The sequence below is a fragment of the Bos javanicus genome, chromosome 15, assembly GCF_032452875.1.
Source record: "Bos javanicus breed banteng chromosome 15, ARS-OSU_banteng_1.0, whole genome shotgun sequence".
NCBI classification, from domain to species: Eukaryota; Metazoa; Chordata; class Mammalia; order Artiodactyla; family Bovidae; genus Bos; species Bos javanicus.
In genome coordinates this window covers 29,715,740-29,776,687 of record NC_083882.1, presented here as the reverse complement: position 1 = coordinate 29,776,687, position 60,948 = coordinate 29,715,740, and the positions used below count along the sequence as shown (strand labels likewise).

Sequence of the window (60,948 nt, the reverse complement as noted above, 5' to 3'; positions counted from 1 at the left end):
CCAAGGTCATGCAGATAATTATGTGTGGAACTGGGACTCAGATCCAGGCTAGATCCAGAGCCTCTACTCCAGACTCTCCTATATTCTAGGAGGAGCAGCCTGTTCAAGGAAGGGGAATGAAGATGCCTGTACTAGCTGAAGCTTTTTTTCTTCCTGACTAAAATTACCACTACAACTTGACCTTTCAAAGACACTGTGCTCCCATTCTCTCTCACATGTCCCTCCCTCTGTGCAAGAACTTCACAGACCCAATGTACGTGTCACCTACCCGACATGGGTCCCTGTCTCTGATCCTCCCACTCGACACCACAGCCTCACTACCCATTTGCCTTTCAAAGGATGACCATTTATTCAGTTTATAAACTCCAGTTTGACTTTAATAAATTAAATTCCAAGCCATCACACAGCAATGGACATCATCATCTCCCACTATACAGAGGGGCAACCCTGCTCTTGCTCCATCATCACACAGTCTGTAAATAAAACTCCTAAAGCCATCTCTCTGGGGAAGGCTTCCCAGCAGGCTCCTGGCTCCCTCCTTCCAACAGAGCCACTGCTCACAGAGAAGGCATCAAGTACAAAAAATGGTAATAAAGGGGGAGGGAGGGATGAGGAGCAGAAGGGGAGGCAGGGAGTGGGGAGTACCTGCCCCCCATCCCGGGCACCGGCCCGGCATTCTATGAGCTGCCAATGTCCTCAGAGGCAGACACTGGTGCTGGTCGGGGTGGGGACCTGAGGGAAGTGTGGGAGCCCCATCCCAAAGGGAATTGCCAACCCTCCTGGGACAGGAGAGAAGGATCACCTGGGAGAGATGCCCTCTATCCACTGTTCACTGAGGGGCTGGGACCACACATATAAATAGAAAAGAGAATAAATAAGGGAGAAAGGATCATCTGAGTTGCTGAGCACCCTGGGACTCCTCTGAGGGGGTGGGTGTCAACAGCAGGCAAACGGGTCTGAGGAATGCCCACAGGTGTCAGGACAGAGCCTCCTCTTTCTCCCAGCCACCCATTCCCTCTTCTACGTCCTTGGCAACGGGTGTCCACTTCTCACACGCTTCCCGTTGCAAGTACCCTTCCAGCTGGCCCCACAGCCCAGGGTTGACAGGCCTTCCTGGAACTCGCGGGGCTTCCCTGGCCCAGGCTGTTGGGAATCCAGGGAGGGGAATGGAAGGGAATGTGGGGAAAGGGCTGAGAGGACTCCGGCTCTCTCCTAGCTCAGAGGGTGAACAGGGCCCTCAGAGCTGAGGGCTGGGGTTGCCATTGGCCTTGGGTTTAGATTTGAAGGAAAAGCGCTTGATAAGACGCCGAGAAAAGCTGCCAGCCTTCTTTCGGACGCTGGGTGTGGTCGCCGTGTTGGAGAGGTCATCGTGTGATTGGCTCAGACCAGCTTCCTTCTGACGTGGCCTCCGGCGGAAGATGAGCTTCGTGCCGCTGCGCAGGAAGCTCACTGTTTGGGGGAGAGGGGAGGCTGAGGGGCGAGGTGGGGAGCAGAGCATGGAAGAGCATGAAGGGGTCCAAGGCATGGAACAGAAAAGACATGCCCTTCCTGCGAAAAACATGGCGGCGCTCATGGGATTCTATGTGCACTCCTGAGGAGGAATGTCCCAGGGCTGGCTACTCTGTGAGGACAGACTGACAGTTGGGCCTCTTTACTAAAGAAAGAAAAAAGCTGAACAGAGGTATTCCTAAAAGCCTATAAAATCACAAAGCGACAAAGTGGGTTGACCTTGATTGTTGACTAGATTCCAGGATGTGAGCAAAGAGCGGTGTGTCTGGAACACTTTAAAGGGGTAAATTCAAGACCAATATAATGAGAAAGGTGCTTACACAGCAGGCTTTGGACTTAGGACCCTTAATATCCCAAGAAGTGATGCAGGCTTAAATCATAAATAGTTAAAGACATAAGTCATAAATAGTTAAAATAGTTAAAGACGCGCTGGCAGAGGGAGGAGGATATTTGGGGCAAGTCCTACAACCTTATAAATTAGAAATACCACAGGTATGTACTGACTGTGTCACTGTTACAGGGACACTCCTAGGGTTGGCCTAGGGAAGGATTTCTTATAGCGGAGAGAGTTCAGAATGAAAGGAAAGGGAGAAGAAAAGAATAAGGGAAGGAAAATATGCTCTTAGATCCGGGAAGAGAGAAAAACAGAGGTTTTTTAAAAAAGGGAAATACTTTTGAGTCTCTTCTTATTACCCACGCCTGTTAGATCCAAGCCAAGACCCAAGGCAGCAAATCCCCAGTCTCTACTCTGGCGTGGCTGAAACAGGCTGGGAACTCTGATGATCCCTTGGAGGAGGAACGAGGAGACTGGCCCGAGGCTCCCATGTCCCTAAGTGTCCAGTGGGACCCAGGTGATGAAACTGGGCATCAAAGAGGGGTAGGGGTGGGACAATGGTAGCACAATAGTTAAGAGTTCGCCTGCCAATGCAAGGGACATGAGTTTGATCCCTGGTCAAGGAAGATTCCACATGCCTTGGAGCAGCTAAGCCTGTGGACCACAACCACTGAGCTGGAGCTCTAGCACCTGGGAGCCGCAGCTACTGAAGCCTGCACGCCTAGAGCCTGTGCTCCACAATAAGAGAAGCCAGCGCAATGAGAAGGCCACACACTGCAACAAAGAGTAGCCTCCACTCTCTGAAACTAGAGAAAGCATGCGCGCAGCAACAAAGACCCAGCATAACCCCACAATAAATAAGTACATTTTTTAAAAAAGGAGGGGCTGCCAATATCACCCCACCTTTGTGATCTTTGAGACTGCGGGTTTCCAGGGCACCAGTAGACCCTGTTTCCGACTCAACATCATCCACGGAGGGCCTCTCAGAAATGTCCGAACGTGTTGTCTCATCTGCTTCCTGGACACTCGTGGGACTGGAGAGGGCATCTACGGGTCCTGGGGACATGGCTGGGGGGTCTGAGGGAGGTGAGGAGGGACCTCCACTGGGCCCTGCATCATCCTGTATTGAGGCGTCCAAGGATGCTGCATAGCCCAGGGAGAGTGCCAACTCATCCTGAGCGATGGGCACCTGGCAGGAAGGACAAGTTTTAATGGGCAACAGTGACCCATGAGGGCTTTTTCCCGAGCCCACCTCCTTTCCCCAGAGCCCTGTTACCTTGGAAACACCCGAGATGATAAGTGTGCTACGCTTGGTGGGTGTCTTCTTGGCTGCCCGCCCACTGGGTTCAGTCAGCTGGCGAATGGCTGTCTCTGCTACAGGGTCCAGGCCGTTGGAAAGGTGGCTCTCCCCTGCTGGATGATGGATACAGAAGACGGGCAACCTGACTCCTCCCTAGCTCCTTCTTGGACTTGAACTCCTGTGCCTCACCCAAAGTGGTTTTTGACTCCGGGACTCCGGTGTCAACCACCACTCACACTTCCCAATTCCCTACTCACGGCTGCTGCTGTGGGATGTGCTGCTGGGGCCACCACTCTCACTCAGCACTGTCGTCGTCTTCTCGGTCACCTCCACCTTGGACGGGGAGCGGGAGGGGGAGTCTGGTGGGTGGGGGAGGGTCAGTGAGCTGGGAGGTGCTTTAGAGTGGCCCCCACCCGCTACTGTCTTTATTGAGAGGCAGACTTTGGCTGACTCATGACTAAGGCATGATTAATCACAGGGGTGACTAAGAAGATGCCATGGGGACAAAAAGATACCACAGGAACCAATAGGAGTGTGGGAAAGAGGCAGGGGCCCCACCAAGGGCATGAAAATACTGAGAGTGTGCAGAGATGGCATAGGGGTCCAGTGGAAGTAGGGGAAATGCCATGGGACCTGTAGAGCTGGGAGAAATGTCATGGAGAGGCCCTGGAGTAGGAGAATTGCCACTGAGGTCACTGGGTTTGTTGGAGGGTCCCATGGGTGCTAGAGGTTGAGGGGTGAGGGAGGGGCAATTAGGCAGCTGGGGCTGGGAAAAGGGAAGAAGACAAACGTGTGAAAAGACAGAGGGGAACTTGGGGAGGTGGAAGTATGAGTACTGTCATAGGGGCTGGTAGGTCCAGACTTAAAGGGGAGAGGGCTAGTTAGGGAAATGGACAGATGTACAGGAAAGTTTAGGGCTTCCCTGGTGGCTCAGATGGTAAAGCATCTGCCTGCAATGCGGGAGACCCGGGTTCTACCCTTGGGTCAGGAAGATCCCCTGGAGAAGGAAATGGCAACCCACTCCAGTATTCTTGCCTGGAAAATTCCATGGACTGAGGAGCCTGGTAGGCTACAGTCCATGGGGTGGCAAAGAGTCAGACACGAGTGAGCAACTTAACGTTCACTTTCAAGGGAAAGTTTGAGAGAGGCATAGGCGATATGGAAGATGTGGTCAGAAAACAGGAGGAGTTGGAATTAGGGCTTTCTTTGCCCCCTCCCTGTCCTGCCACGGATCTGCAGTCCAGGGCCCCTGGCTAGAGCTGGACTCCCAGGCTCCTCCTCTTTACCTAATTTGCCATCTACCCGGGGCCGGGACTGGACAGTGGTGACTGTGGTGACAATGGTGCCATCTGGCATGATGGTCCGGTCCAGCTCAATCTTCTTGGTAGGTGTGATGCTGGGGCGTGGAGTCGAGGGGGTGGAAGTGCCCAGGTTCTGGGGGGAACCCTCCTCATATTGAAGCTGCCAAGGGGGAAAGAGGAAAGAGGCAGGGCCTCAGGACTGGCCTTCGCTGGGTCTTCCCATCTCCCCACCGGGGGCAGCTTCTCACCTCTATTGCCATGGTGGCTGCCTGCCCCAGGGCTTTCCCGGGCCCAGGGGTGAGTGGGCACACCTGTCTTCGGGACAGTGGTCTGGAAGGGGAGGCCACAGACAGTGTGGCCTGGCCCAAGAGTTCAGCTGGGGAAAGGGGTGGCACTGTGAGTTGGGTCCATGACCAGGCAGCCCCACTCAGCACCCACCCAGAGGTGCTCCTTCCTGCCCTGTACTCACTGTCTCCACAGCTGCTACTCCTCAGCACTTTGAGGGTCAGCTCCCGGCTCTGGGGGCCCAGATCCCTGTGGCCAACGAGAGGTGGGGCAGGGAGGGGGAAGATTAGCAAACTGAATCCACCCTTGAATTGATCTCAGGCCAGAGGCAGAGTGCGTGCATGTATGCTCAGTTGTGTTTGACTCTTTGCGACCCCATGGAGTAAAGCCCTCCAGGCTCCTCTGTCCATGGGATTTCCCAGGCAAGAAAACCAGTGAGTTGCCATTCCCTCCTCCAGGGAGCTTCGAAACCTAGGGATCAAACCTGCATCTCCTGCATTGGCAGGCAGATTCTTTACCACTGAGCCACCTGGGAAGCCCAGAGGCAGAGAGAGATGGATGTAAATAAGATGGAACAAGTGCTCCAATATGCTTCCAAATACATAGAATAGAAATAGAAAATGGGATGGGGCTGAGCAGGGACCATGCTCCTCAGCTGGGCATTCAGATATTCCCGGTTCCTGCCTTTCCAGTCTCTATGTTGAATCACCCTCTTCTTCTTTTACTCAAGTTGTTCCGTCTGCCATGAACCCTTGGTCTCTCACACTCTGTTGAAATCCTACTTTTGTTCAAAGGTGTGGTTTAAATGCCACTTCCTCCATGAAGCCTACTCTTATCTTTATTTTTGTGGAATTAAGCTCCCTAACCTAAGCACGCCCATGGCACTTTTTATAAACCTGGACTGGAGCACTTATACCATCTCCTTGACGTACATCTGTCTCTGCTTTGAGCTGGTGATCAACTCAGGGTTGAGGTAGGTGCATCTTGGTCATGTCTGTAGCCCTTGGGACTACGCCAGGGCCTGGCATACAATAGAGGCTCACAGCAAAAATTAAGAGCTGAAAACAGCTGATTCATGTCAGGGCTCTGCTGGAAGGACTTGATCTCAGTCCACCCGTGGAAGCAGGGGTGGGGGCTGGGGAGTCACTCCTTACAATGTCAAGTCTTCGCTCCACTCCACCTCAGGCCCAGCCCTCGTGGGCTTGGTCCACTTCTGTTGCATGGGGTTGTCAAGCTCAGCTACACAGCACACTTCCCCAGTGCCTGTGAGGAACCAGAAACATAAAAATGCTCATATCCAAGTTGAGAGGCCATTGAGTAGTAGAGAGGTCATACCCTGGGCAGAGGGGCCAGGAATGCCTGCAGCCACAGCCTTGGTAGCCCACCAGAAGCTTCTGGCTCTCACCTTCCAGCTCACCTCCCAGATGAGATGCTCGAAGCTGCCTTAGGAATAACCGGATAGGTCTGGGGATGGATGGCTGGGCCTGGGGTGCCATGGGTGGCTTCTCACTGGGAACCTAAGAGCAGGAGGAGGTAAAAAGAGCTGTAAGAATCCCAACACAGTACCCTGAAGACAACATGCACGCAAACTATTTGCTTTGAGTGCCTACTCACCAGGCCCCCAGGGGCAGAGCAAGCCCTGAGGTTGACCATCATAGCTGGCTGGGTGCTGACTATGGCATCCTCAATCAGCTCCTCAATAGTAGAGAGCTCTACTTGCTCCTCACCTCTCTGCGGGGAGGGGAACAAGGAGGTGAGGCCCTCAGCTCTGCCTCCCTCTCCCTGTTCTGTCTCTTCTCTCCAGCCCTTCCCCCTTACCTCCCTGGCCTGCAGCTTGGGAAGCACCGTCAGGCTGAGATCTGGGCGATCAGTGAAGGCCCAGGATACAAGCAGGCCTTCGCCAAGGATTTCCTCCAGGTTGACTTCCAACTGTGTACAAGGGACAAAGGGACTGGGTTGACTTGCCTGACTCCTCCAACCCCCTAGGACCCTCTCTTCCCAAATTCCATCTTAGAGAGGAACCAAACAGAAAAGGCAGAGGCAGCTGAACCTCCCACCCCCTGCCCAACCCCATTTCCCACACCCCCTCCACCTGTGTTGGTGGCAGTGTCAGAGTGACGTGGTAGGTCTCCATGGAGACGGCAGCGGGGGACTGCTGGGTCACAGAGACTGGGAACATCACCTCCTCAGCAGAGAGCTGGCAGTGCAGCACCTGAGACAGCCAAGGCACGGAGGCAAGGAGGGTCAGGCATAGAGGAAGATGCTCACCTCGGCCCTGCCCTGTCCTGCCTGAGAGTGGGTCAGCAGACCCCTCTCCAGTTTCCCTCGGGAATCACCTTTTGGGGGGTCCAACTCTTTTGCAACTCTTTAGTGACCCCAAGGACTGTAACCTGCCAGGCCCCTCTGTCCATAGCATTTCCCAGGCAAGAATACTAGAATGGGTTGCCATTTCTTTCTCCAAGGGGATCTTCCCAACCCAGGGATCAAACCTGAGTCTCCTGCATTACAGGCATATTCTTTATCACTGAGCCACCAGGGAAGCCCTTGGAGTGGTCATAAATCCATAAAAGAATGATAAAATTCAGACTCCTCCAGAAAAATGCAGATATGCACACAAGTACTACATTTTGCCTGTAACTTCAATGGGATTCTCCAACCTCCTGAAGCCAATTCTGGGATTCCTAAGGCATTCACAGACTTCAGGTTAGAACCCTCAGAGTAAAGGGAACTCAGGATCAGCCCCCACCCCAGTCCTAAAGAAGGCAGAACCCATCAGACCCTTACCATGGTGCGCTCTGATTGGTCTATGAAGGTCACATGACTGATGCTGGCTTTGGGTGGGAGTTGGGGCACCTCCTCAAAGGCGATTTGGATGGAGCTCTGGGGGAGTAATGTGGGCATAGGGTCAGGTCTCTGGAGCTGCCCCCGCAGGGCTGACCTACTCAGTTGCTGGCTAGGCCCTACTCAGTTGCTGCAGAGGCCTCAGCTGCAGGCTGCCTTCTGGCCCCTCCTTGGCTCAGAGCTTTAGGACAGGAAGTGTTTCTTTTGAATCCCACCTTTTCAGGGGTCTGCAGGTGTGAGGCAGACCTGGAGCTAGACCACCTCAGAGACCAGATCACCTTGAGCTGAAGACCCTAGATTCCTCCTTGAATGCCAGGAGCCTTCCTCCTCCCCCTACCTTCTTCCCTACCCTTGAAGAAAGATGTGCATAGAAAAAAATAATAATAAAGGTGTTGGTGCCACCTATATATCCTAGCTGGGCAGGGAGAGACACGGCTGAGCCAAGGGTGAAAGCGGTAGAGCCACTTATTCAAGATAAGAACTAAGCCTTCTTCCAGCTAAATGGGATGTGGAGGCACAGGAGTATGACTCTACCCATATTCTTGGAGATGAAGGTTAGCTCAGCATGGCCTTGGGGAACTTTACCAGAGGAACTGGGAAGAAAAGCAAGCTCAGAAGGCTCAGCGGCCAGGGACCTGGCTAATTCCTCAAGGCAGAGAGCAAGGTGGCATTAGGGAGCAGAAAGCTGCTTAGCTTAGGTGTTGTAAGAGCTTCCTAATTCTTCCACGGCAGTTGAAGCAAACTGCTGCAGCCCCATCCAGGGAGCAGAATGGGAAGAACTGAGGAGGGGGCACAGACTGGGCACAGACAGAAACAAATCCACAGGGCTCATTTCCCTGGCAAACCGGGGAAAGCCAACTTCTCTGCTACTGTAGCAGTCTTGTCCGAAGGTCAGGCCAAGGAAGATGGATGGTTAGAACCCCAATCTCTCCACCCCCTCCAAGGGAGGCTAATGTCCAGCTGAGTCAGCTGTCTTGGGGAGTCAGTCGTCTTGGGGAGTCAGTCCTGACAGAGGAACAAGGTACAGGGAGAGCTGGGTGGAAGACTGAGTTCATGGTGCAGACTGACAGATGCCATCTGGCTTTCTGGTCAGCTGAGTGAAGGAGGAAGAGCAATTTCTTGTGTGTCTACTGTTTCCAGGCATCTGGGCAGCTAGTTGAGTGAAGCCCTCCAACTAGTGGTGGCTGGAAATGGAGAACCCTCTAAGCGAGGCGGTTCATAGGCTGTGAAGGCCAAGATGAGTGGGGATCCCAAGACAAGGAGGTCTCACTTCCCACTCCCACCTCAGTCTTATGACCATGCTTCCTGCCCCACTTCCTAGGAGGCCAGATGCTGGTGGTGCAATGGGAGGAAGTAGGCTGGGCTGGTTTGTGACTGACCCTCAAGGGACTGCTCTAGGCTTATGTGCTGGGAGGGCCATGAATTGTCAGTCTCCTTTCCACCTGAACACCTTTCCTTCCACACAGACATGGCAGGGAGCATGAAGAAGGAGGTGTTAGACTGGAGCAATGAAATTACTGAGGGATGGGGGGTGGGTGGGATTCAGGCTTCTCGGGGACCTGCCTGGTCACACCAGGGATCTGGGGCATGAAGTGCTGACTGGGTGTGGTGGCAAGAGGACCAAGCAGATTCTTTCACAGGTGCACCTCTTTTCTACTCCTGCCAGCCCTGCTCTCCCCCCACTGCCCCCCCCCCCCCACACACACAACCAGCACCCAGGCTAGGCGGAAGTGCCCTGGGGCACAGGGATTAGTGTTGCTATGAGAACAGCAAGTTGTGCACCGGTTTGGAGCCAGAGAGTACCTAGACCACAGGAATAGAAAATTGGGATATAGCTGGATTTCCACAACGCCCAGGCACACCCGCACCCTTCTCTCTGACCCCAGAGGGGAGGAGATGCCACGGGGTTCCTCAGTTGATCCCCACCCCCATACGGTCCTCCTGGCCTGAGCAGTCCTTCCTCTTAAAAAAAAAAGGCAGAGTGGGGGGACCATCTAGGTCCTGTCCTACTCACCCCATCCCTGCAGGCCTGCTCGTTCAGCGCTCGCACCCAAGCCCGCTGCCAGTTCTCCCGGAAAGACTTGAAGGCGAAGAGAGATGCCAGAAGGCCCCGGACGCCTGGCTCCTCGGGTGCGCCGGCCCGAGTCGCCCTTAGCCTCAGCAGCGAGCGCCACACGCCCAGCTCCCGCAGGGAGACGGCGGGCTCGGCAGCGAAGGCGGGTCCCTGGCCCCGGCCCCCGCGGGCCCGCGCCAGCCACAAGCCCCGGGCATACTGCAGCAGCCAGCCCAACACCGTGAGCAGTGAGGCGGCGAAGAGGATCAGCAGGGCTGCCCAGCCCACGTCCCGCTGCCCCCAACCCGGATCCATGCTCCGCGCGGGCTCCGGTCCCGGTTCCAGCTCAGGCTCAGCCGCTGCCCCGGGGGAGCATGGCCCGGGCGGGCCGCGGGGCGGGGGCGGGCTCCCCCGGGGCTGGGCGCGCGGGATTGGGGGCTCTCCGGGGCTGGGTGCCCGGGACTAGGGGGTGCCACAGATCGAGGAGAGGAGGTTCCTGGGGAGTCGCGACGCCGGGGTCCCTCTCTCCGTAGTCCGGGGCCCTCCTCGGTTGATCCGCCAGTGCGACCCGGGTTAGTCGCCGGCCAGCGCCCGACTCCTCCCACGGCGGGGGCCCCGCCGGACCCGGGCGGAGACTCGTCTGCGGAGACGCTGTGGCTCACGGGCCGGCACCGGCTCCCGGAGGGCTGCGTGCGCAGAGCTGACACTGACAACACGGCCGGCCCCCCCGCCCCCACCCTGCCTTAAAGGAGCCGCACCCGCGGGGGAGGGGCTTAGGGAGCCGGGAACTCCAGCTCTGTAAGACGGTGGGAGGAAGAGCGGAACCGGGAGGAGGTTCCTGGGTGGGAAATAGGCGGGATCTTTAACTACCCCGCCCCATTCTGGAATCGGGGGTACTCCTGCTCCCCTGAGCTCAAGGTAAGAGTAAGCAAGAGTAACTGCACTCACAGAGATGCCGCCTCTGCTTTCCCCTACGCTCCTTAGCTTTCCATAGTTTGGACGCCTGTGTGGTTAAAAAGGAGGTACTCCCTGTGGATAGCATCAACCCCTTATCCCCAAACACCCAGGTTCCGCAGCTTCTTGGTTCCTGGCCGAAGCTAGGCTCTGGGTGTGTAGATGCAGAGCATCCCTCCTAGACAGTAGTGCCTGGCAGAGGTCCAGCTGATACCCACCCGAGAGAGGTTGAGAACATGGAATATTGACCCCTGTCATCTACTCCCATCCTTTGGAGCCAGAACTAAGAGACACCCTATTAACCTCCTTGCTCGTGTGGGTTTGTTCTGGAGATACTTCCCAAGCCTGGGGCTGCTTCTGTTTTTAAAAATAATGTATTTCCATAGTAACAGCTTCTGCCTAAGGAGCACGTGTAGAGGGGTTGGTAATGAGAAGGGAGCTGGCACTGCAGCACTGGACTATCAATAGATTCAGCCAGAGGACTGAAATATGTGATATCTCAGCACGCATCCAAAAATGTTATAGGTACACTCTGGCCTCAGAATCCATCCCTTTTCCTAGGTGTAAGGGGATGGATTCCATTCCTATAGGACAGAGGCTTGTCATTGCTTTCTGGAGGCAGGGGAAGGAAAATTCTACAAAAAGATTCAGAGGAATCTCCATTCCCCAAGAGGCCCTTTTTCTCCACATATATATGGCAGGCCTTCCTTAGAGAGGTAAACAGGAAGGTGTTAAGTATCTCTCTCCCAAATCCAGTCATTAGTCTGAGCAATGAGCACATGGAAGTAAACAATGTCCTCTTAAAGTGTCGGGCTGCAGAGCTAAGCAGAACCTGCCAGGTTAGCGACAGGGTGCCTGAGCCATGGGAGGTGTAGGAAAGCCTGGGGCATCCCCAGATTTCACTCTAAGGAATGGGGTGTGGGTGACCTTGCTGTGGCCCTGCCCATGCATCATCATTGGCTCCCTCAAACTATAGGTTTCCCTTGTAGCTCAGTTGGTAAAGAACGTGCCTGCAATGGAGGAGACCGGGGTTCGATTCGTGGGTCGGGAAGATCCCCTGGAGAAGGAAATTGCAACCCATTCCAATATTCTTGCTTGGAGAATCCCATGGACAGAGGAGCCTGGCGATCAGATCCCAAGAGTCAGATGTGACTTAGCAACAAAACCACAAACTACAGAAGTCCTAGAGTGTGGATTTTAGAGGACAAAAAAAGTGGAGACCCTGTCTTAACTCATCTCTCTTCCCTCATATTCAGTCAAGATACTTTAATATAAGGAAGTCAACTCCTTCAGGAAAACAATCATGTTTATTTCAGTTTGTGTCCCTACAGTACTTAAAAGTTTCCCAAGCACAAATTCTTTGTAATTTTAAGAAGTCTAACAGAGGGACTTCCCTGGTGGTCCAGTGGCTGGGACTCTCTGTGCTCCCAATGCAGGAGCCCCGAGTTTGGCACCTGGTCGGAGAATTGGATCCCACGTGCCACAACTAGGAATTTGCATGTCACAACAAAGATTGAAGGTCCTGAGTGATGTGGCTGGGACCCAGCACAGCCAAATAAATAAATATAAAGAAGCCTAACAGAAAATATTCCAATATACATGTAAACACTGAGATTTTCTATGCTGTTTCCATCTTTTGAAAATCTATTTGTATCATCCAAGTGGAATGGGAGATCTTGGGGCTTGCTGATAAAGGAGAGGCAGGAAGAAATGGAAAAAAGTAACTCAGCTGCCTGGAAAAAGCCACAGATATGGTCCTGAAAGTGTCATAGATCCAAACCCTCCAAAGCTGTCTCATAATGACTTGTTCAGCACTGTGAAATATTTCTAGGACAGTCTTTTCAGGCAATCGGACTTAATAATGCATTGGCTTTGCTTACTGGAAGGCACTCAGGGCTTCCTAGCAGGAGATGTGCATCTCAGACCTTGCCTGCTCAGCCCAAGAAACCAGCTGAAACCATTGACAACCCACCTAATCCATGGATCCTAGGATGAGCATCAGCATATAGGCAGATGCTTTGAACTTGTATCAGGACAGGCACAAAATTTCAAGTGTGCCCAAACAATCATGTGTTTGTTTCTCCTTGTGAGTCTGATAATCAATTGGGCATTTACCATCATGGGAACAAAAATATTCCGATTATATAACAAGTATCCAAGTAACCATGTTCTGATAGTAACATGTATGCATGTTACTATCCATGAATCCCCAGTGTCTTATTTTTGAACAAGTCCCCTACCCTCTTCCAGTGGGGGTTGTGGGGGAGGGCTAACGATCTCTGGAGAAGAAAGAGACAAAGGTTCCCAATGCCAAGATGGGAAGATTTATTAGGACTGGCCTCCTAATAAAACAGGAAATAGATACAGACTATTCCTCAGACCTCCAGGGAGTCTCAGCCTGCTCCTGATCAACCAGATATCTGAATGCTGCCTCCTCTGGGGCTCTCACAAGCTCCTCCTTTCCACCTGCTCCTGGTGTCTCACTTTCCCTCTTTGAAAGGCCCTTCCAATCTTGTCACATACTGAAATCTTTGGAGATATTACTCTTCCTCAAGCTCCTCTCACTTCCCCTGGTCACAACTAATTGTTCTTTCCTATTGCCCTCTGTACCTCTTTCAGATAGAGACTCATTATATGTGTTGATGCCTTCGATACAGATATCTGTGTGCTTAGCCCCAGGGGGACACCCTGTGGAACAGAAAACACTGTGCCTCTAGGGAATTACAGATGCACACTCATGTACCCATGTGCAGCTGCACACTCACACACAGAAAAACAATACCAGTGGGATAATAAGTACTGAAAAACTGGTGGAATACAACTATCAAGTAATTACTGGCTTGATATATATATATATACATGCCATATATATGGCTTTATGTTGTTAATTAGAGCCACCTTCAAGTAGAAAGGACATTTGAGAGACAAGAGGGACTACCTTTGGCCTAAAAAGAGTCAACCTGACTCTGACTCTTATTCAAAAGAATGAAGAAACTATCAGCATACTTGAGTTCTCTCAACTTCCTCGTGATGATTTCTTCCCTGAGGACTGGAATCATTTGCCACCTAAGAGCCTGTGAATGTGTGATCAAGGGAAACAGGTGCCAAGCAAAAGGCACCTGACCTGGAGGGAGAAACCTGCCTGGGAATTCCTCAAGTTTACCAGAAGCCAGCCACTTTGGGGTTTGGTTCTCCTACTTGCTGCTGCTGCTGCTAAGTCGCTTCAGTCGTGTCCGACTCTGTGCGACCCCATAGACCGCAGCCCACCAGGCTTCCCCGTCCCTGGGATTCTCCAGGCAAGAACACTGGAGTGGGTTGCCATTTCCTTCTCCAATCCATGAAAGTGAAAAGTGAAAGTGAAGTCGCTCAGTCGTGTCCGACTCTAGCGACCCCATGGACTGCAGCCTACCAGGCTCCTCCATCCATGGGATTTTCCAGGCAAAAGTACTGGAGTGGGGTGCCATTGCCTTCTCCGAGTTCTCCTACTTAGTTCTTTCCAAAGCCTCGGCCTCACCTCCTCGGATTGGAAGGCTGCCACAGTCTAATGATCCCATACGAAGGAAAGTCAAGTACTGGGTTAAATCCAAACCTGAGAGCACTCCCAGCCCCATCAGTTCTGAAGTGCGCCGCTGTGTTGCCCGGCAACTAACTGCTACTGCGGGGGTAGAAGGTGGGTGGGATGATGTAGGAAAAGTACCTGAATCAAGGACGCCGGAAAACATGAAGTGGGAGGGACTTTTCAAGTGTCAGCGCTTAAAATTTACATCATCTTCCAAGCCGTAGCTGAGTTTCGGGGAACTGAGTTGTGTTTACCTTGGCTTCCTTCTCAACGTTGACTACCTTGGCAACAGGTTTTTCTACAAGGAGCAGGTGCTGCTCCACATCCTTATCCCGCCTGCCCTCCCCCTGCCCCCCCCTGCTTCCTGTAGCCATCTTCCCGGTTCCAGAGGCGTCCCATAGTAAACGCCAGGCATTGGCTCTTTTAGCGTGACCAGCGGAGGCCGACGGAGCTAAACCTGACGTGGAATCAAAAATAAGCCGCGTCAGACACGTGGTACAAGGAGGCGCTCATCTTGGAACCGGGCAAGGAGTTTTTCCGCTTTGGGCTGTACATCTTTAATATGATGTTGGGAAAGAATCTGCTTTTGTTTGTCCTTCTTTAATTGCTTTTCCAGATCCCTGGTGATGATTCATCTCTCGAATAAAGGGTTTGGTTTAAAATCACACTTCTGTCCCCACTGTTATGCCCGTATTAAAAATGGCCGCCTCCTTCCAGTGATAGTTGCTCTGCGAACTAGATCCGGGCGGAAACAGTGGGTAAGCAGAGGCAGAGAGGCAGAGCCAAGGTTGCTTCATAGAGGCTCGCGGGAGTCCCGAAGGCGGCTCAGGTCAGAGTTGTTGGGTTTTGCTCAGGCTGCTGTAGAAGAACCAGCCTGTGGGGAGCGGCTACACGTTACTGCTGGAGCTTGCCCATTAGCTAAGAAGGCGGCCGAGTGGGCCGCCTGGCAGGTCACCATGTGGGCCTTCCCGGAGTTGCCTATGCCGCTGTTGGTGAATTTGATCGGCTCGCTGATGGGATTTGTGGCCACAGTGACCCTTATCCCTGCTTTCCGAGGCCACTTCATCGCCGCGCGCCTCTGTGGCCAGGACCTCAACAAATCCAGCCGGGAGCAAATGTGAGGGGCAGGGCAGGCGGGGGGAAGGGGTGGGCAAAGGCGGGGACTGGAATGCTTGACTGCGCGCTAGACAGAGCGCTAACCTAGCAGCCAGCCCGGGATTCTGGGAGGTGGAGGGCAGATCTGGTTAGTATTGGGGAAGGGATGGAGGCGGAAAGGTGGGACCCTTGAGTGTATCTGGGATTCCAGTGGTGGTGCCCTTCCCCGCCAAGTTAGGTGACGGTACTGCTTGCATTAGTGAGTGACCACGCCCCCTTTCCTCTCCCCCCCCCCCCCCCCCGCCCACCCCTTTCACCTGACTTGCTGCCGGGCCACAGCCCAGAGTCCCAGGGAGTGATCAGCGGTGCTGTTTTCCTTATCATACTCTTCTGCTTCATCCCTTTCCCTTTCCTGAACTGCTTTGTGGAGCAGCAGTGTAAAGCCTTCCCCCACCATGAAGTAAGTGGGTTGGTGCGGGCGGCTGCCTGGGGCTAGGGCTAGGAGTTAGTGAAGAGAGTTGGGGTTATTTGGGTTTGCGGGGAGGAGCTGAGAACGAACGAAAAGACGGGTCTTCTTGAAAGGAACGGTGAAGTGGGAGTAGGCTGGAGCCATGACATGCCCGAGCCTCCCCCAGTTTGTGGCCCTGATAGGTGCACTCCTTGCCATCTGCTGCATGATTTTCCTGGGCTTCGCGGATGATGTACTGAATTTGCGCTGGCGCCATAAGCTGCTGCTGCCCACAGCTGCCTCACTACCTCTCCTCATGGTCTATTTCACCAACTTTGGCAACACGACCATTGTGGTACCCAAGCCCTTACGCCCGATCCTTGGCCTGCATCTGGACTTGGGTGAGTAGCACGGCCACTTCTGCCCCTATGACCCCTACTTCAGGGCACCCTTGCCCCCTGTGAGATATCCGGCCGAGCATCCTTCCTGGTGCTCCACATTCTCCTTCCTGTTTTGTCCCCGCCGTGTCTTCTTAGATCCTTCTGTTGACCTTTCATCCCACACTTGGTCCTCACCACTTTTGTCAGAATATCCTTAAATCCTCGTTCCACAGGCGGCATTACTTTTCTTACTGTCTTCTTCCCGCAGGGATCCTGTACTATGTCTACATGGGGCTGCTGGCAGTGTTCTGTACCAATGCCATTAATATTCTAGCAGGAATTAATGGCCTTGAGGCTGGCCAGTCACTCGTCATTTCTGCTTCCATCATTGTCTTCAACTTGGTGGAGCTGGATGGTAGGTGGGATTGGAATAGGGAGAGAAGTCTGAGTGTTAAGGAAGCGGCCTGATCTTTGGCTTTGGGGAATTCAGAAAAAATGTGATATGTGAATAATTATGGAAAATAAGGGGAGCTATTTACTTATTAATAGTAAGTTACAAATAGTAACTAAGATTTGTTAAATGTGAGAAAGAAAGCCCTAGCATTTATAAAGGGATTGTCACTAATAGGTAGGCCATAGCCTTCTCCTATTGAGCATAAACAATTTTATAAAACCCCAAATCAGATAGGGTAACTGTGACCAAAACCAGACCCCCTCTATAACAGTCTGAGAATAGACAAAACCACAGGAACACAGTACATCTCACAATGACCAAGATCCCCTGCTGGCTAAAATGAATGGTTGCTGCTTCCTTCTGATAACAGCTCAGTTCTCACTTCTTGGATAAAAATTATTAAGCTTCTCAATCATGGCACTAACCCTGCTGACAGCACCCAGTCCAGGGCAAAACTCTGTTTCCTTGTATCCTCTGCAGAATTACTTAAAACAAATCCTATAACAAGTCCTCCTAACACCTCCTTACTGAGGCATCCTAAGGTTCCCCACAGTGTGTGGGTTCCAAAGTGTCCTTTGTTACACCTCAGTAAACCTAGCTTTGACTCCAGGCATGTTTTTAGTGGTCTTTGGCTGAAGGACCTCCATAAGTGCTTATTAAAGTTAAGCACTTTGAAAATGTAATCTCACTTTAAATTCTGTAGCAGCTCTATGTGGCAGGTATTTTTTATCAACTTTTTTCACAGATAAGAAACTGAGACTCAGAGAGGTTAAACGTGTCATGTTAGGTTAAATGTGTCATGATCATGGTCACTCAGGAAGTAAAGCTGATATTCAAACAAGAGTGTGAATGGTCTGAACCAAATGTAAGACAGTAACTAGTTTAGGAGGGGTTCATGAAAGAGGTGAAGTATTGGAAATTGCCTGGGTGATATAAAAGGGGTAGTGAGTCCTTGAGACTTTAGAGAGGTGGACTGTATAGCTTGGGAAAGAACTTAAGAGACAGAGGAAAATAGGACCATGATGTGCAGGGGAAGTGGACATCAACTTTTCCTTCTTTCTTTTTCCCCTTCTTCCAAAGGTGATTATCGAGATGATCACATCTTTTCTCTCTACTTCATGATACCCTTTTTTTTCACCACCTTGGGACTGCTCTACCATAACTGGTAAGTAGGCCTGTGGATGGGGGGACAGCTCTTTGGACATGTGGCAGGTATTGTCCTGATTGTGACCCATCTCCTGATACAGAGGCTAAACCTGCACATCTCTGTATTGTTCTCTGGGTCTTTAGTTGGTTATATTCTTAAGTCTTGGGCTTCCCCAGTGGCTCAGTGCTAAAGAATCCACCTGCAATATAGGAGACCTGGTTCAATCCCTGGGACAGGAAGATTCCCTGAAGCAGGACATGGCACCCCACCCCAGTATTCTTCCCTGGGAAATTCCATGGGAGGCTACAGTTCATGCGGTCACAAAGAGTCAGACATGACTGAGGGACTTAGCATGCACGCATTCATAAATCAGTCACTGAGGCAGATGCTGTGGAGCCCCCAGGAATAGAAGGAATCAGGGCCTTGGTTCCTGGAGAGTTGCTGGGAGAGCGCGAACCCTCTCTGAGCCAGATCTAGCTAGGGCTAGCCCAGTGCCCAGGATGTGTAATGTGAGATAAAGAATTGCTAACACCTCTTGCTGATGGCTCAGATCCTCTCCCCTACGCAGGTACCCATCACGGGTGTTTGTGGGAGATACCTTCTGTTACTTTGCTGGCATGACCTTTGCCGTGGTGGGCATCTTGGGACACTTCAGCAAGACCATGCTCCTCTTCTTCATGCCCCAGGTGTTCAACTTCCTCTACTCACTGCCTCAGCTCCTGCATATCATCCCCTGTCCTCGCCACCGTATGCCCAGGTAGCTTTGGGGCTTGAAAGGGACATCATAGCTTTGTCACTCGGGATGCCTTAGACATTTGCTGTGCAAAGGGAGTGGACCCAAAGAAGGGCTTTCTCCACACAGTTAGCCCTTTATACATTACAGAGCACATTTAGTTACATGATCTCATTTAATGTTCACAGCAGCACTGATCACACAGAAGTATGCAGCAGAACCAGAAATAGATCTCAGGGTGTTTGACCCTACATTCAGTGCTCTTTCTATGGATTAACCACAGTGAGGAGAGTTCTTTGTGTAGTGGCCCAGTCACATGAAGCTCTCTTCCCCTGCAGACTCAATACCAAGACAGGCAAACTGGAGATGAGCTATTCCAAGTTCAAGACCAAGAGCCTCTCTTTCTTGGGCACCTTTATTCTAAAGGTAACAGGGTAACAAGGAGGTAAGGCTCTAGGCTGCCATTCTGAATTCAGGGAATGGGAAAACCTAGGCCTACATCAGACCCGAGGGGAGTTTGCAAGCATTCAGCAGATCCCATTCCTGAAGCATAAGTATTAGCAAAAGTTCTCTCCACTTTTGGCCTCTCCAGGTAGCAGAGAACCTTGGGCTACTGACGGTGCGCCACAGTGAGGATGAGGATGGTGCCTTCACGGAATGTAACAACATGACCCTCATCAACTTGCTACTTAAAGTCTTTGGGCCCATGCATGAGAGAAACCTCACCCTCCTCCTGCTGTTGCTACAGGTGCAATGCTATTGGGGGTGTGGTTTACACCTCCTTGTCTCCCTTTCTCCAGGGTTCTTACTATAGTTCATTTCTCCTTGCAGGTCGTTGGTAGTGCTGTCACCTTCTCCATTCGGTACCAGCTTGTCCGACTCTTCTATGATGTCTGAGTCCCCTGATCCGTTGCCCTTTGCTTCACAGCCTCCGGGGTTCCTGACTCAGGCCAACATTTCCTGGACCAAGACTGCCAACTGGCCCAGACCTCTCCCACCCTTCATTTTCCTCCAGATTTTGTTCTCAGCATTTCCTTTCCCCTGTGATTATTGACACTTGGGCCTGTCTTGCTCTCTAATAACTGGTGATTGGACTTTGCCTATGGCTTTCTTCAGCTTGCCACTCTCCCTCTCCATCCCATCTTTGCTGCCTCCTAAGTTGGGGTACTGTAGCTTTTATGCAATTGCCCACAACTCTGACACTCAAGGAAAATGCTGGACTTGGGACAGAACTCTGGCTGGGGATAGGGACACAGGTTCAAAGGTGACTTGACATTTGACTATAAATTAAGTATTCTGATGATTAAGAGCAGACCGGGGGCCAGGTGCTCCCAGTGGTGACAATAAAGTATTGTCTTTTTCTTGTTGTTCCTATAGGTATATTTCCTATGTGGGCATTGTAGGGTGGATGGGGAAGGTTGAAGGAAGTATTTCCTTGGACAGGATGCCTATCTCTGTCCCATCCTTTTTTCTTTCTTTCTTTCTTTTTAAGCACATCAGGCGCCTCCTAGCAAGAAGTGATCAGAAAGAACAGACCAGACAGAACATGTTGAATAAATGTGAAATCCTGCTGCTCGGGTAGCATAAGGGGCCATAAGATTGGCGTTATCTGTTCTCTGGGGTAGAGTTGGACTTTCAGGGGGGTCTCATTCCTTCCCTTTTTCACTCTTCTTTTGCCAGGTAGGAGGAGGGAGTGACCAGACCTAGGACGGGAGGCAGAGATAGTTGTGGTGTTGACTCTTTTCCTTTAAAAATCCTAGGCCTGCCTTGCGCAGACTTCCCAGACGCTCTTGAGGTGGCTTCCGATTCTACTCTTCTTGTCTTCCGGTTCTGGTCTCGGGCTGTAGCGTTTAAATCTGGCGCGCTTCACTTGGATTGGCTACAGCCGAGACTGGCTGGCTGTCGGGTAGTCTCTGCGCCTCCTCTCCTGTTCCCCGGGCAAAGGGTTTTCAAATTCGACCAATCGGCGGACGCGTTCCCTCAGCTGAGGCGCGTCACCGCAGAGTTAACCTCAGCCAACCAGAGGCGGGTATTTGAGAAAAGAGCCAATCAGGAGGGCGCGGGGGTGTGCCCTGAGGAGCTTATAAGGGTAGCCCCGGGGCGCGCGCGGAAGCGTTAGACTGCGGCGGGTGGCTGTTCCTGTGTTTTGTCAGCCGTCCTTCTCACCGCTCCTCTACCTCATACAGCATGTCTGGCCGCGGCAAGACCGGCGGCAAGGCCCGCGCCAAGGCCAAGTCGCGCTCTTCGCGAGCAGGCCTTCAGTTTCCCGTGGGCCGCGTGCACCGGCTGCTGCGGAAGGGCCACTACGCCGAGAGGGTGGGCGCCGGCGCGCCGGTCTACCTGGCGGCGGTACTCGAGTACCTCACCGCTGAGATCCTGGAGCTGGCGGGCAATGCGGCCCGCGACAACAAGAAGACGCGGATAATCCCCCGCCACCTGCAGCTGGCCATCCGCAACGACGAGGAGCTCAACAAGCTGCTGGGCGGCGTGACGATCGCCCAGGGAGGCGTCCTGCCCAACATCCAGGCCGTGCTGCTGCCTAAGAAGACCAGCGCCACCGTGGGGCCGAAGGCGCCAGCGGGCGGCAAGAAGGCCACCCAGGCCTCTCAGGAGTACTGAGGGCGCCCGTACCGCCACCGCCCAGCCCTCCCCTCTACACCACAAAGGCCCTTTTAAGGGCCACCACAGCACTCACGGAAAGAGCTGGACCACTTCGGGCTCCGGGCCGGGCGGCTGCGCGCTCGCCCCTTCCCGGCCCGCCCCTCCCCCCGCGGCTCGCTCCCGCCGAAGCTCGGCGGAGGGCGTGCGTTCGAACGCCGCTCGGCCCCGGGAGCGAGCTCGTGACTCGGCCGGGTTGGCCCCAGAATGCCGATGGGCTGCGGGGAGGCCGCGGCACTTTCCGGAAAGCTGGGCCGGCCGAGCTGACGCAGGGCCGGGGAGGAAGGTGAGTCGGTGCGGACGGTCGCCGGCGAGGCCGTGCGCTCTGCTACAGCTCGGTGCTTAGAACGGGACTCGATTGCCGCCGGCGGCGGAGTCAATCGGTTGCTTCATTTCGTCCTGGGACCCCTTTTGCTGCCGGATCTCGGGCCTCGCACGGCCGCGTTCCCTCCATCTTCATTCGCTGGCCTGTGTGGAAGAAACCCTTCGCGGCGTGAGCGTCGCCAACCGTAGCGGGTCCTGGCGGCGTGGGGTCTGTGGGAGCCCTGCCCCCGGGTCCGCCCCTCCTCCCCGCTCCCTTCCCGGCGGGTCCACTCCGCCTGCCAAGCACCTAGATACCAGCACAAGTCCGTTAATCCCCGTCTGGACTGAGCCGCCTTTGGCTTCGGAACTGGAATTTTGCAGCTAACCCATCCAAAACTAGTACTTTAGGTATTGGGGGGAAGTTTCAGATGGACTAATTTTATTAAAGGGTTTTTTCCTAAAGAAAAGTGAGGTGTCTTCATTTTGCGAAAGGGTTGTAGAGTCGACTCTGTAGATACCTAAAGGTAGTGGGGGAGGGGAACCGATATAAGGCTTTACTGTTAACTAGAGCGACAAATTGTAGATTATTAAGATGATGGCTTTCTTGGCGTTCCCTGGGAGACACTCGATTCTGTTAGAAAATGGGAACTACTGACAGAAGGCGTTTTTCAGAACTTTGAAAGGGTCCTAGCCTCAGAGATCAGGCATAAACAGTTTTGAGTTTGTCCTTCCTTTTCTGCAGCCCCACCAAAAACAAAAACCACCTTTAAATTTGGTTTATTAGTAGAACTGGTTACATTCAAAGGCTGTGGCTTATTACTAAGATTTTTTTTTTTCTCTAGAGAGGAAGCCCCCACCTGGGGAGGCAAGGCCCCTCGGTGAGACAAGTCTCTGGAAGTCTCTGCCCTGCAGTTCAATCCTGTGGGGGTAGTCACTTCTCAGGTAGCAGAGGGCTGGGATGTAGGCACTGGGTGACCAGCAAGGCAGGCACCTGTGCCCCACAGACCAATTAGTGGGCTTCATTGAGCTGCCGTGCAACATCCAAGATGTTCTTGGCTCCTTTGTTCAGCAACAAGGTGGCCAGGCTGATGCCCAGGTTCTCAGCAGCCAGCTGGGGTTGTCGTGGAATGTTCCGGGCAGTGATGCCCACCAGCTGTGGATCATCTTCAGGGCCATCTTCATGCTGGGCGAAGGAAGAAGGGTTGGATTTGGTGAGAAGGAAAGGGGAGGTAACATAAAGATGTGTTTCCCTCCCCTTGCAGCCTTGGCACCTGGACAGGGACATGGATGGTGGTTTGCATGGTGTCTTGCATGGTCTCTGCACCATTCAGACTCCAGACTCCTCCAGTCAGGTACAGCTGGGAAAGAAAATGGCTGCCTCAGTAAATTGTAAGAGAGAACTACTTAGAAACCTGTGCTCTTCATGGTGGTGGATACACAGGGGAAATGCCAGTTCCTTCCCTGCCCTGCCACCCATCTTCCCCTGCTTACTTGCCCATCCTTAATAGCTGTATGCACTGCCACTGGCACACTGCAACCTCCTTCCTGCAACAAGTTCTCCCTGTTAGCTTAAGATCCTTATCACCACCCTGCAACCAGAGCCCAGAGACAGACTCCCGCCAAGGACATAACGGAAAATGAGGCAGGGGCCCAGACCTGGGTCCTGTCCATTCTTAATGAGTTATGACTAAATACACAGCAGGAGAAATCTCCCCATTACCCTTCCTAATATCCACCCCTCCACAGGAGCACAGGTCCTACCAGGTGCCTTAGGAAGGATCGTTCAGCAATGCAGCGAAGTAGAGTCTCAGGATCGTGCAACACACCCACCAGATCCAAGATGTCCTGGTCTTTGGCTCGAACTTCCACACCCAGAGCCCCCTGATGGGAAAATAGCCTAAGATACCAGTACCAATCTTTCCCCAGCCAATGGAGCTAAGGGACAGAACTTGGTTGAAAACAAAAGGAGGAGACAACAATATATGGCTTCCGTGGTCAAGCATACCTGACCCACAGCATACATGCACTCCTCAGGGTGCAGGATCTGTGGGGGCAGAAGAGGCAGTCAGAAGGGTGGAGGTAGGGGTGCCCAGAAGCACACAGCACTGAGTTGGGGTTTCCCTACCTACAGAAAGCCTGGATAAGCAAAAGTGGGAGTCCAGCCTCTGAGCCCCAACCTTGCTAACCTGGGTCTCATTTCCAGCTTGCACTGGCTAGAAATGGGTATTCAAAAAGAATATAGGCAGGAAGGAGATGAAGGCAACTAGAGAGGAGAGAGGAAACCTACCTGCCCCACCCGGTTCTGCCAGCCCATGCGCTGCAGGCCAGCTGCGGCCAGGATGATGGCACTGAACTCCTGCAGCTCATCCAGCTTCCGCAGTCGCGTGTTGAGGTTTCCCCGCTGTGGAGAGACACTAAGGACCACAAGCTTTGGGCAGGCTGGAGCCTGACGCTGTTTCCTCTGCCTGAGTCCCTCTAGCTGCTAACTTCTCACCTTTTGAGTTCTCAGCTTGGTGACAACTGCTAACACTTACTCATACTTGCTATATGCCACACACTGTTCTGAAGTGCTTTATATACATCAATTCATTGCATTTTCACCACAGCCCAAGGGTGAAAGAGTAGGCAGTAGTATTACATCTCCATTTTACAGATGAGAAAATGATAGAGGTTTTAAGTTATTATATTTAACCTTACCCAAGGTTACAACACCTCTAAGAAGCCTTCCTTGACCCTCAAGTCTGTGTTTAGATGTTCCAGCTAGAAGCCTCCAGAGAATTCTCTACTTTCTACATTGAAGGACTTAGCAAATATTACTTTGAAAATCAGCTTTACAAACATAACTGTAAAAATCAAAACAATACGGTGGAATATAAAATAAAAATGGATTTATGATTACCAAAGGGGAAAGTAGTGGGGTAGGGATAAATCAGGAGTTTGAGATAAGCTGATACAAACTACTACATACAAAACAGATAAACAACAAGGTCCCATGGTATAGCACAGGGAACTATGTCCAATATCTTGTAATAAACCACAATGGAAAATAATATGAAAAAGAATATGTATATATATGTATAACTGAATCACCAAATCACCAAAAATTAACACAACATTGTACATCAACTATACCTCAATTAAAAAATTTAATTAAAATGGAAGCAACTGCCAATCCCACTGCCTCCATGTAATCAATATTCAGCATCACTCTGTATTGTCAATGCCTGGTTGTCTGTCTCCAGAACTAAAATGTAAACTATGTTAGGATGGACAATGCTGATCTTGCTCACCATATCCCCAGTGCCAGGCACTTGCTTGGGGCTAAGAAAACATGAAAGGATTATGAATGGATGGATGGATAGATGGGTGGGTGGATGAATGGGATGACATGCAGTCCACTGCGTTCACAGTCCACTTCCTCTGGAAGTCCTTCCCCCTCCAAACTCCCAGGGCCCTCTGGACTTTGTCTTCCTCCTTGGCTGCTGCCTCCTCCCTTCTCTGAAAGGATACAATACTCTTGAACTCCAGATGTGGGAACTTTCTCTGCAGCTGGGCTGCTCTCCGCAGGGAGCTAGTTCCTACCACACTGTGCAGAGAGATGGTTTAAAATGAGATTTAACTCTAAGCAGGAACTGTTCTGAAATCTCCTCCTTCCACCCCTCCATCTGCTGTACATATCCCAAGATGCCTGTCCACTTACCTCTTCTCTGGCAAGGTTTCTAGAGTCTTCCCAACAAATTTTGGGTGAAAGACAACAGCATCATAGGGGCTCTCCCGCCTGGAGATGGAGAGGTCATAGAATGAGGGAGAGATCTCAGTTCAGGTCACTTCCATTCTTTCTCAATAGTCAACTAACTAGCATTTTCTGAGTTTTCTGCCATGCATGACATTCCTCAGGTTAGGGGAGACAGCCTAGAGACAGAAAGCCAAGTCCTAAAGGGCAGAGCTCTTACTTGCAGACAGCTCCAATGGTGAAGCCAGGAGGAAGCACCGTGGGCAGGTCCTTCAGCGAATGAACAACTAGGTCCACTCTAGGGAGATGGGAGAGAGGCAAGAAGAAGGGGTCTGAGCAGCAGGCCCTAGCCCTTCTCCACTCACTCCTGCTTGTATGTCACTGGTGGAGCCCAGAGCAGTTCAGGAAGCAGGCATTTCTGAGACCTTGGGTCCCTGAGACTTGCTCCCCTTCTTCTCTTCCCTCTCACCCCCCTCCCCCAGCCAGTCCAGCACCCCAGGCAGCCAGAAGGCTCAGATCCAGGACTCTCTCCTTTTCTGAGGCCTGAAAAACTGACATATGAGCCCCGCTCTAGCCTATCCAAGCTTTTAAGCCTAACAGTCTAGCTGACACCCAGATGTGATGTGCACTGGGGTCCTAGTGAGAGCTTGGGAGGGCGTCATGCTCCCGATTTCACTTACTCATTCCTCTCCAAAGCATGCTCCAGCTCCTTGGTAAACAGGCTCTTCTCTCCAATCTGCCAGGCAAGAAAGAACTTCAAGGTGAATCTTTGGGGGAAAGGAAAGAGGACGAGGGAGGAAAGGGTTGGATGAAAAATGGTGCTACCTTAGAGAGCGCGGTATCAAGAATCTTGTCCCCCGTGGTGGACATAGCAACTGAAGAGAAAGTCAACCAATTAGATGCTCATGGAACAGCATTTATTGAGCCCCTGCTAAGCCCAGCACTTGTGCTAAGATTGGCAGTGGATACAGAGGCAGAAAAGCACCAGATCCCTGAGAAAGTACAATCTAAGAGGAAGACCAGACACAATCATAAAAAGACACAAAGCAGAAGATATTAAAATGCTAGGCTAGCCTAGGTAAGCGCAAAGCTGGAGGTGTTCAAAGGAGGAATGGGCCCTCCAAACTGGGGATAGCCAAGAACTCTCAGAGGCAATGGGACCAGGTTCTGGTCAAAGAAAGCCCCCTCCAGGGGGATAAAAGCTTCCAAACAGCTTCCATTCCTGTCCAGAAAACTCACTTATTTCAAACTGCAGGCCTGGGTATAAAGCTTTCAGCGTTGCCACCACACTGTCCGTCTGTATGCGAGCCAGCTGTGGGGGGAGAAATTTAGGTTAGCCCTGTAGTCTGGCCACTGCCCTAGGCTCAAATCCTCACAGGGTCATAGAGATCCTGAAGGGATTGGAATTCAGAGAGGGCATTGAATGGCTACCTAGGAAGGGGAGGATTCTGGACTGGGAGTCCTCTGTACCCCAATAACTTCCCCAGCTTAGGGACTATCTCTTCACAGAATGCCATCTGTCATTCTGCATGGGATTTAATGCTCAGTCACCCCATTTCCTCCATCCCCAGGCTGCTGAGAACCCTCTGGGCCCCCCAATTTATAATACTATGAACACAGAACTCTTCTGACAAACCTCCTCCACCCTGGTACCTGCACTAACCTGGCTCTTGCGGGTACCCACTCGAATCACTCTCATCTTTGGGGTGTCTTCTTCCTGCAAAAAAAGTCCCCAGGTTACAGTCCCCGCTGCTGTTCAAGGTCCTCAAAACCTTGTCCAAGAATCAGACTCACTGGCTTGGAATAAAGGAACCTCAGCCCCTTCCCTGTGGCCACGTGAGCCTCAGAGTGGGGAAAGACTCTCCAAGACAGTCCCTTTACCTTCCCTAATACCTTCTGCCTCCTCACAGATCCAGAGAAGCAGAGACCAGAGAGAAGCGATAGTAGGACCCGCTGTTGCTGTAATGACAAGGACACTAAGCCCTGAAGCTCATCTAAGCAAAGGCATCAGGAATGCTGCACTCAACCAGGTGGATAGAGAGATAAGGCCCATCAGCCTGGCCCCAGAGAGGGTGGGCCTGCAGCAGGCAGGGGCAGGGCAGCTGGGGCCACACAGGGGAACTTGCGCTGAGTCACTGAGGACAAGTTCAGCATCCCCAACAGAACAGCTTCAAGAAAGCTTCAGTGCTACCTAGATACTATAAGACCTACCCCATAGCTGCCACACTATGGATCCTGTAATCTGGTTGGCATGCACATGTAAAGGTCTGGGGCCAATAGATCTGACATATAGTCCTGCTCAGCTTCTTGGCAGGGTGACCTTAAATTCACCATCTTGTTTTTCATCTATAAAGTTATTTGTTCATCTATAAAATGAAGTTTGCACTCAAGTATCTTCTGCTTTTGATATTCTATAAGACTAAGAGGATAAGCTGTCTAATGTCCCTTCACCTAGAATGTGGCCTCTGATTTCACCAAGAAGGAAATATTAGGATGTCATAGACCAAGCCAAGAACTCAGTGGGACACACCTCTTCCTCTTGTCAGCATATCTTGGACAAACGTATTCAGTGCCAACCAGGGAGAACAGAGTTCTCCAGTCTGAGGTCCTATTTCTTTCCAGATCAGACAATAGCCCCTACAGACACTATCAACTTTCCCTATTCTGGAATCTTCATCCTATGGAGTTCTTCTGCAGCCAGGTATCTGGGGCCTCTGTCACTAGAGGAGGTAACAACTGGTTGCTCTCAGACTTTGGTCTGCTCCACAGCTATCACTTCTCCAATAAATAAACCCTAGGGTACCCTGAGCAAATTAGACTAAGCTCGAAATGCCAAACATGGCCACTAAAATTCTGGGTCACAAGGAGCCCACAGAAACATCCCAGAAACTGCTATGTTCAAACAATCCCTTAATTTTACTGATTCTGCACAGCATATTCAAGTCAAACTCTTCCAGTAAAAAGATCCTTATCAAGTACGTATATACTAGAGCTATTGCTATTAAGCTTCATAACAACTTAACAGGCAGAGAGGAACCATGTTACAGAAGCAAAGGCTGGCTGTGAAGAGCCAAGCAACTTGACCAGGGCCACAGGTTAAATCATGGGTGCATGCATGTGCAGGCTCAGTCGTGTCTCTTTGTTACCCCATGGATTGCAGCCCACCAGGTTCCTCTGTCCATGAAATTTTCCCAGCAAGAATGCTGGAGCAGGTTGCCATTTCCTACTCTAGGGGATCTTCCCGACCCAGGGACCGAACCTTTGTCTTCTGTGTCTCCTGCACTAGCAGGCAGATTCTTTACCACTGGGTAAAGAATTCTTTACCGCTGAGAGCTGGAATCACATCTTGTTACTCCTATTCCAGCGCTCAGGTATGTCAACAATGGCAAAGAATCCTATTCCTTACCAGCAGGTAGTTCAGGAAGAGATAAACTGCTGCCCTCCTCCTTTCTTATCTCAGGCTGACTTTGGCCTCACCAGCTCTGCACTTTGCATCTGCACAAGCCCAAAGCTAGGACCCCAGGCTAAGAATAGGAAGGCTCGAGGGCGCTCCCCACCCACAAAGGTAGTAACTCAACGAACGGTGCCTCAGCTGGGGAATTTTGAGTGTAGGTTGGGGCTAGGTGGCCGTTAACAGGAAAAAAGGGGAGAAGGTGCACTTCCAAAACGTTTGAGTGTAGTGCGGAGACTTAGAGGTACGTTCTCCTCTCTCGATCCTAATTGCCTCGGACCTGTCTCGAGTGAAAGGATCCCATGGAATAGCACCCTGTCTCGTGTACATGAATTTTCCTGGGTTGGGTCACTAAATCTAGAGCCGTGGACTCCAGGCCTCATGATGCCATTCAGATCCCCACAGCAACGAGGTTCCCGTTCGAGACAAATTTTCTGCTCTTAAGTCTGTCCCCACTGTTCACAGATTCCCCCAGGGCAATACGGATTTTAAGGGCAACCCAGCAGCAGCAGCAGCTACTGGCCCTTTAAAAACTATTCGGGCCAAAGCGGGGGGGCGGGGGGGGGGGACAGATAACCCTCCCGACCAATGGGCGACGGAGAGTGGCAACTTGGGGCCAATCGTTGCACCGCTAGTGCGGAAGACTGAGGTTGAAAGGGTCACCGGCTCTGGACTCACCGCTGTTGCGGCCGCGTTGCCATTACCAGACATGGCTGTGCTCGGCAGCTAGGCCCGGGGCTGCCGCCAATGTCCTCCGGTGTCGGGGAAGCCGAAGGCCCCTGCCGGCCGGACACTGGGCTCGCGCAGGTCTCCAGCTTCTCCAGCAGCCACACACTCCCGGCTCCGCTAAGGGACTGCGTCACTTCCGGCGCCGCCAGACAGGGCGGGACTTCCCCTGGGCGGGAATTAGAACGATTGCGACAGCGAAGACCTTACCTTGGGTTACCACCGCTATTGATATTGCAACCTTGCTTATTTAACTTAAATGCAGAGTATATCTTGCGAAATCCCGGACTGGATGAAGCACAAGCTGGAATCAAGATGGCCGGGAGAATGATCAATAACCTCAGATATGCAGATAACACCACCCTTGTGGCAGAAAGCAAAGAACTTAAAGAGCCTCTTGATGAAAGTGAAAGAGGAGAGTGAAAAAGCTGGATTAAAATTCAATATTCAAAAAACTAAGATCATGGCATCCAGTCCCATCACTTCATGGCAAATAAATGGGGAAACAATGGAAACAGTGACAGACTTTATTTTCTTGGGCTCCAAATCACTGCATATGGTGACTGCAGCCATGAAATTAAAAGATGCTTGCTCCTTGGAAGAAAAGCTATGACAGACCTAGACAGCATATTAAAAAGCAGAGACATTACTTTACTGACAAAGGTCTTTCTAGTCAAAGGTATGGTTTTTCCAGTAGTCATCTAAAGACATGAGAGTGGAACCATAAAGAAAGCTGAGTGCCAAAGAATTGATGCTTTTGAACTGTGGTGGTGTTGGTGAAGACTCTTGAGAGTCCCTTGGACTTCAAGGAGATCCAACCAGTCCATTCTAAAGGAACTGAATATTCATTGCTAGGACTGATGCTGAAGCTGAGGCTCCAATACTTTGACCACCTAATGCAAAGAACTGAGTCATTGGGAAAGACCCTGATGCTCAGGAAGATTGAAGGAAGGAGAAGGGGACGACAGAGAATGAGATGGTTGGATGACATCACCGACTAGATAGACATGAGTTTGAGCAAGCTCTGGGATTTGGTGATGGACAGGGAAGCCTGGTGTGCTGTACTCCATAGGGTTGCAGAGAATCGGACATGACTGAGCGACTGAACTGAGCACCCCTACTCCCCAAGGCTGGCTCTGGTCTTCATTGTTTGAGACCCAGGCCCAACTGTTCATTTTATTTTTACCTAGCCAGGAGTACTGATGTCCTGTGGCTAAAATACGCTCCCCAGATTTAGCCACAAAATAAGTTGTCGTCTCTGCTGCCCCCCAAAAGTTAAGTCAATAAGCCAAAGTGGGAGGCCCCGAGAGGAAAAGGATATTAAGCCCTACTGTGCAGGGCTGTGGACTTCCCAGGTGGTGCAGTGGTAGAGAACCCGCCTGCCAGTACAGGAGACACAGGAGGTGCGGGTTGGAGCCCTGGGTCCAGAAGATCTCCTGGAGGAGGAAATGGCAACCTACTCCAGTAGTCTTGCCTGGAGAATCCCATGGACAGAGGAGGCCGGTAGGCTATAGTCCAGGGTAGGCTATAGTCCAGGGCGTCTCAAAGAGTCCAACATGACTGAGCACCCATACGTGTATGGAGGGTTGGAAGTAAGGCTACTTGAGCAATTTACCATGCCCCCAGGCTGGATTCAAAACCTACAAATGAAAAGGGCCTGCTCTTGAAAGTTAATCATCCAGAATTCTACAGCTTTATCTCCTTAGTTGTGCCACAAGCAATTAGTGCAGCTTATGCAGTGCTTCTGCTACAAACCTGAAGTAGGCAACATTTTTATTTAAAAATGTTTTATTTTTGGCAGGGCTGGGTCTTCATTGCTATGTGGGCTTTTAGCTAGTTGCAGTGAGCCAGGGCATTTCTATTTTTAAAATGAGTCAAAACTGGCTCAGAGATCAAAGGTCATGCCTAAAGACAAATAACTGTGAAAAGGGAGTGCCAATACATTATTAGTGTTAGCCAAGAAAGGGCTAGTTAGTAACGCTTTACCATTAACAGCGCTAACCGTGTATTAACCACTTCCACAAATCTGGACACCTGTCATCCATACCAGCCCCTGAGGGCTAAAAGTGTCTGTAAACTTGACTTACCTGTGTGTGTTTCAAAAGCACCTAGTATTTGACAGAGATGTTTTGCAGCTGATATGGGGTGATCAAGAGCCCCAAACCAGCCCCAAAGCAGATGAGACCTGGTGGTGTCCAAAGCTACCTTTTCTTCAGCACCTTGCCAAGATCCCTGCCCAAGGGGGGCTATCTATACACTACTAGGCACAATTCCTGCTGTGTGCAAAGCAGCATGGAAGACTCATGCCCAGGCTGCCCCCCAAAATCTCTGCCCCTTTCCTAGCCTGACCTGTCTGCCTCCTATCTTTTGAATTCCCTTACTCCCCTCCTTGCAGGGAGGTGTCTTTAGAGCACGTGCTCTCTCTTCTCCATTCCTTCATCAGTGAATAAAGTTTCTGCTCTGCTATACCAAACTTGATTTCTACTGGCATTTGCAACTTCAAGCAAAGGATCCATTGAGGAGTTACCAACCTGCTGGGGACCAATAACACACCCATTGATTGGCTCCTTAAAGCTTCATAACAGCCATACCAGAAAGATGTTGTAATTCCTTACGCATAGACGAAGACCTGAGGTTCAGAGAAGGTTCAGAATTGCCCTAAGTGAAACTAGGATTCAAGCTCTGGACAGCTGATCCAAAGTCTGTATTCTCAGCTGCTACCAATGTAGTGCACTCCACCTTTTCTAAATACTGTCTAAACCACAATGTCCAAGTTACTTCTTTTAATCAAACGGACCCATAGGAGCAATTTTCCAATGGGCAGTGTAACCCAAATGACATACAGACACCTGTAACAACACAAACTTCAGCTGACAACTTTCGAGAGAGAAAAAAATGTTTCATAAAGGCCCTTTTTATCCTGCTTATCATCTGGTACTGAATACAGCAAGACACCAACCCACCCATTATGAAGCTTCAGTCCAAGGCCCCTCACCAGAATCTGCCTCCTGCCTGAATACCTAGTCCACACAAGAGCCACAGAGACCAGCCACACTACAGAGCAGCCTTAGTCCAGGCTGCTCTTGGGTCTCAGGCCTTAGCCTTTGCAGACGTTCTTCAGTAAACTGAACTGTGCTAAATGCCAGAGGCCCGACTCGTTACTGGCATGAAGTCTCCTTAACATCATCTTTAAGGAACTCTATAGGAAGGGAAAGGACGCTCTAGGAGAGCAGAGGGAAAGAAGTACATTTTGCAGTTAAGAATCACCAGGAAGTCTCCACAATAAATCCTTCAACCATGAAATCATTATATGCTTTTATTTATAGACTCTGGGAGCCAGGACCCAAGCACAGCCTGGTGCTCTTGGATAGAGAATAAAGCAGCTATTGTCCAGACTCTGAGGTTACTGAGGTACCCTCCCCCACTGGTCTGGAATGATCTACACTGCTCAGAAAGGCAACAGGAGGAATGGCGGATTGGCCAGCCAAAGGAGGAGGCAGGAAAAGAAAGTCCCCTTAAGTCCTGAGGGCAATGGCATCAGATGAGAGGGGGGTCCTGGGCAGGTCTCCCCGACTCCTATGCAACAGCTCTGTCTCTGTACCCCTGTGTCCCTGCTGCTGGGCCTCTACCATCACACCCCTTCCCACTAGCCGCTTAAGTGCCCCTCCTGGCGTGCATGAGCAAGTCCCGCTGCAGCCCGGCCTCCAGGCTCGCAGTCAGTCGGGCTGTGGGCGGGTCGGTCAGCAGAGTCAATTTGTTGAAAACACCTCGGCCAAAGTAGTCAGCAATCACAGAGAAGCTGTCGTTGGAGCACTTGAGCTGAGGAAAGAGAAAAGGTCGGAGTCAGAACTCACAGGCGGAGGAAAAAAAAAAACAGTAGCCCTCCAGCACTCCCCGCCTCCCAGTGGGTGGGGCAGTCATGTGGCCACGCCTCCCTCCCCACCTGATGCTGAAACTGATCGTGGAGATCTCGCTTCTGTTCCTGGGCCCGGATCATATCCATGACCTTGCGGTTTTCAGGGAGGCAGGTGGGGCAGTCAGCGTCACTTTCCGAGTAACTCTCAAAGCAGTGTTGGTGGAAGGAGTGGCCGCAGAGAAAGTGGACTGAGGGCAGCTCCAAGGCACTGTTACAGATGCTGCACTTGGTCTTCTGGAAAATCTTTGGACTACAGGCAAGGAAGACCAGAAGAGTGGCAAAGAATGAGGGCAGGGCCAGGAGCCATGTGGAAAGAGGAGACAGCTCGACGAAACAAGAAGAGAGACGTCTCCATTAAGGAACGACAAGGACTCCCTTGAAGGTCCAGTGGTTAAGAATCTGCTTGCTAATGCAGGGGATACGGGTTCAATCCATAGTCTGGGGCAACTTACCCTGTGCCCTCCAATTACTGAGCCCATGCTCTAGAGCCCACAAGCCGCCAACTACAGAAGCCCACACACCCTAAAGTCCATTCTCATCAACAAGAGATGCCACCACAATGAGAGGCTCAAGCACTGCAACTGGAATAGCCCCTGCTCACCACAACTAGAGAAAGTCTGTGTGCAGCAACAAAGACCCAGAGCAGCCATGAATGAATGATGAATAGGAACTATGAGGCCCTGTTCTTCCTACCACCTAAAGGAGGTCACAGGAGGACCCCATGCTGGGCCTTCAGGGAGTCTCAGTATGCTCCCAGCATGTCCATCCAATCCATGGGGGGACTGCTATCTCTCTTTCAATTTCCCCTACTGCCACTAAATTGTCTTTCAGGTCTTAATCGCACGTGACCCTTTCCCTTTCAATGAGACCTTTCCTGGCCACTTTATCAATTACAACACACCTAAACCCCTCACCCTATTCCTCTTCCTCAATTTTCTCCTTAGAACTTAGCACCATGGAACACACTACAATAGTTTGCTTATTTAACACATTTACTGTCTGTCTCTACCTCCACAACATAAGCTCTGTGAAGGCAGGGATTTTTCTATGTGTTAAGAATGGGGCTTAAGACAAAATGGACTCAGTAAATATTGATGGAATGAAGAAACTGGACAGGACTTAGTGACTAAAGAACAATAACAAATATTTTATAAAGCTAATGGCAAAGTTAAGGGTTAATATCTACTATAAATACTTGTAAACTATCCACTTTTTTGTCAACGTTTTTTACTTCCAAGGGCTTCCCACCACAACTTAGACGTGTGTTTAGGAAAGGTAAAATACAGGCATATCTAGAGAGAAAAGTACCTGCTACAAGATAACAAAACCCAATAAATCATCTTCTATGTAATAAATCATTCTTTGGAATTCCCCCATTAAAACAGATCTTCAAGAATGAAATGTTGAAACTCACTCCATATAACCTTTGTGTGTAAAAAATGACACCCTGTGAAGAACAAGCTTATCCCTGGATACCTCTACACTCCTGGATGCCAAGTACCTTGCCTTCAGCTCCTGGATCTCCTGGCGGATGCGGGTGGTCTCCTCTCGGTAGCGCCGCACCCGGAGCTCATCCTGGGCGATCTGCTGGCTCTGTTTCTGCAGTTTTTGGACCAGGTAGTCCCGGATGACAGACAGGGTGGCCGTGGAGTTATGGGCCAGGGTCTGCACCACTGAGGTGGGAGGAAGCAAAACCATGAAGCATGCAGCTTTCTGGACAGAGCTGAAGAACCCCTGCCCCAGAGCCCGACCGCCAGCAGCCTGCACCCACCTAGCCACCCAGCCCACCCCGCAGAGTACCTAGAAGGGGCGGCATGAGGTTCTTGCTCTCGATGTGCTTGAGCACAGCCGCCACGTACTCCTTGCAGTCCTCCTCCTTGCGGGCAAAGTAGCTGAGCGCCTGCTCCCACAGGGAGGGCTCCTGCTCCCCGTGGCGCTCGCACACGGCCACCACCTGCCGGTACTGCTCGTGCTGCATGTGGTAGTGCATGATCTGCTGGAACCTGCGCCAGGCGGGGTGTGCGTCAGCAGCCGGCCCTCACTCGGGCGAGTGGCTCAGCTCTGCCCCCTCCCCTGAGGACCCCCTGACTCTTACAGTTTGCCCTGCTCATAGAGGTAAAGGACTCCATCCTGGAAGTCGTGCATCTGGCAGAGGACCAGGGCCTTGTCAAAGACATCACAGAAGCGGCCACTCTTCAGTAGGGAGATGGCCTCTGCGTGAAGCTTCTCTTTGACCTAGAAGAGGAGGGTGGAGCTGCCGGACATTAGGGGGAAAGTGACCCCTCAGCAAGTCAACTACTCTTCCCCTCACTCCAATTTCCTCTTTTTTCTCTCCAGTATTTATTTAGGCTGTGCTGGCTCTTAGTTGCCAGGGAAGGTATGTGGGATCTAGTTCCCTGACTAGGGTTTGAACCCAGGCCCCCCACATTGGGAGTGAAGAGTCTTAGCCTGCCTAAAACTCTGGTTTTAGGCCAGCAGTGAAAGTCACTCAGTGGTGTCTGACTCCTTGCAAGAAAGTCTTCAATTTCCTTTTCATGGGGAACCATTTAGCCCCTCAGGGTGAGGTGTTATTGATCTAAAGCGAGCAGCAAGTGGCAACCAGGGAAGAAATGGAAGTGCTGTCTTTTTCTCAACACCTCTGGTGGCTCTGCCAGGCCTCACCTGCGGATCCTCCTCGTGGGCCCAGTTCTGGAGTCGCAGCTCAAGCAGCGTGTCATAGATGCCCTGCGGGGAGTCAGGCTGCACCTCACTCATGTGCTCTAGGAACGCTTTCAGCTCTCGAGGGTTGTTGGCAAAGATGGGGATGAACTCCTCCGAGTTGGCCTACGATGGCAAGGGATGAGAGAGGAGGCCAAGTGAGTGGGCCTACCCATGCCCCTGAGATGACCCCCATATGTTCAAAAGCCATTCTCCCAGAGGCCTCACCCTGCAGCCTGGAGCCTCCCTATCACCTCGGCCTTCAAGGCTAGGCCGATAGTCGGTACAGAGTCCCTTCAGCAGCTGGGTCGTCTGCTCTGGTATATGGTGCATGAGGGTCTTGCCATAGCGTTTCATGTTGCTCTCAGCCTGCTCAAAAGGCAGCTTGCCAATATACCGGAGGGCTTCCTGATAATTCTGTGGGGACAGAAAGGGCAGCAGAATTGCATGCTCCTGCCTCACCCATCAAAACACACTTTATTTTTATTACTATTTTCTTTTTGGGGCTCCCTGCGTGGATTCTCCACTTGTGGCGCATGTGAGCTCAGTGGCCCCACAGCATGTGGGATCTTAGTTCCCTGACCAAGGACTGAACCCATGTTCACTGCATTGGAAGGCACACTCTTTAACCACTGGACCCCCAGGGAAGTCCCAGGAGACACTTTCACCATCCCAGGGATATACCAGAAAAAGAACACGACCTGCCTGAGTCAGGAAGCTCACCTACCTTGATGTCCTCTAGCTGGATCTTCAAGTACCACTCATGATGAGCATGGTTCTCAGCCAAATAGAGGGCGTGGGAGTAGTAGCCAGCCTGCCGGAGGACCTTGATCGCTGTCTCCACATCAAAGTGGACTTCACTCTCACTCTTTGTCTGTCAGGAAGACATAAGACAAAACCATTCACAGAGAGGTTGTGGCTGGAAAGGAAATATGCATCTCATTCTAAGACCAGATTCTTAAGGTAATAGTAAGGTGGATTTTTTTTTTTTTTTGGCCACACCAAGTAGCATGTGGAAACTTAGTTGTCCCACACCAGGGAGCGAACCCATGCCGCCTGCAGTGGAAGCAAAGTCTTAATCACTGGACTGCCAGGGAAGTCCCCAAAATGATGCTTTTAAAACATAGTTATCCTGCCTCTCCGTAAGTGTTCCTCTGCCTCTACTGTTAGAGTGATGCCTCTGGGGACACTGGGCTTCCTGGGGCTTAGATACCAAGAGAAGTTCTGGCATCAAGAAACAAAAGTGGGGGAATTCCCTGGAGGTCTGGTGGTTAAAACTCTACGCCTTCACTGCTGGGGGCCCAGGTCCAATCCCTGGTGGGGGAATGAAGATCCCACAAGCCGCACAGTACAGCAAAAAAAAAAAAAAAGAGGGGAGACAGGAGAGAACTCACAGAAAAGACTATTTCTCTTCCTTGCCTACAGACCAGAGGACCAGAGGATTCTGGTCCCTAAATACAGGCAGCTCTTCCCTCTCCCTGCAGTCCTGGTGAAGCCCCTCAAGGAACCCTCTGCCAGCACCACCCTGCACCTTGATGAATTCCTCCAGCTTGGAGCTGTCCTTGAGCTTGGTGTAGCAGTTGAGCAGCAGGGTGGTGTGGTCGGCGTTGGCCAAGGACTGCCGATGTAGGGTCTGCAGGTAGGCTGTCAGGTTATGGATGCGCTGGGCATCGAGGAACTTGCGGATCACGTACGATGGCTCCAACTTTCCAATGGTTCTAGGGAGACACAGGTGTCAAACAGCATCAGGATCATCATACTTCTCAAACTTTCACGTGCGTAGGAATCACTTGCAGGTCTCAAAATGCAAATTCTGTTTCAGCAGGTCTGGGGTGAGGCATGAGACCCTGCAATTCTCACAAAATCCCAGGTAGTATCGATGCTACTAGACTGGGGACCACATGAGCAGCAAAGCTCCAGAACACTGGTTTTTAGACTTGACTGAAAACAGGAATTGTAGAGAGGTTGGCAAAGAACCTAGACAGGGTCTTAGAACTCTTCACTAGGTCAAAAAACTAATTAGTACCAAGGAAAAAAACTGTGGAAACAAGAGATGAATACCCTTTCCCCTTTAAAGAATTTGATCAAAATGAGTATTAACAAAGGCCAAGCTAACATTTAAAATAACAGGTACTTTTCAGCTCAACTTCCTTGAGAGCTTTCCTGATAGCTCAGACAGTAAAGAATCCACCTGCAATGCAGGAGATCTGGTTTCAGTCTCTGGGTCGCAAGGACCTCCTGGAGAAGGCTACCCACTTCAGTACTCTTGCCTGAAGAATTCCACGGACAGAGGAGCCTGGTGGGCTACAGTCCATGGGGTCACAAAGAATCAAACACAACTAGTGACTAGCACTTACACGTATCATCAGCTCAACTGCACACTGGTCATGTAGCATCTGACCCTAAATACTCCCTTTCCAATAAGGTATACTGTCTCCTCATTTGAGGCATCACAATTTATGTAGGAAAAAGGACAATTCATGATGGAGTCCACCGCCCACCCCAGTCTCCAAGTGCAGGTTTCAGTCTAGCTGGCTCTCTGTTCCCGCATCCACAGGTATATCCTAAAGCGCCTCCAGACTGACCGGATATACTGCTGGACAGCACCATCATGGTTGCCCTTGCTGTAGAGATGGTCCCCATACTGCATGAAGATCTGGGCCAACCCATCGCTGTCCAGATGCTGGCTCTTGGCCAGGTTAATTGCCATCTCAAACAGGTTCTTCTTAAACAGCATCTGGAAAGGAATAGAGATTAGAAAACTGGAAGAAGCAGGCCTGAGAAGACACCTTCCCAGAATGCATCCACAACACACAAGCCAGACGGTTATGAAGTTCCAGTCAGCCTAGATCTTAGGGTGAGACCCCCAGACACCCCCAAGACTAACATCAGCTCACCTCACTAAGTTCTCTGCAGTCAGGCAGAGTGGACCCCCACCCACTGCTTCCCTCTAAGGCCACATCCCAGGCCACTGACCATGGAATCTTACCCTAAAGAGGCTAAGTAAGGCTATGACCCAAAGGGAAGGAAACACCCTGGCCAAGGCGACTTGGGGAGTCTGTTCCTAGAGCCGTGTCTGGGTGCCCATAGCCAGCTCTGGGAACCTGGTGGCCTTGCCTCCAGTTTGGTCTGTGTGTCCTTCTCCTGCAGTGCGTGGACCCGCCCATCCCGCGTCAGCACGTACAGGGAGCCCCACTCAGCAAGCACATCCACTACATCCTCAAAGACAGCGCTATAGGCTATGAACTTGTTGCACAGGTCATAGATGTTGAGAATCTGTTTGTCAGAGCTCTGGGAGTCCCGGCTGGTAAACTCTGACCTGTGTGGGAAAGAAAAAGCACCAGATATTTATCTGTACCACCTCAGTCTCAGCTCCCCTCTATTTCCTTTCCCCTGACAACTCTGGTGCTACCTATTCCTCCCAGAACAAGTCACTGCTAGCAGCTCATCCTGCGATACGCAGCATGGTGCTGGCAGTTGTGGGAAGAGTATGTGTAGACCTGGAGTCACCTTTAAGTATCCTATAATTAATACAGGCAACAGACTGAAAACTGAAGTACATTCCAACACCTAAGATTTAACAAATAATTAGTGCCTGGTATATGTAGTCCACTAGGCTTAGTACTGAATGAAAACTAATATCTGACAAGGATCACCTGCATCACGCTGAAGATTCTGTCCCACTTTCTGATGACTCAGAAAAAAAAAAAAAACACCCCGTGTTGCATCTCCCAGCACTTTCCAATCTCTCCACTACTCAATCCCTTATTCCTCTACCCAATTCAATTCACCCAAGTAATAAAAAAACCCAATGCCAGGTCCCAAATTCCCTGGAGCATTCTAGTGCAAAAGGACTGCTCAGCAAATGTCTGCAGCAAAAGCACACTTTTCAGCCGAAAAAAAAAATGTTATAACTGAGTCTAGGTGTAAACACGTCTACAAAAAGTACAAAGTAGGAAGTTGACAGGATGTAGGCATTAGGAATTTGAAATCAGGTTAATTCTAAGGAACAAGCCCAGCCCACTCCCTTTTGCTTCTCCATAGAATCCTTACTTGGGAGAAACCTTCCGGTCACGGGAGACAATGACAAGATAGCCTCTAAACCAGTGAGCGATGAGTTTATGGCCTTCAAAGGCAAAGCAGGGCCCACGTTCATCAGGCTGGTACAGATAGACACATTCATCCCCTGCCACTATGAACTGCAGGTCCTGAGAAGGGTCGCTGAGGGCTGAGCAGCGCAGGCCACAACCATGGGTGTCCAATTCCACACGAGGATAGTCCTTTCCAGAAACTATGTAGGACTGTGAGAAGTAAGACAGGGGTTAACCGGCTCCCTCTGAGGAGGTGGCATCTAAATGTTCCCAAAGGTATCCCCACCTCCATACTGGCTCTCTTAATTCTTAGCACCTTAAGACTTTACCTGGATGCTTGCCTTCTCCATTAAATGGGCCATTACCATCAGCCATCTACTAAATATATAAGCAGAACCCACATTTTCTTCCTCTGTACACACTATCACTACTTACTACAGATATTCAGCAAGTAAGAGAATTTTACTGCTTTATCAGAAAACTCTGGCTGAAAAGAAAACAAAACTATTGGTGTGAGTAAACTGTTATCTTAGAAGCACAAGAACCAAAGAAGTAACTTGTCCAGTGTCACTTAACAAGCCTATTAGAAGAAAAACTTATGTCTTCTGCTACAAGCCCAAGAGTTCTCTTCCTAGCTCTAACTCTTCCCAGTCTCCTAAGTAAAGAAATAAAATATTAAGTTAGGCAAATGACTCAAGGCTGTATGATTAAAAATATAAGAACCTCTTTTGTCAGTTCCTTACCCTAGCCCCCTGAGCAATAAAAGAGCCTTTCCTACTTGCCCCAACAGTCATACCAGGAGGCGCTGGTCATACCTGAACATTCTCAGTTGTCACAACAAACAAGTGAGTGGTCTTTCCCGCTTGGCGAAAGGCCAGTCCAGTAACAGGATAGCTGCCCTTGTGCAAAATCTGGGTCTTGCTATGTCGGTCCCGAGTGATGTCCCCTTTGTTCAGTGTAACACTGCCATCTGTGAAACCTGCAGGAGAGCAGGGAACAGTATTTTATTGAGGCTGAAAAGGCACGGAAGCAGAAAAAGACCTTTAGAGGCACTTTTTAGAAGTGACCATCTTTCTCCTCATACCCAACTTCTCCAGTGGTTACCATGAGGATTAGGACTCACGGACTCATTTTCAAAGAGCAAAACTAAATGCTATCCCATCCCAAACTTTAAAATCTCAAAAGGTCTCACTTCAGTACAAAACGGTCTCCTGAAAATGAGCTGTAGAAGCAACTCTGAAGAAAATCTATAAAGAATCATCGGGTGTTAGCTTTGCCTTCTTTCTTCTTACCAATGGCCATAAAGTTGAGATTTTCATGGACAGTCAAACAAGATACAACAGTCGGTTCTGTCCCTGGGATGGCAGGGAAGATTCGAGTGCAGAGTGGATTACCACCATCTCTCTTCTCCAGGTTCCAGATCTTTACCTGGGGACAGATCTCAGATGTGTGAATGATAGTCACTCTCCAGCAAATACTCATTCCCAGGCCTGTGGGTCTTTCCTGTTTCTTTTCTAGGACTCACCAGGGGGTTGATGCCCTCTTCGTCCTCACCAACAGAGGCCAGAATATTGTGCTGCTTCAGCTGGTACAGGTGTGTCACCCGTAGTTTGTAGGCCTGGAAACCCGTAAGCTGTAGGGAGCGGGGCAAGAACCAGATCTGGCCTTCCATATGTGCAGAGCAGTCAAGGAGCCTCCTTTCCAAGGGGAGATTCTTACATTTAGGCCAGAACGCAAATAACTACCCCCAGGGCTTCCCTGGTGGCTCAGATGGTGAAGAATCCACCTGCAATTCGGGAGACCTGGGTTCGATCTCTGGGTTGGGAAGATCCCCTGGAGGAGGGCATGGCAACCCACTCCAGCATACTTGCCTGGAGAATCCCCATGGACAGAGGAGCCTGGCGGGCTACAGTAAATGGGGTCCCAAAGAGTCGGACATGACTAAGCACAGCACAGCACCCCAGTGGCTCAGCTAGTAAACAACCCACCTGCCAATGCAGGAGACACAAGAGATAGGGGTTTAAACCCTGGGTCAGGAAGGTGCCCTGGAGAAGGAAATGGCAACCCGCTCCAGTATTCTTGCCTGGGAAATTCCATGGACAGAGAAGCCTGCACTGGCTACAGCTCATGGAGTTGCAAAGAACTGGGCATGACTAAGCACACATGCACAATAAAAAACAAAATCTATACAAGTGTTTAAATTTTTCAAGGGTTTTTCCATATATCATCTCTGGAAACTCCCCATTTTAAAAACAGTAGAAAGGCCAGAGTTTAGGGGCAGCACCCACAATATGGGCTGGGGAGATAATGACACCTTACATATTCATCTTTTAAAATCAACTTGCATCTGTTCTTTTGATCGACCTTAAAAACAAAAACCTTGCCCAACTGTTATTTTACGCCCCTTTTGCAGATAAGGAAATTGAAGTCCAGAGAGGTTAAACGACTTGCCCAGGATATTCGCTCATTTGGCAACAAGTTAAAGAGAACGGACTTCCTCCTTTCTTCCCTCAGAGCACAGAAGGAACACCGAGCGCCCATCTAAAGGAAACTGGCCCGTAACACGAACCCTTCTGACGGACAGATTTCATCTCAGCTGGATCTCTTCAGGGATTCGAGGAGGGAAGGAACAGCTCCAGAAGAAGGATATCTCCAAAGACTAGGCTCCCTCGGCCTGAGTCGCAGACTGTGATGCCAGGAGGGAGGCAAAGGAACTTGGAAGCAGCGGGTCCAGAGGCAGGCGCGGCCCCGGGAGCAGCCCCATCATTGCCCTGTGGCTCCTTCACCAGCTCCTTGTCGAAGAAAACGAAGCGCCGCCACTGCAGGTAGGTCGCCATCTTGGCCGAAGGTCCCCTCCTCCGGGGAAGAGGTCACATGACAGGAGCCGGCGTATCACATGACCCGTTGACGTCCTGGAGTCTGGTGCACCTGCGCTCTCCTCTCGAAGTGACGGTTTCCCGCTGCTTGGACAGTAGGCGCGGCCGCTTGAGGCAGGGTTCACCACCCGCAGCTCACTCCGCAGTTTTCGGTTTTGCCGGCTCTGTAAGTGCCTTGACTGAAATGCTTCTTAAGAGCTAGACCTTCACCTCTCTGGGCATCAGTTTCCTCTTTAATTAAATTGGCTGGCAGTGGGGGATCAAGATGAGGGATGACACGCGGTTTGTGAATTGTAACCTGCTGTGCCTAGCTAGGTGAATTACCTTCTGCATCACAGGACTGTTTTGAGGCCTAAGTGAGTGGGTGTATATGAAACTGGTTTTTCGGCTGTAGGAAAGGAGAAGTAATATTAGAGGTTTGTGTCTGCCACCAGGTACAGATTGTAACTATAGTCAGTGTATTTTTGTGTCCCTCTGTCAGAGGCATGGCGTTTATTGGGCACCTAAAACATGTCCCTTAAGGAAGCTGGGAAATACTTCTGGGGCACAAATTCCAAGAACCTGGCCTTTCTCTCCTTGCCATAATGACAGGGTGTAAGCAGAGTATAGCAAAGAGCCTTGAAGTCGTGGCACTGACCGCTGTGTGATATTACAGGTGACAAGGGTCAAAGACACTTCATGGTACCTACGGGTCCCAACTTGGGCTAAACCAGCTGTCTGTGTGGAAAACTGCAAGTGTACTTACTGTTTTTGCGCCACTAGAAACTACAAATGGGAGTGACACAGTCATTTGAGACAGTATGCAATATGAAAAAGTGGCCATATGATTAGTATTTGTGGAGTTTATTTTTGCATTCCTGTCCCCCACAGCCTATTTTCAGAACATGTTAGGCTTTATTCCCTCCCCGGATTCTCAGCAAGCAGGGCCTGTGTGTTGCTTACCAAGAACCAGGTCTAACAGCCTAGTAGATGCTCCAAGTGGATTGAAGCAATGGATGCGGATGCTTTTCCTCTTACCCTCTCCTTGATCTAGTTGATGGAAAAAGTTATGTCTATTTGTCTAAAGAAATAAATGAGGGTAGGGCACACAGATTTCCTGATTTATAGCCCAGATTTCTTTCTTCTTTGTCACGCAGGTATTAGTACCATTTTGAATCTCAGTCTCTGAGCAGAAGCACAAATAGGGTCTAGATGGGACCCGATTTCACCTTTGAGTTATGTCCTATGTCCGATTTCACCTATGAGTTATTAAGGCTATGGATAATACTTGTTAAAGGAAGCAAAGTGAACGCAAAGAGAGATGTGAGCAGCAGAATGACATCTTTGTTGTTGATGCGTTTGCTCCCCCTACTGTCCAGTGGTAGAGGCTCTGATGTCGAAGCCACTGGATCTTCTGTTGGTGAGGGTACATAAGCAGAGACAGGCCCTCCAGAGGACCCATGCACCTCTTCAGACTTGCTGCCTTCCTTCCTTCCCTCTTTTTGACAAATATGTCTTTAGTATTCCTGAAATTGTACTAAATGCCCAGCATATATACATGAAATAGACATGGTGCCTGCTCTTCAGGGAGCTTGACCACCATGATAGGAAACAGACATAAAAAGGCCTGACAGTAATGAGCTTTTAATTTCTTTTTTCTTAAATTGAAGTAAGTTCATTTAAAAATAAATAAATACATTGAAGTAAGTTGACTTACATTGTTTCAGGTGTACATCAAGGTGATTCAGTCACACATATATATACATATATATATATACACACACATACACACACATATAAATATTCTTTTTCAGATTATTTTCCATTATAGGTTATTACAAGGTATTGAGTATAGTTCCCTGTGCTATACAGTAGGTTCTTGCTGTTTATCTATTTTATATAGTAGTGTGTATCTGTTAACTCCAAATTCCCAATTTATCCCTCCCTTCCTTTGCTGTTTGGTACAATCCCAAAGAAAGGCAATGCCAAAGAATGCTCAAACTACCGCACAATTGCATTCATCTCACACGCTAGTAAAGTAATGCTCAAAATTCTCCAAGCCAGGCTTCAGCAATATGTGAACCGTGAACTTCCTGATGTTCAAGCTGGTTTTAGAAAAGGCAGAGGAACCAGAGATCAAATTGCCAACATCCACTGTATCATAGAAAAAGCAAGAGAGTTCCAGAAAAACATCTATTTCTGTTTTATTGACTATGCCAAAGCCTTTGACTGTGTGGATCACAATAAACTGTGGAAAATTCTGAAAGAGATGGGAATACCAGACCACCTGATCTGCCTCTTGAGAAATCTGTATGCAGGTCAGGAAGCAACAGTTAGAACTGGACATGGAACAACAGACTGGTTCCAAATAGGAAAAGGAGTTCGTCAAGGCTGTATATTGTCACCCTGTTTATTTAACTTATATGCAGAGTACATCATGAGAAACGCTGGACTGGAAGAAGCACAAGCTGGAATCAAGATTGCCTGGAGAAATATCAATAACCTCAGATATGCAGATGACACCACCCTTATGGCGGAAAGTGAAGAGGAACTCAAAAGCCTCTTGATGAAAGTGAAAGTGGAGAGTGAAAAAGTTGGCTTAAAGCTCAACATTCAGAAAATGAAGATCATGGCATCCAGTTCCACCACTTCATGGGAAATAGATGGGGAAGCAGTGGAAGCAGTGTCAGACTTTATTTTTCTGGGCTCCAAAATCACTACAGATGGTGACTGCAGCCATGAAATTAAAAGGTGCTTACTCCTTGGAAGGAAAGTTATGACCAACCTAGATAGCATATTCAAAAGCAGAGACATTACTTTGCCAACAAAGGTTCGTCTAGTCAATCCTATAGTTTTTCCTGTGGTCATGTATGGATATGAGAGTTGGACTGTGAAGAAGGCTGAGCACTGAAGAATTGATGTTTTTGAACTGTGGTGTTGGAGAAGACTCTTGAGAGTCCCTTGGACTGCAAGGAGATCCAACCAGTCCATTCTGAAGGACATCAGCCCTGGGATTTCTTTGGAAGGAATGATGCTGAAGCTGAAACTCCAGTACTTTGGCCACCTCGTGCGAAGAGTTGACTCATTGGAAAAGACTCTGATGCTGGGAGGGATTGGGGGCAGGAGGAGAAGGGGACGACAGAGGATGAGATGGCTGGATGGCATCACTGACTCGATGGACCTGAGTCTCAGTGAACTCCGGGAGTTGGTGATGGACAGGGAGGCCTGGCGTGCTGCAATTCATGGAGTCGCAAAGAGTCGGACACGACTGAGCGACTGATCTGATCTCTGATCTGAACCATAAGTTTGTTTTCTATGTCTGTAGTCTATTCCTGCTTTCTAAATAAGTTCATTTGTTTGTACTTTTTGAGATTTCACATATAAGTGACGTCATATGATACTTATCTTTAACTTACTTCATTTATCATGATAATCTCTACATCCATCCATGTTTCTGCAAAGGGCATTATTTCATTCTTTTTATTAATTTATTAATTTATATTATTAATATATATTAATATTAATTAATTAATGTGATATGTGAATATATATCACATCTTTTTATACCACATCTTTATCCATTCATCTGTCAATGGACATTTAGGTTGCTTCCATGTCTTGCTATTGTGAATTGTACTGCTATGAATATTGGGGTACATGTGTCTTTTCAAATTAGAGTTTTCATCTTTTCCAGATACCAGCCCTCAGTTTCATGTAGTGAATTATACCTAATGAGGCGCTTTCCCTCTTCATTGACTCTTTGTAGCAACCACCTGCGGGAGTATCATTCTCTCTGATGAGAAACAGAGTCTCAAAGAGGTTCAGGTGATTCTCCCTGAGCAAAAACATCAAAGTCTTTTGGAAATAAAACGAATTCTTCAGTTCCCTAACCCTTAATTAAATAACTTGCTGGGGGTGTGAAGCTAGGCTACACTTGTCAGAACATACACCAGGATTTGTCTTTTAGGTATGCTTGTCTGAATCCAGGCACTTCAGTGTAGTGAGGATGTAAGAAGGCAGACTACACAGAAAGTGATTGTGTGTACAAAGTCACTTCCAGTTCTGAAAAACTCTGAGAACTGGAGTTCTGAAGGGACTAAAGGTAAAGAAGCAACTTGAGTCTTTAGCTTGAAATTAAAGAGATCATGACTCAGAATCAAGAATTACCTAGCAATGCCCTCTCTTTTGCCCTTCAGCAAACTGCTGCCTATCATGTACAACAGTCATATCCTCTACAGCAAAATAGGAAAACTTATTGTTTCAGCTGCAAATTTTTATTTTCTATCATTCCCCCCCCACCCCGCCCCCACATCTGGCTCTCTGGGTAGAAACTATTTTCTTAACTACTGTAAAGTCTGTTTTTTTTCCTCTTAGCCCCTATAAAGGCTAGCAGCAGTTTCCACTTTAGGAACAAAAAGGTCAACCTAATAAAACTCAGAGGTCTTACAGAATAAGAGAGCGCAGGGCTTTAAGGCAACCATAAAACAGGAGAAAGGAGCAATTAGCTGATTATTGATTGTGAAAATCTGGCCTGCAAGAGGAACCTTCGTCATGAATTTGGTAAAGCACTTAACCAAGCTTTTAGCACTGCAATACTGCATATCTTTTAGTTTTATTTCTCTAGACTGAAAAGAAAAAAAGCTAACTAATGTATATTTAGTGCTTAGGATTCCCTAGCACTGTGTGAAGCACTTTACCCCCTTCTTTAATTTTGACACCAACCCTGTGATGCCGAAAGTTCAGCTTCTCTGTACACAGGTGCTGAATCAAATCTCAGAGTTTGAGTGAAGTGGAAAAGGATAGCTTTATTAGTTTGCCAAGCAAAGGGGGCCACAGTGGGCTAATACCCTCAAAGTTGTATGTCTCCACTTGGACAGTGAGTTTTATAGTAATTGTTCAAAGAGGGCGTGATCAGCTTGTTGACATTCTTCTGATGGGTTCATGGTGATGCAAAGAGAAATTAGCATAATTAACCTTCAGGTCAACTAATCTGAGGTCTACAAGCTTGTGGGCAGTATACCATCATTAACCATGTCAACTTCTGTCACCTGGAAGGGGTTTCAGTATCTGCAAAAATAACTCAAAGATATTGTTGTGTGTATCCATTGATGGGGAAACAGGACCTTGCCCCAAGACTGCTCTTAACTTGTTTGTTTCTCCCTGGTCTCACATCCCATCCCTTCCCTAGTTAACAACTGCTTGAATCTGCCTACTGGAACTCAGGGGAAGTGATGGAGGCTGAATGAAGGCTGTTTCCTACAATCAAAGAAATGGGGACACAAAGCCCTTGTACCCAGGAGCCCCACAGGCACTTTTTGATATGACCTGTGAGGCATGTACCTGCATGCCTCTTTGAAAGATGTTGAAACTGAGGGCTAGGAGAGCTACACAACAGACACTTCTTCTGTAGTTCTAAAAATATTGCTATAAAAGTAGGAAAAAAAACTTACCCTGGTGCTTCTCCTGCCTAAAGTTACAGTAAATAAACCATCTAGTCTTTTGTGTGACACATACAAAATAATTTCTGAAATTATTATTGAAGTGTAACATGCAAACAGATTAAATGTACATACTACAATCCACTCAATTTTCACAAAGCCATTGCAACTACCATCCCCAAAGCCAGCCTTATGCCCTCTCCTTACTGTGAAAGGGTAAGTACCATCCCAACTTCTATGACTAGAATTTAATTTTGCCTGTTTTTAAACTTTATCCAAGTGAAGTCATAAACTGTGTGCTCTCTGGTTTCTGTCTGCTTTCACTGAATACTGTGTGGGATTTATTTAAGCAGTTGAATGTAAGAGACCAGTTGCTCTATAGAATTCCATTGTGTGAATCTACCACTATTTATTTGATCCAACTTTTTTTTTTTTAACAACTTCACATGGCACTCAGGATCTTAGTTCCCCCAAGGGATCGAACTTGTGGCCCCACCAGTGACAGCACCAAGGCCTAACCACTGGACTGCCAGGGAATTCCCTATCTATACAGTTATTGCTGGGCATTGGAGCAGTATTCCATTTTAGTGCATTTTGAATTAAGCTATTACAAAGTCTCAGTGAACAAAGTCTCCTCATGAATATGTTCAAATAGATATATACCTAAGAATGGGGTAACTGGGTGACAACACATTTTAAATTCTGGACCAGGATGTTCACCATAATTGACATTGGCCTCGGCCCGTGACATGGTTATATAATGTATGCATGGTTTATAATGTATGCATGTGCTCTGACTTAGGTGTTCATTTTACTCATGTTCTGTGAGATGGCAACTTTCTCCCTTGGGCTTCTGCATAGTGTAGGGGAGGGGAGGTAGTCCTCAAACGTTATTACAGGTTGTTCTGGAGCAGAACTAGTAGATTCAGCTGTCTTGTGCTGTGCTGTGCTTAATCAGTCAGTCGTACCCGACTCTTTGCGACCCAATGGACTGTAGCCCGCCAGGCTCCTCTGTCCATGGGGATTCTCCAGGCAAGAATACTGGAGTGGGTTGCCATGCCCTCCTCCAGGGGATCTTCCCAACTCAGGGATCGAACCTAGGTCTCCTGCATTGCAGGTGGATGCTTTATGGTCTGAGCCACCAGGGAAGCAGCTGTCCTGTTTCATCTAAGTCAGATGTTCTACATTAAAATTTTCCTACTGTTTTACACCTTGCTCTTGTGAAACTTCAATCTGGTCAGAGAACAAAACAGGTGACTCCCCAGAGCAATTGCACCTGCTGCCCCTCCCGGGGGGGACAGACACCCAGGTTGAGAAGCACAGCTGCTGCAGACTGTGCTCCCACCAAGGATATTCTGGGAGTGGGAGCTCACATAAGGAGCAGGGCAGACTTTCTTACTCTCCCAGTAAAGCCATCCAGTGATCACAAAAGTCTGTGGAAAATTCTTAAACAGATGGGAATACCAGACCACCTTACCTGCCTTCTGAGAAATCTGTATGCAGGTCAAGAAGCAACAGTTAGAACCAGATATGGAACAATGGATTGGTTCCAAATTGGGAAAGGAGTACGTCAAGGCTGTATATTGTCACTTTGCTTGTTTAACTTATATGCAGAGCACATCATGCGAAATGCTGGGCTAGATGAAGCACAAGATGGAATCAAGGTTGTTGGGAGAAAGAAGTAAAGTGAAAGTTGCTCAGTCATGTCGGACTCTTTGCAACCCCATGATCTACATAGTCCATGGAATTCTCCAGGCTAGAATACTGAAGTGGGCAGCTTTTCCCTTCTCCAGGGTATCTTCCCAACCCAGGGATCGAACCTAGGTCTCCTGCATTGTAGGTCGATTCTTTACCAGCTGAGCTACAAGGGAAGCCCACCCAGAGAGATATCAATAAACTCAGATATGCAGATGACACCACCCTTATGGCAGAAAGCAAAGAACTAAAGAGCCTCTTTATGAGGGTGAAAAAACTGGCTTAAAACTCAGCATTCAGAAAACTTAAGATCATGGCATCGGGTCTCATTACTTCATGGCAAATAGATGGGGAAACAGTGATAAGACTTTATTTTGGGGGGCTCCAAAATCACTGCAGATGGTGACTGCAGCCATGAAATTAAAAGATGCTTGCTCCTTGGAAGAAAAGTTAGGACCAACCTAGATAGCATATTAAAAAACAGAGACATTACTCTGCCAACAAAGGTCCGTCTAGTCAAAGCTATGGTTCTTCTGATAGATATGAGAGTTGGACTATAAAAGAAAGCTGACCGCTGAAGAATTGATGCTTTTGAACTGTGGTGTTGGAGAAGACTCTTGAGAGTCCCTTGGACTGCAAAGAGATCCAACCAGTCAATCCTATGGGAAGTTTGTTCTGAATATTCACTGGAAAGACTGATGCTCCAGCTGAAGCTCCAACACTTTGGCCACATGATGCGAAGAACTGACTCATTGGAAAAGACCCTGATGCTGGGAAACTTTGAAGACAGGAGAAGGGGACAACAGAGGATGAGATGGATGGCATCACCGACTCAATGGACATGAGTTTGAGCAAGCTCCGGGAATTGGTGATGGACAGAGAAGCCTGGCGTGCTGCCGTCCATGGGATTGCAAAGAGTTGGACACGACTGAGCAACTGAACTGAAAATCATTCAATAGGTTTTTAACAAGTGTGCAAAACTGTGAACATACTTGTTTCCCAACAGATTGACCTTTGAAGGAAAGGTCATCCCCATCTCTGGAATCCCAACACCTAGCACAATGCTTGCATGCAGCACAGGGCCAATAAATGTTAAAGTGCATATTCTGTTTGAAAGAATCTACCCTACTGAATTGGAGAAGGAAATGGCAGCCCATTCCAGTACTGTTGCCTGGAAAATCCCATGGACGGAGGAGCCTGGTAGGCTGCAGTCCATGGGGTCACAAAGAGTCAGACACAACTGAGCGACTTCACTTTCACCCCACTGAATAGGTGGTCAAAAGTAGAGTCAGTTATTGAGAAACAAAATCTTGGGGACTTTGCTGGTGGCCCAGTGGTTAGGAATCTGCCTTCCAGTGCAGGGGACACAGGTTCAGTCCCTGGTTGGGGAACTAAATCCCACGTGCCACTGGGCAACTAAGCCTGCGCACCACAATGGGCTTAGAAAATAAGCAAAATCTTTCTCTGTGGCATTGAAATGACAACTTCTATGTTCATCAGTATGATTAAACAACTCCCATGCTATGGAATGTTCAATAGCAGTAAACAAGGTGAATCTGTACGCTGGTATGGAAAATACACCATGATTTATTTTAACCCAAGGAAAAAAAAAGCAAGTTGCAAACAAGCTAATTGTATAACATTTTACCATTTAAAAAAGACAGCAGCTACATGTTTCAAGATGCATACATGTATGTAAATAGAGGAAAAGGCCTAGAATGTTACACATCTAATAACAGCAGATAACTCTAGAGATTGTGGATATTATCAAAGAGATTTAACTTTATCTGGCATATTAGAACTTTTTACAAGATTACATTTGTATATTATTTGTGTAATTAAACTGTGTTAGTTTCAAGCGAATTTCTATTTCTACCAATTTCTCTACTACCTGAAGACTGAACTATTCTTAAAAGGAAGGAAAACAGACCTCTCCTTGATACTGCCAGTAGGTTGATCTTCTAAGCATAGACACCAGACTCAAATCTGAACCCAGCTGGATCTGTTTACTTTAACCTTTGCGTTTCGTCACTTAGTCACTAAAAGGATGCTGTCTACAACTGTACAAATATATAATGACCTGGCTAGGGGAACCTGCCCCCCTGCCTGAATGTTAAAGTGCCTTTATTCAGTTCCTACTGATACATCTGACCCTGCCCACCTGTGAATGGTTACAGGAAAGAAAAAATTAACACATCCCTTCCCTGATGCCTATTTTGCAGGATTTATGGCCTTTTTACTTTACTTCCACACCACCTCCTCCTCTCTGTTCTATAAAAGAAACTGACATTCAGACCCCAATCAGATGGTACTCTAGGGTGCAAGCCTGCCATCTTCTTGGTAGCCAGGTTTTCCGAATAAAGCCTAGTGTTTGCCTGAATCAGTTTGTCGTCCAACTATTGGCTAGTAGACAAAGCTTGGATTCTGTAACAGCCCTAAGCATTATAAAAAACTGTAGGGAAAGGACCAGATAAGATTTCCTGGGCTATCATAGCCAGGGCCTTCACAAGAACCTTCTGTAAAGGGAGGCTAGGCAACGATTTCATGAGAGGAAGCAGTGATACCATATTTAAGAAAAGTGCGCTGATGTCAGTAAAACTGGAAAAAGAAAGTGTGCTCTCACGACCATGCAGATTTCTATGGGCTTGTGAAGTACAGAGAGGGGAGTTAAGAGCACCAGAAACCTTTCCGAGGTGCTTTAATTCAGAAAGTAAACAGGCATAATGGAAGAGAAACAGGAGGTGATGCATCTGTGCTTAACCAATTAGAGCCTCACAAAAGCGGCTTTTGTGTCAAGGATTTGCAGTTCGGCATGTTCTTTCTCAAACTGGAGTAAAGAGTCCAGGCCAACTTCTGCCACTAATACAAGCGTTATCTCCGACTCATCAGCGAACATCTCTCTTGGTGGCTTTAGTTTCCGCAAAGAAAGCAAGCGGGGGTTGAGGTGGACTAAGAAGTCATTCTCTGATTTCCAGCCAAAGCCTAGGGCAGTTCAATACCGACCAGCAAGCTAGCACCTCTTCCGCGTGGCTGCCTCGGGGATGCAAGGATGCCTGCTCCTCGGACGGGGATCCCAGATGACCAGAAGAGGCCCGAGTGCTGGGCCGCCCGTTTGCCGACTCGCTCCAGGCACCGAATCAGACCTTCAGCGCCGCGGCCGGAAAGGTCCCGTGAGCGCACCGGGATGGACGCTGGGCCGCGCGTGACGTGGACCAATCGGAGGCGGGCATCGGCGGTTTTCCTCCAACTGATGGACTGGCCTCTCCTTCGCCTTCGCGGCGGCGGCCGGAGACGGAGGAGGGGGTGGGCTTAGAACGTGGCCCAATGGGGACGCGCGCCGCGGCGGTGGGGGGCGGGGCCAGGCCCGCGGCGCAGGGCCGGGCAGCGGAGGCTCCAATGAGCGCACGCCGCGTCCGGGGCCGGCTGGTGCGCGAGACGCCGCGGAGAGGTTGGTGGCTAATGTAACAGTTTGCAAGCAGAGGGGAGTTGTGGAGGGCGCGGATTTGGGGGGCGCGCTGCTGGCCTCGTGGGTTTGTTCGGAGCTGCGTTTGTCCCAGAGCTGGGGCCACGGGAGCGGAGGCAAGAGGTAGCAGGGGTGGGGATGGCGATGGGAACCGGCCACCCCTAAGAGGAGGCAACGTGCTAGCTCCGGGGGCGGGTCAGTAGCGGGAGTGAGGGCCGCGCGGACGCCGGTATGCTTGGCCCCGCAGCTCGGTCCCTGGGGTGCTCTCATGCCTTAGAGGTGGGCTGGGACCCGTTTCCGGGAGTAGGAGCCGCCGCCTTTGGCCGGTAAGGCTTAGGTGAATTCGGAATACTGGCTGCCTTCTCGGCGCGGAACCTTATCGTTCCAGGCACAGTGGCTGTGTGTAGACAGCGGGGCCGGGATGGGATGGAGAAGGGGAGCGGGCGGGACAACCCGAAGGGATGCTGAGGACGAGACGTGCCCTTCTTCCATCCCTGCCTCCTCCAGCGTCACCCTCTCTCGGTTCCCGTTCAGGCCCGGCCAGGCTTTCCCCGCCAGTGGGGGAGCTCCAGGTGTAGGGAGGTAGTCTAATCCTGAGCGGGGATCCCTGGCGGCACCCCAGGTGTATGACAGCAGGGACAGTGCTGGGGTGCGCCCGTCGAGCTGCCTGTACAGTGGGCGGAAGGCCTTGGTCTCCTTCCTCCTGGCCTGTTACCATCACTGTTTCGGGATGTGGTGGCCAAAGGCTTGGATCCCCGGTGGTTCACCTGGGCCTTCCCGTGGTCACTTCTGAAGATGGTGAGAGTGCTTGGTTCTCATTATAAGGGAAGGGGGGGGATGTACCCTGTCCTGCCTTGGATGAGGATGGAGTAGGTATGAATTTTAAAGCTTCTGTGTTCTGGATGAGGTTCTGCCTCCTTCACTCAGGGCATCCAGTTACAAGTGTTGTTTTTCTCCTCTCCTAAGGACACAATGGCAGCCACAGTCAGAAGGCAGAGGCTGAGGAGGCTAGCCTGTTGGGCCTTGATGACTGTGCTCTTGGCAGACCTGTTGGCACTGAGTGGTATGTACCCCAGCAGAGGCGTCAAAAGAAATATAAATGAGTGAATGATGGATGATATGTGGCGGGCAGGGGTAATGAGACTGGTGAATGGGAAACCTTTCCGCTCTTAGGTTGCCAGACCCAGACGTTTTTGTTTTGTCTGCTGCTGTCTTACCTTCTCCATGGAAAGCGGTAGAAGGCGGGGAAAGAGGGGCTAATTGACAGATCTGTTTCCCCTTCAGACACACTGGCAGTGATGTCTGTGGACCTGGGCAGCGAGTCTATGAAGGTGGCCATCGTCAAACCTGGAGTACCCATGGAGATTGTCTTGAACAAGTGAGGGCGGCCCCAGGGTCGGGTGGGGAAAAGAGGGTCCGCACCCCAGGCCCAAGTGTGTTCTTGGTAGTGGCCTCAACACACTTTGTGTCTGCATGATTGTGGGGTGTTGTATGTACATGGGGGTGTTAAGGCTCCTGAGAACACGCCGTGCCATAGGCACATGGCCCCAGTGTGTCTTTTCCTCAGGGAGTCCCGGAGGAAAACCCCAGTGACTGTGACCCTGAAAGAAAATGAACGATTCTTTGGCGACAGTGCAGCCAGCATGGTGAGCTCACAGCCTACCCCCTTCCCAAAGCAGTGGGCAGAGGAGAGGCGATGGCAGACTCCAGAGTCTGCTCCCTGATCGATCTCCGAGGTAGGTAGGTGAAGGCAGGTTTGGGAATCTTAACACTCTGCTCTTTCTTTACCTCTTCTCAGGCCATCAAGAACCCAAAGGCAACGCTGCGTTACTTCCAGCACCTCCTGGGGAAGCAGGAGAATAACCCCCATGTAGCCCTTTACAAAGCTCGTTTCCCCGAGCATGAGCTGGGCTTCGACCCGCAGAGGCAGACTGTGTACTTCCAAATCAGCCCGTGAGTGCCCTGCTGGGGAAGGTGGGCTCACGGGGCCTGGTGGGATCCCCGTCAACATGTGTTCACCACTGTCCTTGTGTGGATGCCGGGCTTTCCTCGCCGCTAACCATCTCCCCTCCCCCAGGCAGCTGCAGTTCTCGCCAGAGGAGGTCCTCAGCATGCTTCTCAACTACTCCCGGTCTCTGGCTGAAGATTTTGCAGGTGGGTGGCCAAGGTGGGGCCAGTGGAAGCCACCTTCCCTGGAGACTCAAATGAAGGCAGGTCTGAGTCCCCAGGAACATTTAGTAACATCTGATGACATTTTTGGTTGTCACAACTGGGGAGCTGCAGCCACTGCCATCTACTGAGTAGAAGCCACGGGTGCTGCCAAACGTCCTAGACTGCACACCTCTGCCGCCCAAAACAAAGAATTATCTGGCCCAGGGACTTTCCTGGTGGTTTAGTGGTTAAGACCCTGAGCTTCCACTGCAGGCGCACAGATTCAATCCCTGGTTGGGGAATGAAGATCCCATGTGCCATGTGGTGCGGCCAAGAAAAAAAAAGTATTATCTAGCCCAGAATGTCAGCTGTGCTGAGACTGAGAAACCCCCATCTAAGGTGTGGAGCTGGTGGGAACCCTGTTCTGTTTTCCTCTGTAGAGCAGCCCATCAAGGATGCAGTGATCACTGTGCCAGCCTTCTTCAACCAGGCTGAGCGCCGAGCCGTGCTGCAGGCTGCGCGAATGGCTGGCCTCAAGGTGCTGCAGCTCATCAATGACAACACCGCCACAGCCCTCAGCTATGGTGTCTTCCGCAGGAAAGATATCAACAGCACTGCCCAGGTGAGCCGGGGGGGAGCTGCCGACCGGCCTGGCAGGGTGGCTGAGTCTGATGATGGAAGCCACTTGGCTTGTTTTGCATCTTATTTGCATGCTGGCTCTTGACAAATGCGGCAACAGCCCCCTCTCAGCTCCTTTTGCTGAGCTGTTTGGCTTTCATTCGAGTCGGTGCAGCCCTTTGGAGGCAGGCAGGCAGGCACCCTGGAGTTGTATTAGGTTCCTGTGACAGTGGCCTCGATGTCTCTGCAGAATATCATGTTCTATGACATGGGCTCAGGCAGCACTGTGTGCACCATCGTGACCTACCAGACAGTGAAGACTAAGGATGCGGGGATCCAGCCACAGCTGCAGATCCGGGGTGTGGGGTAAGTGGGTGCTGCGAGGAGGGCTGCTTGCTGAGCTGCCGTTGGGTCCGGGTTTCTTCTTGGAGGGTCAGCTGCCTCTCTTTCCTGCTCCCTGCAGGAATACTCTCCTGGCTAAAGCATCAGTCTTTGTAGGATACCTCTCCCAAAGAGCACGAGGTAGATGGAGATGCGGGGAGACAGTTTGGGAAGGTTGAGGGCAATGAATGTCCCAAGCTGCTTCTGAGGAAATCCATAAGGCCATAGGCCCTATGAGGAGTGTTAGCTTCAACTATTTCTTTGTTCTTGGCATCTTTGCTTTCCTTGTTGCTGATGTTATGTTATTTCATGAACCCATTCTTTTCTGTCCACCTTTACGGCTTCCGTATTAGTCTGAACTGCTGTCACCTCTCACCTGCAGAATAGCATATCTCACTGCTGCCAGTGTGGCCTCCCTCCAGTTCTTTCTCCACATTCAGCTAGAGGGTTCTTTTCAAACCTGTCTGTATCTCATTTCTTTAGAAACCCTTCAGTGGCTCTACACCTTTGTCTTGGCTTATAAAGCCACCTGTATGACAACTCCAGCTTGGCTCTGACCCTGAACTCCAGCCATCTTTGCCCTCCATTGAACTTACACACTCTTGTTCTCTCACACCTCACCCTTTGCCTAGAATGTTCTTTACTCTCTTCTTCACCTCATTAACTCCAGCTCATCTTCAAGTTTCAGCTCCAGCATCACTTCTTCACAGAACTTTCCCAGACATCTCTAAATAGCTGAAATTTCACTTATCTATGTTCTAGTGGCATTATCTGTCTCTCTGTTATAACACAGAGGATTGCTAAAATTTCACAGTGTGGTTAATTGCTTGATTATAAACTGTTTGATAGCAGGGACCCTGTCTTTTTTTTTTCCTTCTTACAATTGTATTTCCAGAGACAAATACATAATTTGATGCATAGTAATTACAGTTGAATAAATGGCCAGATGGACTATGGCTGAGAGGTGTTAGCCGTGTGGGTGAGAGCCAGGTTCCTGTGTGGATGAAGGGACCCCGTGTGTTCCTCACACTTGTCCCTCTTCCCTTTCCTGCACAGGTTTGACCGTACCCTGGGGGGCCTGGAGATGGAGCTCCGCCTGCGTGAGCACCTGGCCAGGCTTTTCAATGAGCAGCGCAAGGGTCAGAGAGCAAAGGACGTGCGAGAGAACCCTCGTGCCATGGCCAAGCTGCTGCGTGAGGCCAATCGACTGAAGACCGTTCTGAGCGCCAATGCTGATCACATGGCCCAGGTGCTCACACGTGGCTGCTTGAGGGCAAAGATTTCCCGCCCCCCACCAGAGGATGGAGGACCCCACCACCCTGAGCTCGATTTCGGGGTGGCCCATCACTTGTTCCCATGCTTCCTGCCTGCCTCCCAGTATCCTGTCCCCTTGGTATCTGACCCACCAACCCAGAGAGCAGGACCTGGGTGAGTGCTCTGACCTTCCTGTTCCTTTCCCAGATCGAGGGCCTGATGGACGATGTGGATTTCAAGGCAAAGGTGACTCGAGCGGAGTTTGAAGAGTTGTGTGCAGACTTGTTTGAGCGGGTCCCTGGGCCCGTGCAGCAGGCGCTGCAGAGTGCAGAGATGAAACTGGTGAGGCAGGGTCATCGGGGTGGGTGTGGCGGGGAGGCAGACGGGATGGAAAGTGAAGAGGTGGCAGGGAGGAGGGAAGAAGTCAGAGAAGAGTCTGTGCTGAGGAGGAGGGTGACCTTGGAGCCGACCCATCCCCCGCTTTCTCCCCCTACAGGATGAGATTGAGCAGGTGATCCTGGTGGGCGGGGCCACTCGTGTCCCCAAAGTGCAGGAGGTGCTGCTGAAGGCTGTGGGCAAGTGAGTGTGGGGCCTGAGCAGCAGGAGGGCTGAGGGGAGGGGGCCAGGCCAGGCTGCAGATGGATGGTCCTGAGCCTTGGGATGTTCACAGGGAGGAGCTGGGGAAGAACATCAATGCCGACGAAGCCGCCGCTATGGGGGCTGTGTACCAGGCGGCCGCGCTCAGCAAAGCCTTCAAGGTGAAGCCTTTTGTCGTCCGGGATGCAGTGATCTACCCCATCCTGGTGAGTAAGCCTTTGTGCTGGGTGGAAGGCTCCCTATACCTCTCCCAGGGTCATCTCCACTGTCTGCTCAAGCCTATCCCTCTGACTTCCTGCCATCGGCATTCCCCAGCCCAGACCCTGCTGTGCTTCTCCACCGGGCCTCCCTTCTCCTGCCATGTAGGTGGAGTTCACGAGGGAGGTGGAGGAGGAGACTGGGGTCCGCAGCCTGAAGCACAATAAGCGCGTCCTCTTCTCCCGCATGGGACCCTACCCTCAACGCAAAGTCATCACCTTTAACCGCTACAGCCATGACTTCAACTTCCACATCAACTATGGTGACCTGGGCTTCCTGGGGCCTGAGGATCTTCGGTGAGGGGGTGGGGCCAGATGGGGACTCCAGGGAGGGAGGGATGGGGTCTGCGGGTGACACAGGGGAAGCAGCCTGTGGGCTTGGGCTTGGGTTTGCTTCCATCTTGAGGGTGTCCTCGGGGAGGGCCCCATGTCTCATACCCAGAGGCTGTGTAGACTAGAGCTTGGAGGCAGGCTTGCAGGCTCCCCTGAATGGGTTTCTCCTCCCCACCCAGGGTATTTGGCTCCCAGAATCTGACCACAGTGAAGCTAAAAGGTGTGGGAGAGAGCTTCAAGAAGTATCCCGACTATGAGTCCAAGGGCATCAAGGCTCACTTCAACCTGGACGAGAGTGGTGTGCTCAGCCTGGACAGGGTGAGAGCAGGAGCCCCCCTGTGCCAGGCGGGGCCCAGGCACCACCAGCCTCTTCAACAGCGGTTCCTTGTAGTGTTCAAACATGGTCAATAAAGTGGGTCTGGGAGTTGGATAAATCTTGAGCTAAACAAGGGATCTGGTGTGGGCCATCTCAGAGCCTGTGAATGCTCACTGACATTGTAATTTTCAGGGTCTAGGATGGCTGAGAAACCTGCTTATTAACAACAGTTCATGGAATTTGTATCTTTTAGAACATACTGTGGACAACCGTGGCCCATTCTGTTGAGTGGAGGAGTGTGAGGGTGAGGAGGGGGAAGCTCCAGTCCCCTCTCAAAGGGCTTGTAATCAACCAGGGGTGGAGGAGACTCCATCCAGAAGCCCTTGGAGGAGGCAGGGGAGAGGACAGGCTAGCACAGCTGGAAGTCACATGATTGTGCCTAAACAGTGACCCGCCAGGCAGGATGTTTGTGGAGAAAAGGTGGGTTAGCATGTGCTTGTCTTCACCTCGGATCCATGTTGTCAGGTGGAGTCTGTGTTTGAGACGCTGGTGGAGGACAGCCCAGAAGAGGAATCTACTCTGACCAGTAAGATGAGTGTGTGCACGTGTGTGAGAGAGTGTCCTTGTGTGCCTTCCAGGGAGGTGGGCAGGCCTTCCCCTTAGGGTTGGGGGTGGAGTCACTTCTGTGGCGCTCTTTAAGTCTTTGGGTTTTCCTCTTTCTAGAACTTGGCAACACCATCTCCAGCCTGTTTGGAGGTGGCAGCACACCAGATACTAAAGAAAATGGTACTGACACAGTCCAGGTAAGGCCAGGGTGGAGCCAGGGGAGCGTGGAGGACGGTGCATGGGACCAGGCAGCAGCAGCAGAGACTGGGGGTTGGGGTGTTGATCCCAGCTTCTCAGGATATGATAGGCCCCGCCTCCTCTTAGCCTGTGGAGAAGGGAATGGCAACCCACTCTAGTATTCTTGCCTGAAGAATTACATGGACAGAGGAGCCTGGTTTCTACAGTCCATGGGGTCGCAAAGAGTTGGACACGACTGAATCTTTTCTTTCTTTCCCCTTAGCCCGAGCTGGGTTCACCAAACCCTTCTCTGGACTCTAAGCCATCCCAAGGCTCACCGTCACCTCCAGACACTTTTCCTTTGTCCAGCTAGACTGCCTCAGTCCAGACGCCCATTGCCCATTTCCACACAGTGGTCCTCTGTCTCCCTCAAGCTATGTCATAGGCAGTGAGCCCTTCAAAGCAGAGCCAGTCCTGATCCATGGGCCCTGCTGGTGACTCCTCAGAGGGTGTGTCTGTCTGTTTCCAGGAGGAGGAGGAAGGGCCTGCTGAGGGGAGCAAGGACGAGCCTGGAGAGCAAGCAGAGCTCAAGGAGGAAGCTGAGGCCCCAGCGGAGGACACCTCTTCGCCCCCACCCCCTGAGGCTAAGGGGGCTGCAGCCCCTGAAGGAGAAAAGGCTGCAGAGAAAGACGGCGGGGACAAGCCCGAGGCCCAGGTGAGCTCTCGGCAGAGTGAAGTCGGCCTGGACCCCGAGGCTGACGGGACAGGCACCTGCCGTGCTTCCTGTCCCCAGAGCCATCCCCACCTGTGGAGGACAGGAGGGCTGATCATGCTTTCCC

At 50.3% G+C, this 60,948-nt stretch overlaps 6 protein-coding genes across 15 annotated transcripts in view; 3 read left to right on the top strand and 3 right to left on the bottom strand.

The window, feature by feature from the left end:
- Positions 1–355: 355 nt before the first annotated feature.
- Positions 356–10,911, bottom strand: C2CD2L (C2CD2 like). Of its 3 annotated transcripts, none has more exons than XM_061440545.1 (14): positions 9,585–10,911; positions 7,514–7,609; positions 6,822–6,941; positions 6,548–6,658; positions 6,344–6,460; positions 6,147–6,246; positions 5,884–5,992; positions 4,914–4,978; positions 4,693–4,820; positions 4,430–4,604; positions 3,401–3,502; positions 3,120–3,256; positions 2,747–3,032; positions 356–1,449 (listed from the first exon to the last, which is right to left on the bottom strand). In XM_061440545.1, the coding sequence occupies exons 1-14, from the start codon at positions 9,936–9,938 to the stop codon at positions 1,238–1,240; spliced, it is 2,112 nt and encodes a 703-aa protein (XP_061296529.1). In that variant the 5' UTR covers positions 9,939–10,911; the 3' UTR covers positions 356–1,237. The 3 variants fall into 3 exon arrangements, with proteins under 3 accessions (XP_061296529.1, XP_061296527.1, XP_061296528.1); XM_061440543.1 differs by having other exon boundaries at positions 6,135–6,246; positions 9,585–10,910; XM_061440544.1 differs by having other exon boundaries at positions 3,120–3,253; positions 6,135–6,246; positions 9,585–10,910.
- Positions 10,912–14,290: 3,379 nt separating this feature from the next.
- DPAGT1 (dolichyl-phosphate N-acetylglucosaminephosphotransferase 1) lies at positions 14,291–21,821 on the top strand. 3 transcript variants are annotated; one of them, XM_061440551.1, is made up of 10 exons: positions 14,294–14,447; positions 14,564–15,253; positions 15,571–15,691; positions 15,867–16,080; positions 16,328–16,474; positions 17,594–17,678; positions 18,229–18,417; positions 18,732–18,819; positions 18,986–19,141; positions 19,225–21,821. In XM_061440551.1, the coding sequence occupies exons 2-10, from the start codon at positions 14,763–14,765 to the stop codon at positions 19,288–19,290; spliced, it is 1,557 nt and encodes a 518-aa protein (XP_061296535.1). In that variant the 5' UTR covers positions 14,294–14,447; positions 14,564–14,762; the 3' UTR covers positions 19,291–21,821. The 3 variants fall into 3 exon arrangements, with proteins under 3 accessions (XP_061296537.1, XP_061296535.1, XP_061296534.1); XM_061440550.1 differs by having other exon boundaries at positions 14,294–15,253; XM_061440553.1 differs by lacking the exons at positions 18,732–18,819; positions 19,225–21,821 and having other exon boundaries at positions 14,291–15,253; positions 18,986–19,072.
- Positions 20,581–21,821, top strand: LOC133261838 (histone H2AX). Its single transcript, XM_061440556.1, has one exon. It carries the CDS (start codon positions 20,581–20,583, stop codon positions 21,010–21,012), a length of 432 nt encoding a protein of 143 aa, XP_061296540.1. The 3' UTR covers positions 21,013–21,821.
- A 294-nt stretch (positions 21,822–22,115) lies between these two features.
- On the bottom strand, positions 22,116–29,422 carry HMBS (hydroxymethylbilane synthase). Of its 2 annotated transcripts, none has more exons than XM_061440554.1 (14): positions 29,217–29,422; positions 26,751–26,804; positions 26,327–26,399; positions 25,913–25,962; positions 25,768–25,823; positions 25,308–25,385; positions 25,055–25,132; positions 24,865–24,940; positions 23,642–23,755; positions 23,360–23,398; positions 23,116–23,235; positions 22,846–22,899; positions 22,626–22,712; positions 22,116–22,537 (listed from the first exon to the last, which is right to left on the bottom strand). In XM_061440554.1, the coding sequence occupies exons 1-14, from the start codon at positions 29,247–29,249 to the stop codon at positions 22,364–22,366; spliced, it is 1,086 nt and encodes a 361-aa protein (XP_061296538.1). In that variant the 5' UTR covers positions 29,250–29,422; the 3' UTR covers positions 22,116–22,363. The 2 variants fall into 2 exon arrangements, with proteins under 2 accessions (XP_061296538.1, XP_061296539.1); XM_061440555.1 differs by lacking the exon at positions 29,217–29,422 and adding an exon at positions 26,981–27,002.
- Positions 29,423–32,562: 3,140 nt separating this feature from the next.
- VPS11 (VPS11 core subunit of CORVET and HOPS complexes) lies at positions 32,563–42,858 on the bottom strand. 3 transcript variants are annotated; one of them, XM_061440538.1, is made up of 16 exons: positions 42,619–42,858; positions 41,494–41,642; positions 41,261–41,408; positions 40,784–40,947; positions 39,931–40,178; positions 38,995–39,196; positions 38,463–38,614; positions 37,409–37,595; positions 36,605–36,751; positions 36,106–36,294; positions 35,842–36,003; positions 35,276–35,415; positions 34,981–35,183; positions 34,682–34,853; positions 33,208–33,430; positions 32,563–33,083 (listed from the first exon to the last, which is right to left on the bottom strand). In XM_061440538.1, the coding sequence occupies exons 1-16, from the start codon at positions 42,803–42,805 to the stop codon at positions 32,919–32,921; spliced, it is 2,838 nt and encodes a 945-aa protein (XP_061296522.1). In that variant the 5' UTR covers positions 42,806–42,858; the 3' UTR covers positions 32,563–32,918. The 3 variants fall into 3 exon arrangements, with proteins under 3 accessions (XP_061296522.1, XP_061296523.1, XP_061296524.1); XM_061440539.1 differs by having other exon boundaries at positions 41,261–41,396; positions 42,619–42,856; XM_061440540.1 differs by having other exon boundaries at positions 41,494–41,754; positions 42,538–42,818.
- Positions 42,859–53,323: 10,465 nt separating this feature from the next.
- HYOU1 (hypoxia up-regulated 1) overlaps positions 53,324–60,948 on the top strand; it is an 11,606-nt gene continuing 3,981 nt past the window's right edge. For 2 of the 3 annotated variants that reach the window (XM_061440537.1, XM_061440535.1), the window contains exons 1-17: positions 53,324–53,405; positions 54,386–54,482; positions 54,704–54,797; positions 54,987–55,065; positions 55,218–55,372; positions 55,497–55,573; positions 56,011–56,192; positions 56,439–56,554; positions 57,626–57,818; positions 58,031–58,165; positions 58,320–58,402; positions 58,494–58,626; positions 58,787–58,974; positions 59,190–59,328; positions 59,852–59,912; positions 60,050–60,129; positions 60,639–60,824. In XM_061440537.1, the coding sequence (XP_061296521.1) occupies positions 54,392–54,482; positions 54,704–54,797; positions 54,987–55,065; positions 55,218–55,372; positions 55,497–55,573; positions 56,011–56,192; positions 56,439–56,554; positions 57,626–57,818; positions 58,031–58,165; positions 58,320–58,402; positions 58,494–58,626; positions 58,787–58,974; positions 59,190–59,328; positions 59,852–59,912; positions 60,050–60,129; positions 60,639–60,824 (1,992 nt within the window). In that variant the 5' untranslated portion in view covers positions 53,324–53,405; positions 54,386–54,391. Of the gene's footprint in view, positions 53,406–53,459; positions 53,544–54,385; positions 54,483–54,703; positions 54,798–54,986; positions 55,066–55,217; positions 55,373–55,496; positions 55,574–56,010; positions 56,193–56,438; positions 56,555–57,625; positions 57,819–58,030; positions 58,166–58,319; positions 58,403–58,493; positions 58,627–58,786; positions 58,975–59,189; positions 59,329–59,851; positions 59,913–60,049; positions 60,130–60,638; positions 60,825–60,948 lie in introns of those variants that run through there. The other variant, XM_061440536.1, reaches the window with a different exon arrangement.

Bases quoted from the DNA above. Each gene is read 5' to 3' on its own strand.
- C2CD2L (XM_061440543.1), bottom strand. From the start codon at position 9,938: ATGGATCCGGGTTGGGGGCAGCGGGACGTGGGCTGGGCAGCCCTGCTG. The intron at 7,610-9,584 runs GTGAGTAGGACA...TTACTCCCCCAG, and splicing joins AGCAGGCCTGCAGGGATGGG to AGCTCCATCCAAATCGCCTT. The intron at 1,450-2,746 runs GTGGGGTGATAT...TCCCCCAAACAG, and splicing joins CAGTCTCAAAGATCACAAAG to TGAGCTTCCTGCGCAGCGGC.
- DPAGT1 (XM_061440551.1), top strand. From the start codon at position 14,763: ATGATTCATCTCTCGAATAAAGGGTTTGGTTTAAAATCACACTTCTGT. The intron at 18,820-18,985 runs GTAACAGGGTAA...TGGCCTCTCCAG, and splicing joins TGGGCACCTTTATTCTAAAG to GTAGCAGAGAACCTTGGGCT. The intron at 19,142-19,224 runs GTGCAATGCTAT...TTCTCCTTGCAG, and splicing joins TCCTCCTGCTGTTGCTACAG to GTCGTTGGTAGTGCTGTCAC.
- LOC133261838 (XM_061440556.1), top strand. From the start codon at position 20,581: ATGTCTGGCCGCGGCAAGACCGGCGGCAAGGCCCGCGCCAAGGCCAAG.
- HMBS (XM_061440554.1), bottom strand. From the start codon at position 29,249: ATGTCTGGTAATGGCAACGCGGCCGCAACAGCG. The intron at 25,386-25,767 runs GTAAGTGAAATC...CCATCTCCCTAG, and splicing joins CATGCTTTGGAGAGGAATGA to AGTGGACCTAGTTGTTCATT. The intron at 23,756-24,864 runs GTATCCTTTCAG...GTCTCTCCACAG, and splicing joins ATCTGGAGTTCAAGAGTATT to CGGGGAAACCTCAACACGCG.
- VPS11 (XM_061440538.1), bottom strand. From the start codon at position 42,805: ATGGCGACCTACCTGCAGTGGCGGCGCTTCGTTTTCTTCGACAAGGAG. The intron at 40,179-40,783 runs GTATGACCAGCG...TACTTCTCACAG, and splicing joins TGACAACTGAGAATGTTCAG to TCCTACATAGTTTCTGGAAA. The intron at 37,596-38,462 runs GTCAGTCTGGAG...GTGTCTCCCTAG, and splicing joins GCTGTCCAGCAGTATATCCG to AACCATTGGAAAGTTGGAGC.